This window comes from Pipra filicauda, unplaced genomic scaffold (assembly GCF_003945595.2).
Source record: "Pipra filicauda isolate LSUMZ 115617 unplaced genomic scaffold, ASM394559v2 scaffold805_size115273_pilon, whole genome shotgun sequence".
NCBI classification, from domain to species: domain Eukaryota; kingdom Metazoa; phylum Chordata; class Aves; order Passeriformes; family Pipridae; genus Pipra; species Pipra filicauda.
The window spans coordinates 47,829-115,266 of record NW_024104982.1 but is presented as its reverse complement, the minus strand read 5'-3'; the positions used below and the strand labels follow the sequence as shown (position 1 = coordinate 115,266).

The window sequence follows — 67,438 nt, the reverse complement described above, 5'->3', positions numbered from 1 at the left end:
TTTCTCCCACAAGCGACAGCAAAGCCCTCCTCCTGCCCATGTTGTTTGGGAAATGGCACAAGAACCAGGAGAATCCCAGAGAGATTCACACCTTCAGAGACACCAGTGAGTGCAGCCCCTCCTGACATCATCCGCGCAGAAGCCTCCAGCCCTTGGGATGACTTTGCCTCCTAACAGAGGTGCCAGAGCATCTGATCTGGATTTACCAGGCCTGCCTTAGTACCAGGCCACAATAATTGTCGCAGCATCCCAGCCTTTCCTTGCTCGAGCCAGTCTGTTTATAGGTTGTTTGGATCTCCACCTCCACATTGCAGGGGGCTTGAACACCACTGATCACATCCACTTCTACCTCTGACCTGAAGGGAGAGGAAGATTTCCCCGTTTGCTGTTGTGGCAAGTGGCGCCTCTCTGCAAGAGATTTCATCTCCTGCTCGGGGCCCCTCTGCACTGGCCAGGCTCACTCCATGCTGCTGGACCTCTCCCAGCCCCTCTAAGCAGGGCTCCGGTCAAGTCTTTGTAACAACTCCCCATTCCTCAAAATAGCTTGGCACTCCTGTAGCAGTTTGGGTGGGGAATGCCAAACTCACACCAACGAATGGCTCTGTCCAATCACCTGAGGAGCAGCAGGTACCACCCAGTGCGGAGGTCAGCGCTTGAATAAAGACCTCCCCAACTTTTCTGGGTGCAGCTGGGAAGGCGATTTTGTTATAAAAGTAGCGGGGCAACTGAACTGCTTAAAGGGAGGAACAAAAGGGCACAGAAAGCACTGCGCAAAATGGCTCCAGCCTTAAATAACGTGGGTAAGGAAGGCACTGGAACAGAAGATGGGGTTTAGGCGGAGCATGCAAATTACAACCAATCCTAGGAGATGGGGGCTGAACATAACCCTATACGGTACTGCGTCAAGTATCAACCAATGAAAGGACAGAACATACGCACAGTACAATACAATACAACAATTTCTATGCAAAATCTACAATTTCCTTATTAATTACACATTTTTAGACTGCCACAACCCAGCCTGCCCCATGCAGAGCCCTGGGGGTGGCTCCTGCTACACCCAATGCCAGAAGAACACCACAGGAGACCCTGGGGAGGGAAGAAGGGAAGGAAAGAAGGAAATCTCAGGGCTATGGATCTGGAGCAGCTGGGGGAACTCCAGTGCCTCCCAAGACGCCCTGTCAGACACGTGAGGAACTGCAGAGTCGAGAGCTCTCCCCACGCACCCCTACGGCCCGCTCCGAAATAAATACCGTTGACTGCCCATGGAAGGTCCCCTTCAGAGTAGCGACACCATCCCCGTAGCCCCTTGCTCTGGATTCCCCCGCCCATTCCTGGCCTCACCCCTTTGTGCCCAGAGCCCACTAGCTTTGAGCTACAGGGAGCAGAGGGGCTCTGTTGCCACCCTGTCAGGCGGCATGAGCTGTAGAACAGCTCCAGTGGCCAAGTGCAGGGCTGAGCTCTCCATGGGACTGTGTCTGGCTTCAGGCAGTTTTCTGACAGGGAATGGGACTATTCTAGCCCAAAGGGAGCAATCAGGACCCAACATCTGCTTTGTTTAAGGCTGTCAGGAGCCTTCTTGGTCGCTTATCCTTTGATTTTTGTCCAAATCTTGAAGTGGTTTTGATGAGGTACAAAAATGAGGTGCAGAAAGCATGCCTTCCTCCCCCATAGACACGGTTTCCCCTCAGATCAGGGGGATCAGACCAAACCTCTGGTGGGAGCTGTTTTATTAAGCTTGTCAGACCTTGAACATCAGGGGAGCTGTGTACAGCTCGTGGCAGCAGGTGCTGGGGCCTTGGCCAGTGTCACCTGGAAGGGGAAAGGAGGAAAGGGGACCAGCACAGATCCCTGCTGCCCTGCATATCCCCTGAGCCAAGGGACACTTATGGACAGTTGTTCTGCACCTCCCCCTGTCCCCTTTGGGTCAGGGCTATCACCTGACACTGCGGTGACAGACGGGTTCATCAGGATATCCTTGGCAGAATGATGACGGCACTGAGTCATAGTGTAGTGGTTTGGACTTTGTTTTCCCCCAGAGGCTAAAGAAAAGTGGTAGACCCCAAGGGGTGGAAACCCTTGGAAGTTTTGAAGTTCTGCCCAATGGGCGCTCCTGCAAAAATGTAAACATATCACAACCAGACTGGAAGAGATGAGTTGTAGTTTGGGTTGTTGTAGGAGAGGTGGCCATGTTGTAGAGCCACGAGGAAGGGGCTCTGAGCCCCTTGGGCCCTCTGGGGCCGCCCAGCCCTTGGCTGGGGGGCTGCAGGGACCTGGAACAGCATAAAGCTGGGCTAGGTGCCTGTAGTTATGCCGGGAGATGTTTTCTCCATGGACGCAGAGCAGCAGCCGACGCTGACCAGAGAAACGGTGGCAGAGAGCCAGAGATAAGGACCTGAACTGGAGGAGCAGCAGAAACAACATGCAGCACCGCAGAGAAGACTCCTGGAAAGGGAGGAGAAAGAGAGCCAGCAACTGAGAGACAGAGTTTGGGGTAAGACTGTACCAGATTCCCCAAAACTCCCTTGGAGACCCTCTTGGAGAAGAGGGACATAGACTCCTATTAAGGAGAAAAGTTTTAGACATGCAGCACTGGAGAGAGAGGAGCTGAGAAGCTCAAAAGAGCGTCCTGGAGCTGGACTGGGACAGCCAGATGGAATGCAGGGGGAGTTGACCTTGGCTCCCCCCTTGCACTGCTGCCACGGTGGCAGCCTGAGAGACAGGGCACAGAGGCCCTGCAAGAGATACCAGACCGTCACGAAGACCCCCCTGTGTCTCGTGATATGACCGTGGTGAAACGACCTTGTCTGGGGTTACAAAGCCCACGGAAGACCCCTTTGCCTGTGTCAAGGGGGCCGAGGGAGAGTTTGGATACCTCCCATGTGAGTGCTGGCAGAAAGCCAGCTATCAGCTGCTGCATGTGGAGAAGACAGACAGACTGCTGCCTCAGAAGATGCTGCTGCTTAAGGACTGGAAGGGATCTGTCCTTCTTTCCCTCCTGGACTTTTATTTGGAGGGGAGAAGAGATCTGGTCCATTGTAAATACTATATGTCATGGTAGAGATAGTTTGTGATCGTGTGTATAATGTGATATGGTATTTATTTGTATAGTCATTGTAATATATTCCCTTTCCCCCACTTTGACTCTGGTGTGTTTTGTCTGAAAAAACCCATCTCACATTAGGTTGAGATGTGGGAGGGGGGATGGAGCTAGGGAATTGGATTTTGGGACTATCTCAAACCATGACACCCACACAAAAGAACCAACCAGCAGATCCACATTCCAAACTGAAGACCCTCCAAAGGCTGTGGGGGGGGTGTGGGGTTTTTTTAACTCTCTCCTCAGAAAGGGGAGGCACTGCCTGGAGGATGCCACTTGTCCCTGCATGGTCCCAGTTGCTCCCAGTATGATCCCACTATGAGTCCAGTCACCTCCAATGATCCCAGTAAATTCCAGACACTTCCAGTGGATTCAATGAATCCAGTTTAATCCCAGTCATCCCCAGTATGGTTGCAGTCCCTCTCCCATACTCCCAGTATTATTGCAGTCATTCCCAGTCTGGTCCAAGTATGAACCCAGCAGGGGCCCAGCTGCTCCCACTCTGATCCCAGTTGCCCCCAGTGTGGTTGCTCCAGGATGGATCAGGAATGGGGACCCCTCTGTGCCCCCCCCTTGTGTCACCCTGTTCTGGGAGAGCTTTGGGGGGACATCTGCACCCCAACACGGCATCCAGCGCATCCCAAAGTGTGCAGGACCCCCTTAAACCACCCCACAGCCCCCAAGGAACCTCCAAACCAACTCAGAGTCCATCTGGGACTCCACCTAACCCTTTTCTGGGGGGACTTTCATGGGATCTGGTGTTACTGGGAGCCTCCCCTGGCTGCACGTGAGGAGCTCTTGGGTGAGGGGGGGTGTTGGGAAGGGGGGGGTCGGTGAGTCAGAGGGGATAAAAGGGGTGGTGGGACCCCAAGACTGAATGGGAGAGGAGTGGGACCCCCCAAAAGTGGAGAGGGAGGGAGCCTGAGAATTGGGGGCTGATGGGAAAGGGGTGGGAGAGGTCAGAAGAGGGGGAAAAAGGGGAGGGTGGGACCCCCAAACTGAGCATGAGGGAGGTGGGGATTGGGGGAATGATGTGTATGGGGTGGGAGAGGGGGAAAAAGTGGGGGTTGAGACCCCAAACTAAACATGAGGGGGCTGGGGCTTAAGGGGACCATGAAAAAGTGGGAGAACCAGGGAGAGGGGTGGAAAAGGGGGGTGGTCTGGAGGGATGGACAGTCCCATGGGGGTCTTTGGGCACTGGAGGGTTGGGAAAGGGTGGTCCCCCTGAGCTCCCAACTTCCTCTGGGGTACTGGGGGCTGCTGGATCCAATCTCAGCCTTGCATTGTGCCAACAGTTGAAAGTTAGAGCAATTCTAGAGGGGGGACTGAACCACGTTTGTCCCCCAGGCTTTAATGATGGCAAATCAGATCTATTGAAATAAAATGAATTATTTATTTTTGCAAATGATGACACAGAACAGAATTATTTAGTGAACAGTAGAAACACTAAAACTACCAGTAGTACAGGATAAGATAGGACAGGGCACTACACTAAAGCAATTGCTGAAGCAATTCTACTAAAGGTGGCAAACAAGCAAGAATTCTTAATCAGAGATGGATGGAACTCCCCCAGAGCAGCGCTGGTGGGGAGATCTCTGCTCTCAACCTCCAGCAGTGACCTTGGGGGGTCCCCAGCCAAGGCAGGAATCTCCACACACCCCCCAAGAAGGGTTCTGTTGGAAGAAGCTGCCCCTGGGAAAGGCGACTGGCCCTTTGTGGTAGAAACCCAGGGACTGACAGTCCTTGGACTCCAGGGGTTCCCTCACCATCAGCGGCTTCATTTGGGGTCAAACCAGTCCGGGGTCCAACATCTCCTGCCTTGTCCCGGCCCCCTCTCAGCTCAGCACTGACCCCTTTGCAAATGGGGCATTGTCTTGGGGCCATTGCAGGGGGGATGTCCTGCCCCAGTGTCCCAGTGTTCCTTTAATTCCCAGAGGCCCTGCAGTGTCCCAGTGGCCCCTTGATTCCATGACCTTCTGAAACACCTCAGGCTTCCTTTGGTTCCATGAGGCCCCCCTGTCACAAAGGCCCCTGGATTCCATGAATTCCGCAGTGTCACAAGGTTCCTTTTTTTCCATGGGGCCCTGCAGTGTCCCAATTGTGCCTTGATTCCAGGAGTACCCAAATTCTCCCAGGGTTCCTTTGGTTTCAGGAGGTCCCGCAGTGTCCCAGCGGCCCCTTCATTCCAGGCAGGCCCAGGGAGACGAAGGCAAAGACGGAGCCCCGACCCCCGTCAGCATCTTGGGGGGGCGGGGGGGCAGGACCCGGGAAACAGCGGCAGCTGCTGGGAAGGGACTGGGACGGACTGGGATTAACTGGGATGGACTGGGATGGACTGGGACACCGGTATACACTGGGACCAGGACTGGGACCCAGCAGGACCCCCCGGGAGCAGGATATGAGCACACTGGGACCCTCCAGGACCAGAACTGGGGCAACAGGGATCATACTGGGAGCAACTGGGACCACACTGAGGCCTACTGGGAGCAACTGGAGGCCACATAGGATATAGTGGGAGTGGTTTGGAGTCACTGGAATCATACTGGTGGAAACTGGAATGTTACTGGGGCATCTGGGAGTGACTGGGAAGGGTTATGAGCATGCTGGGGGCTCTACTGGGATATATTGGGAGTGTCTGCAACCATGGTGGGGGTGACTGGGACAGTACTGGGAATGACTGGGACTACGTGAAGGGGAATTAGGACCAGGCTGGGGGCAACTGGAAGGAACTGTGAGTGACTGGATCTACAATAGAAGCAACTGGGATTGAGTGGGACTGTCAGGAGGGAAGACCGGGATCATACTTGGAGTGACTGGATCTGTGCTAGGGGCAACTGGGAGCAACTGGGACCATACTGGGGTCAACTGGGATCATACTGGGATCACAGTGGGAGAAGCTTGGCCCATGCTGGGAGCAACTGAGACCACACTGAGGGTGACTGGGGTCATACTGGGATCATACCAGGAGTGAGTGGGATCATGCAGGAGGTGATTGGGATCATCCTGGGAGCAACTGGGAGTGCACTGGGGATGACTGGAAGTGGCTGTGAGCAACTGGGATCCTGCTGGAAGCTTCTGGGGGCAACTGGGAATGAGTGGGACCACATGGAGGAAACTGGGAGCAACTGGGAGAGAGCAGGAGTGACTGGGATCATCCTGGGACTGACTGGGCGCTGAATCCGAAAAATCGGTCCGAGAAACTGCTCAGAGACTTTTTCTCTTTAAGCAGCCAGGTATTTGTTTATTCAACGTTGGGAGCAAGCCAGCTCGCGCTGGACAAACTTGCTCCAAGGCTTCAAACAAAATCAGCATTTTTATACAATCTTCAGCTGGGATTAAATGCATATTCCAGTGATTCCAACATCTCTCTCTGCAGATTAAGAATAGGCGGAGTATAGGTGGAGCTCAGGCGGGGCTTGGGGCGGTGCTTCTCTTGGCCCTCAATCCTGAGGGGACTTCCACTCTTCCTCCATGGCTCTGGGGGCTTCAACTCATCTTCCTCAGCTTGACCTTCCTTCTCTTCCATTGTTCTTGACCCGCTCCCTGAAGCTTGGAAAAAGCCCTGGCTCCCGGCCTATTCCTCCTCTTCCAATGTCTCCCTGATCCTGCTGTCTCTCTAATTTATCCCCTCTGGGCCTAGGACATGTTCCTGTACTATTCTCTGAAGCTTTGCTCCAGTCAGTAGAACAGAACGAGCACAGATGGTCTTGGATGTTGGGAGCTTGTTAGCAGGCCCAAATTTCTTCGTGAACTCTTTTGGGCCTGGCCTCCTGTTTCACCAGGGACACAGCCCGGGCCCGGGTGTTCCCATTCCCATTCCACGGGTTTGCATTCCTGTTCCAGGTGTTCCCATCCCATTCTAGTTGTTCCCATCCCATTCCAGGTGTCCCCATTCCCATTCCAGGAGTTCCCATTCCCATTCCAGGAGTTCCCATTCCCATTCCACGTGTTCCAATTCCCTTTCCAGGTGTTCCAATTCCCTTTCCAGGTGTTCCATCCCATTTTAGGTGTCCCCATTCCCATTCCTATTTTCCCTCCTCCCATTCCTGGTGTTCCCATCCCACTTCTGTTTTCCCCATTCCCAGTTCTTGGTGTTCCCATTCCCATTCCAGGGGTCTCCATTCCCCTTCCTATTGTCCCCATTCCCATTCCAGGTGTTCCCATCCCACCTCTGTTTTCCCCATTCCTATTCCAGGTGTCTCCATTCCCATTCCAGGTGTGCCCATTCCCATTCCAGATGTCCCCAGTCTGCTCCCAATGTTCCCATTCCCATTCCTGGTGTCCCCATTCCAATCCCAGGTGTTCCCATTCCCATTCCTGGTGTCCCCAACCTGCTCCCAATGTTCCCATTCCCATTCCCAGTGTTCCCATCCCATTCCAGGTGTCTCCATTCCCATTCCTGGTGTCCCCATTCCAATTCCTGGTGTCCCCAGTCTGCTCCCAATGTTCCCATTCCCATTCCCAGTGTTCCCATTCCCATTCCAGGTGTTCCCATCCCCATTCCACGTGTCCCCATTCCCATTCCTGCTGCCCCCATTCCCATTCCTGGTGTCCCCAGTCTGCTCCCAATGTCCCCATTCCCATTCCAGGTGTTCCCATTTCCATTCCTGGTGTTCCCATCCCATTGCTATTGTCCCCATCCCATTCCAGGCATTCTCATTCCCATTCCAGGTGTTCCCATTCCCATTCCATGTGTTCCAATTCCCTTTCCAGGTGTTCCATCCTATTCTAGGTGTCCCCATTCCCATTCCTATTGTCCCTCCTCCCATTCCTGGTGTTCCCATCCCACTTCTGTTTTCCCCATTCCCAGTTCTCGGTGTTCCCATTCTCATTCCAGGTGTCTCCATTCCGACTCCTATTGTACCCATTCACATTCCAGGTGTTCCCATTCCCATTCCAGGTGTCCCCATTCCAATTCCTGATGTCCTCAATCTACTCCCAATATTCCCGTTCCCATTCCACGTGTTCCAATTGCCATTCCACGAATTCCCATTCTCATTCCAGGTGTTCCCATCCCAGTTCCTGGTGTCTCCATTCCAATTCCTGGTGTCCCCATTCCCATTCCTGGTCTCCCTAACCTGCTCCCAGTGTCTCCATCCCTCTCCCCAGTGTCCCTATTCCCAATCCAGGTGCCCCCATTCCCAGTTCCTGATGTCTCCATTCCCATTCCTGTTCTTCCCAGTCTGCTCCCAATGTTCCCATTCCCATTCCAGCTGTCCCCATTCCCATTCCCCCTGTCCCCATTCCCATTCCTGGTTCCCAGGGAGGAACTACCGGATGCCGGAGGAGGAGCCAGAATTTATTGCCCAAAGCAGGAGATTTTCACACCAAAATTAACCCCCGGTGATGTCACCACTGTCCCCGTGATGTCACTGCTCTCTCTGTGATGTCACCAATGTCCCTGTGATGTCACCAATGTCCCCGTGATGTCACCACTGTCATTTCCCCTGCTGGTTTACCATTAAACCAGCACACCAGGTCTGTGCCCAACGGGGGTCCCTGTGGATCATCCAACGTGGGTCCTCCCATGGCTGATGGAGTTGGAGCAGCGGCCGAAGCTCTTCCCGCAGTCGGGGCACTCGGGGCTTCCATTACTGGTGGGTCCGTTGGTGGGAGGTCAAGGAAGAGCTCTGCGTGAAGCTCTTCCCACACTCCCCACAGTGGAAGGGCCTCTCCCTGATGTGGAGGCGACGGTGGGTGTAGAGGGTGGAGCTGTCCCACATTCCCTACACGTGTAGGACTGTTCCCCAGTGTGGATGTGCTGGTGGCTGAGCAGCTTGGGGCTTGTGCTGAAGCTCTTCCCACATTGCAAGCACTTGTAGGGCCATTTCCTGGTGTGGATGCAACGGTGTTTGCAAAGGCTGGAGCTGTCCCTGAAGCTCTTCCCACACTCCGCACACGTGTAGGGCCTTCCCCACTGTGGATCATCTGGTGTCGGAGCAGGTGGGAGATCCGAGTGAAGCTCTTCCCACATTCCTCACACGTGTAGGGCCTTTCCCCACTGTGGATCATCTGGTGTCGGAGCAGGGTGGAGATCCGATTGAAGCTCTTCCCACATTCCTCACACATGTAGGGCCTTTCCCCACTGTGGATCATCTGGTGTCGGAGCAGGTCAGAGATCTGAGTGAAGCTCTTCCCACATTCCTCACACGTGTAGGGTCTTTCCCCTCTGTGGATCACCTGGTGTCGGAGCAGGCTGGAACTCTGATTGAAGCTCTTCCCACACTCCCCACACGTGTAGGGCCGTTCCCCAGTGTGGATGTGCTGGTGCCTCAGGAGGTCGGATCTCTTGCTGAAGCTCTTCCCACATTCCAAACACCTGAAGGGCTTTTCCCTGCTGGGAGGCTGCTCAGGGACCACCAGCTCGCAGCTCCGCCTCAAGCTCCGGCCGCCTTCCCGGCACACGCTGGCTCTTTCCTCCTCACAACCCCCTGGGCTGGCTTTGCAGCCCCTCCTGCGGGGGCATCTCCGGCCCTTTTCCTCCCCGCTGCCTTCCTGCGCCGGGGAGCCCTTCAAAACGGCCTCTCCCACCAGGCTCTGCCGCCGGGATTTGTCCTCCGCGCTCTCCGGCCTCACCTCGGGGCCTGGGGCAGGAAGCAACAAGGACACGCAGGGGATTTGCCTCCGGTCCACAGGGAAGCCCAGGGACATCCCCCCAACTCCGGCCCCAGCAGGACGGCCACAAAAGACAAAAGACCGACCCAAAGGGGCACTGACTTTCTCCTCACCTGCCTGGGGGGCCCGCGGCATCTTCCTCTTCCTCGCAGCCTCCTCCTCCATCTGACCAAGCTTTGGGAAGCAGAAATCCTGCTGGGGGGGGAAAAACAAGGGGTGAGTGCATTGCCTTGGGGGTTCCTCCTGCCCAAGTTCAGCTCTAGGACTCACTGGGCATCTTGTGTCCATAAAAACCCCAAAACAACAACATTCAACCCAAAGACCCCTCCCAGGAGTTCCCCCTCTCTACTCTCTGGGGTTAGGGGGGTCCCCCCTGTCTGGTCTGATGGCACTTCTGCCTGCATTGGGGGTCCCCCTTCTCCGGGCTGCCGGGGGTCCTGTGGCTCCGGGGGGTTCCCACTCTCTGTGGTCCCCTTTAGTGTTGCCAGGGGGGTCCCAGGGCTCACTTCTCCCCACTCTGCCTCCCGGGGCCGGCCGGCCCTCCTCTCTCGCCCCCCACCCTCGCAAACCTCTTGGCGCTCTCGGCTCCCACCCCGCCTCAAGGCCCCCCCTCCTCTCCACACTCCAAGGCCTTCCCCCTCTCCGGGACCCCCGCTTAAGGGGCCCGGCGCTCCCTCTCTGCTCCCCCCCCCTCCAGCATTCCGGGGGTCCCCCAGCTCCGGGATCGCCCCTCTCCGCTCTCCCCACTCTGCGGCTACCGGGGTTCCCCCCCGGCTCTCATGGGGGGCCCCCAAACCGCTCTCGCCCCCCCGCCATTGCCGAGCCACCGCCAGGACCTTTGGGCTGCTCTTCTTTGTGCTCCCGCTCGGCTCCTCCCTCGGCTGGGCCGCCGCTTTTGGCGGGTTTCCTCCTCCGGGATCCGCCCCCTGCAGCCCTTCCCCCCCTGGCCCAGCCCCCTTGGGCACCCCCTTGGGCCCCCTTGGGCCCCCCTTGGGCCCCCCTTGCCCAATAAGTCTGATTATACAGACAAGCAATTGGTTTTAATCCACAAAACCCAAATGTAGAACCCAGCACCCTGGGCCATGAACAAAGTGCTGTTCCTTGGACCCCCCCCGAGTCCAAAGTAAAGGGAGAGGGGAAAAAAAACCTACTGGTGAGAGAGCTGTTGCAGTCTGGTCAAAAGTGGGGATTGCAGTCCAGTTGAGGGGGGTGGTCTCAGGCTGGTTGAGAGCGGTGAGCTGCAGTCCTCCTCTGGATCCCACGAGTGGTAAAAAGGTTCCGAAACTCCAGGTTTATATATTCTCCAGTTCAGGCAGGAATGCCCAGTCCTCCCCTCACAGCGGGCAATTCCATAAAAGGATGCTTAATTTTTCTTTCAGAACGGGCAATTCCATAAAAGGCTATGAGGATGCTCAGTCCATAAAAGGCTATGAGGGTGCTCAGGACATCCCCCCCACCTCGCAGGCCTCTCCTGACAACAGTTCCTGGGAAAATGGCATGGAAGGCCAGAGAATCCACAGTTTTGGGCTACACCCATCCAGTGAGGAATCGGTCCCAGCTGTTCTAACTAGGACACTGTGTCCCTCATCGCTGCCATCATCATCATCATCGGCCTCCTGGGAGTCGGTGTCTGGAAGCTCCGATCCGGTAACTCCCGGGATGGGGGTCGGGAAGGGGCACGGATCCGCCCGGCAGCATTCCGGGGATCCTGTGCCACGGGTGCTGATCCCGCTTTCTTTCCATAGGGAAGAGGGAGGGGAATGGATACGACCCCACGCCCACCAGTGAGTCCCAGCAGCGTGTGTGGATCCAGATGCTCTGGGCAGGGATCCCAGGATGGAGGCCGGGATTCCAGAGGGGAATGGGGGCCTAATGGCTGGAGTGGGATTGGAAGGGGATTCCAGCTCAGGGCAGGATTCCAGAGTGGGATCAGGTGGAATTGTGGACTGGGATCAGGACTGGATTCTGGAGTGGGATTGGGGTGGGAAGGATGAAGTGGGATTGGGGTGGGATGGACAGAGCAGGATCAGGTGGGATTCCAGAGCAGTTCCTACTCTCCCTGGACTCCACAGCCGGCTCCATCCCCTGGGATGGGAACAGGGACATGGTGACTCCTTTCCCCACTCTCATCCCAGCAGGAATCACGGCGTGAGCGATCCCGGATCTGGATCCGCCCCTTCCCTCTCCCTGTGGAAAGGCAGGAGCTGCTGGCAGAGCTCATCCCGCTGCTCCCACCCACCCCGACCCCCCTGCGGCTCTTCCCAATGGATCAACTTCTTACTTTTTCCCGTGTGAAACCCAGGACCGCAATTATTCCGGAGGCTTTAATTTGGGTGTGAAAATCTCCTGCTTTGGGCAATAAATCCTGGCTCCCTCCTCCGGCATCCGGCAGTTCCTCTGTGGGAACCAGGAATAGGAATAGGGACAGGGGGGAATGGGATGGCGACACTGGGGACAGGGATGGGGACACTGGGAGCAGGTTGGGGACAGCAGGTATGGGAATGGGAACTCCAGGAATGGGAATGGGGGCATTGGGAGCAGGTTGGAGTCACCAGGAATGGGAATTGGGACACCGGGAATGGGAATGGGGACATGGGAGACCAGGATAGGGATAGTGGGGACAGGAACGGGGACACTGGGAGCAGGTTGGCACAGCAGGAAGTGGGAATGGGGGAGGGATGGGAACCCCAGGAATGGGAATGGGGACAGGGATGGGAACGTGTCTCTCCAGGAGTTGGTTCAATACAAAGGTCGGTCCCTGGCTCGAGGCCACGGGAAGCCCCTTCTTTGGGAATGTCTGGGAAGCAGGTGTCAGAGGTTTGAAAAGAGGTGTTGGAATTGTTTCCCAGTGTCCCCCCCATTGCCATCTGTGTCTCCCGGGATGGGGTGGGTTGGAGCGGAGCCGCAGGCGCTGGGCAGGGGCAGTGGGGGGAGGGCGGCTCTCGGGGACACCGCGGTGGCCGCGGGGAGGGCGGGGGGTCCTTTGTTCGGGGGCTTTTGGGGTTTGTCCGGGACTGGACAGAGCGGGAGCTGATTTTGGCCACCTTCTTCTCTTTTCCTGAGAGGAAGATTTTTCCCCCCCTGGACACCTCGTGGAGAACGACCGAGAGAGAGAGAGAGAGAGAGAGAGAGAGAGAGAGAGCCCGACCCATCTGGGAGCGAGGTGTTCTGCTTTGGGGACTGCCCCTGGGAAAAGGGACTCCTTCACTGCTGGCTGCGAGCACACGGGGCTGCGAGAGCTTTGAACTGCCGGGACAGTTTCTCCCCCCCACCTGGGGATTTGGGACTTTCTTTGGTTTCTTCTGAAAGTTTTTGGTTGCACCATTTGTTGTTTATTCAGATTTGGTTAATAAAAAGCTGTTTCTTTTCCTTTTCCACACTTCCACCAGAAGTCTCTTAATTTCTAAGTTGGAATCTTGTTAAACTAAGACCCAGTGCCCTCAGGGGGAGGAGGAGGAAAGGAGACCAAGAGGTACCGTGGCCACTCAAATTGCAGAGGAACAACCTGTGCCAGTAGCAGCTGCCCCTCTACAGAAGAAATCCAAGACCAAATCAGCTCAGTTAGTGAGGGATGAAGGGGAAGCAGAGCCCTCAGAACAGGAGCAAGAGGCAGGGCCAGAGATAATCACCAGATCCCCATCCCCAGATGAGCTGTGAGAGATGTGAAAAGATTTCAGCCTCCAGCTGGGAGAGCCCCTGCTGACCTGGCTGCTCCAGTGCTGGGATATCATGGTCCAGCATATGGAACTAGGTGGGAGTGCAGTCAAGCAACTGGGATCCCTGTCCTGGGATGCTGGGATTGACCAGGGGATTGGGAAGAAGACAGAGAGGGGATGAGAGCTGGGTACAGGCTTGGGAATTGCCAGGAGGGCTTTTGAAAGGAGCGCAGGGGAAAGGGATGTCTAAGAACAAGTCCCTCAGGAGAGGGAAGCAGAGAGGCTGAGTTTTGACCCCAGCACAAAGGTGTGCAGGGCAGAGCAGAGAATATGTCCACATAAGATTCTTGTGCGTCCGTCTTTGCAGTTCTGACAGGCACTTCTTGTCACAGCCTGTCCTCTCCATTCCAGAATAGGCCCTGGCAACCAAAGAACCAACACCCCACACCATAGTGCAGACCAACCCATGTGCTTTGGGCCCTTTTGTTGTCCTATCCATTCCGGCCTATCCTCTCCATTCCAGAATGGCTGCTGGAAACCAAAACACCAATGTCTCACAGCCCCTAGTGCAGCCCAACCCCTGTGCCATGGGCCCCTTTGTGATGTCACAGCCTGTCCTCTCCATTCTGGAATAGCCCCTGGCAACCAAAGAACCAACACCTCACACCCCCACAGTGCAGCCCCACCTGTCTGCCACGGGACTCTTTGGGATGTCACGGCCTTTCCCCCAAGAAAGAAAGCAAGGAACCTTTGGGTTTCAGATGCAGTTGGGGGGCCACCCTGGGCACTCCATGGGCAGCAAGAGCTTTCTGTGCTGGCCCTTTTTGTCTGGCAGGAATCTTCAGCTGTGTTCAGTTTGGGCAGTCAGACTGGCAATTTCAGCTCAGGGCTCCTGCAAGTGAACGACAGCCCTGCCCTCCAGGAAAGAAACCCCTTACCCTCGGTCTCTTCTCCTGTGCCTTAAAACACAACCTGCAGGGGAGCTTTCTGGGATCTCTTCTCTTGGGAATTGGGAAGACAGACCCACTCCCATGTTTAACACCTCAGGCAAAACCACCCTTTGAACACCTTTCCCACCCCTCCCCAACCTTTCCCAAAGCCCAGATTTTACAGGTGTCCTGTAATTCTGGCCCAATCTCACCCAAGCCCACAAACCAGGACAGAAACCTCTCAGCCTCACGCTGCGTCCTTCCCATTGCTGTGCCTTATGTGCAGGCAAAAGGCCTTAAAATCAAGGACCCAAAATTCATGGCCTGTTCTTTTTCCCAGAAAAGAAGGCGTGGTGAACTCTCCAGACCAGGGAACTGGAAGATCACCCCAAAACTCCTTTGGTACACGCTGCAGGGCCAACGATTCCTCTGCTCTGCCCTGTCGGCGCTGCTTTGTCTCATCTGGGTCCCCAGAAACTGTCAGTGAAAGCTGGGGAATAAAATCTCTGAGCAGTTGGTTGGGTTCCAGAGGTGACCCTACTTCATTCAGCGCTGAAGGGACACAGCAATTGCTCTCTAACACCTGTACATCAGTTCTCAAAACTCTTAACAATTTCTACATTTTAGCAGACAAAAGAATTCTTTTCCCTTGGTTTACCAGTTCTCTGCAGGAATTCTTCTTCTCTCTTCTATTGGCTCTTGATTTCTCACTTTGCATGATACTTAGTCCACAGTTTTTGTCCTTTTGTTGTCCTTTCCCTGGATAGGGAGAGCCTCAGTAACTGTCTGTGTTAGTTTTGTCTTTGTCTCTGGTTTCTCTAAAGATCTTTGTGGTTTAGAAATTCTGCCTTCTTGGTGTCCAGGTCTCAAAAAGAGATTTCTCTGCCAGGTCTAAGACCACTGAAATATGGCAGACCTTAAACTTTTACTTTGTTTTTCTAACAAATGGCCATGGGCCAGAACTTGTCCATCATCCATTGTCTATTGCCCCCATTCAATCTCCTGCCAGCAGTTTCTCCCCACTGCTGGGTGGGCTCCTTTGTCAAGCACTAGAACTTGTTGGGTAACAGGCCCAGTCCTGTTGCCTATTTTTCGTGGGGATGTGCAGGAGGGCATTGAGTCTTCCATGAGCAAATTGGCAGAGGACCCCAAGCTGGCTTGCAGTGTGGATGTGCTGGAGGGTAGGAAGGCTGTGCAGAGGGACCTGGACAGGCTGGACCTCTGGGCCGAGCCCGTGGGCATGAGGTTCAAGAGTGCCTTTGGTGCCTTTGGGGCCTCTGGCCACAAGAACCCCCTGCAGCTCCAGGCCGGGGGCAGAGGAGCTGCAAAGGGTCCCCGTGGGAGAGGCCCTGGGGGTGCTGGTGGACAGAGGCTGAACCTGAGCCAGCGGGTGCCCGGGTGGGCAAGAAGGCCAAGGGCAGGCTGGCCTGGATCAGAAAGAGTGTGGCAGCAGGAGCAGGGCAGTGATGCTTCTGCTGGACTGGGCACTGGTGAGGCCACCCCTGGAGTGCTGTGTCCAGCTCTGGGCCCCTCAATTCAGGGAGAACCTTGAGGGGCTGCAGTGGGTGGAGAGCGGGGCAATGGAGCTGGGCAAGGGTGTGCAGTGCATGGCCTGTGAGGAGCAGCTGAGGAAGCTGGGCTTCTCCAACCTGGAGAAGAGGAGGCTCGGGGCTGACCTTCTCCCTGTCCACAACTTCCTGACAGGAGGCTGGAGCCAGGTGGGGGTCAGCCCCTTCTCCGATGCAACAGGCGACAGGACAAGAGGACCCGAGGACCTGCCTGTCAGGGGCTGTTTGTCAGGGAGAGGAGCAGGACTTTTTGGAGAGAAACAGGGATTAGGTATTGAAATGGGCTGCCCAGGGAGGTGGTGGAGTCAGCGTCCCTGGAGGTGTTTAAGCAAAGCCTGGCCATGGCACTGAGTGCCGTGGTCTGCTTGACGTGCTGGGGATGGGGCGTAGGCTGGACCCCGGTTGATCTCACAAGTCTCTGCCAAGCTCAGGGACTCTGGGCTTCTGTGCCAGCCCAGCCTTTGGGGACAGCGTGCTGGTGGCTCCGAGGCTCCGTCCTTGCCTTGCCTTGCCCATCTCCTGGCTGCCAGGCAAGGGCCTTGTGACATCACAGCCTCTGTGGAACAGCGCGGGGGCTGAAAACTGTCAGTGCTGCGTCCCCGTGCCCAGAGCCTGGGCAGAAGTCGGCTGGCAGGGACGGGCAGAGACTGTGCAGAGGTGTCAGCTCGTCCCGCAGCAGCACGATGCCCAGCCAGGGCATCTCCTGGCTCCTCAGGCTCTCGCTGCTCCTGCTCTTGCCTGGCCCACTCGAGCCTTGCAGCCGTGCCACAGGTGCCATTGCTGAGAACCGGGCTTTTCCTTGGATGGCCCCTTGCCAGAAAAGGCAGGAGAGGCTGGAGAGAGGGGAAGGAGGGGGGTCAGGCCGCTGGGATGGTGCCGGCGGGCCGTGAGCCCGAAGCCAGCAAGGCCTTGGGCCCACACGGTGTCAGGGGAGGACTGAGAGCCCCCAGGGAGGAGGAAAGCTGGGCAGGCCCCAAGGCTGCTGGGCCTCTTCCTTGCCAGCCCTTTGGCCAAGGCCCCGAGGCAGAGGTGGGGCTCAGCCCCTGCCCAGCAATGGGGCACAGGCTGAGCCCCAGGGACACCAGAGCCAGGCGGCCTGAGCTCTTCTTCCTGCAGCGTCTGCCTGGGGCAGCCCAGCCAGGCCTGAGTCTCTGCAGGAGAGGCCAAGCCCAGCCAGAGAGGGCTCAGCCCTCTGAGGCTGCACTCCCTGCAAAGGGAACAAAACATTGGCCCAGAGGACATCCTGCCCCCAAAGGGAGAACTGGAAAGGTCAAGAATAAAAAAGTCACCCCCCTCCATTCTTCAAGAAATGTTCAGACCTCTTTCCTAAAAGCATCCAGGACTCGGGTCACCCAATTTTCTCTCTGAGAAGGGTTTTCCATGGTTCCCCTCAATTCCCAGGTTCAAGGGGGTCCCAGGACACTTTGGGATGTGTTGGATGCTGTGTTGGGGTGCAGATGTCCCCCCAGAGCTCCCCCAGAACAGGGTGACACAAGGGGGGGGCACAGAGGGGTCCCCATTCCTGATCCATCCTGGAGCAACCACACTGGGAGAAACTGGGATCAGAGTGGGAGCAGCTGGGCCCCTGCTGGGCTCATACTGGGACCATCCTGGGAGTGACTGCAATACTACTGGGAGTATGTGAGAGGCACTGCAACCATACTGGGGATGACTGGGATCAAACTGGATTTGTACTGCAAGTGTCTGCAAGTTCCTGGGTCCATACTGGGACACATACTGGACACATACTGAGATCATCCTGGGAGCAACTGGGACCATGCAGGGGCAAATGGCCTCCTCCAGGCAGTGACTGAAAGTGCCTGGGGCCATACTGGACTCAGACTGGGAGTCCCTGAGAGGGAAAGGAACCATCCTGGGGGGGGACTGGGAGCAACTGGGACCACCTTGAGGGCAACTGGGATCCTATTGGGAGTGACTGGAAGTGACTGGGCCAGCAACCGCTGCTGGCGGGGCCCGGCAGGCCTTGGCTGGGGGGAGCCGGGCGGCCTCTGCGTGTCCCGCGCTGGGGAGGGGACAGGAGAGGCAGCACAGTCAGGGCAGGGCTGCCTTCAGTCAATCCTCTGCTGCTTTACAATCTACTCCAAATTCTTTGGATTTCTTTGGGGAACTTTGTTCAACTCAGCTCTGTGCTGCTCAGTGAGAGCACTTTCCATGACCGGGCAGGAATTCTCACCCTCCCCATTGCTCTCAGCCTGAACCCTGGACAGCTCTGAGGTCCCAAAGGGCTCCCTGTGCCCCAGTGCAGACTCAGGAGAGCTGCTCTGCCCACAAGTGACCTGCTGCTCAGCACACAGGTTCCCTGTGCTATTTGCACCTCTCTCTTGGTGGATGATCCACTTCAAAGATGCCTGGAAAAAAAGTGGGTTTTTGTGAAGACTCCACTTGCAAAATCAATTCCTCCCAACTCTTCCCTCTTTCCCTGTGCAGCTGAGCAGAGGGCGATGCAGAGGAGTGCTCAGGCTCTGCTGCCTGGAGCTGTCCCTGCCAGCAGCTGCTTCCCTGTGCCCAGGGCTGGGCCCTGGCAGTGCATCCAGAGCCCATCCCAGCCCTGGGTGCTCAGCTCTGCCCTGCAGAGCCCTCCCAGCACAGGGCACTCTGGTGCCCAGGGGCACCTCTGGCTGGGCAGGCTCTGATGGCAACGTCAGAGCAACCCTGAGGAGGCTGGAAAAGCACCACTGCTGCTGCCTGTGAGGCCCAGGGGGCTGATTTCTGACACCCTCTTTTGCCATTGCCCTCGAAGAAGAAGAGCTTTGGATTTTCCATGCTTCCTCCTGAATGGAGACATGAATTGATCTTTCCCATTGCCCGTCCCTGGGAACCCGAAGCAGAACACTGGAAGTACAGGATCCTTCCCTTTCAGGATGGCCCTGCCTTGCTGCATTTCTTGAAAATTGCTCTTAGAAACCTCCAGCAGTGCCCTCAGCCCTGCTGGGCTGTGCAGAGGAGCTGCTCCTGGGCAGAGCTGTCTCTCTGCAGCGCTGCCCGCTTGCCAGGAGCTCCCTGTGTGCCAGGAGCCCGGCCCAGCTCAGCAGCACAGACACAGCCCCAGGCACTGAATGACCCTCGGGGGTTGGGGATGAGTCCCTGAACATCAGACAAAGAGCAAGTTAAAGAAACCTCTGAAGAATTCCAAGTCAGATCCAAGTCCACAGTTTCTCCTGGCGTTAATGGGTCCCACTGAGGGCCAGCACTCAGAAATTGTCCCCTGCTTCCAGTCAGAGCCGAAAACTGGAGGCAGTGATGACAGGTGGGGACAAGCAAAGTCCAGGGGTCTGTGATGCTGAATAAATCTGGATTTGTTTTGTTCTTGCAAAGGGCCAAGGCCTGACCCCCAGCCCTGGGAAGGGAGATCCTGTGCCTGCCTCATTCCTCAGGGCTCTTGCTGGGGCTCTGGGATGTGGGGATGTGCAATGGCAAGGGCAGGAGCATGGGGCAGCACCTCTGTCTCAGTTGGATGAGACTGAAGTGTTTTGCTGAGGGGGATGAGTTATGAGGAAAACCAAACTCCTCACTCTAAGCAATTTTAAATCTGAATTGAAGAGATTCCAATTGAGGAAGTATGGAAAAAGGAAAAATAACAGCTCTTTATTAAAGGATATCTGTGTATTGGCAGAACAACAAAAAGAGGAAAAAGTGGAAAAGGGGGAAAAGGAGAAAAAGGGGCCCTTCCCACGAAACTCCTGCTGTCTGTGGCTGGCTGTGGCCGGGAATTCCCCCCTTTGGCCGATGAACACACGCCACTGCCAACACGGGAGCGCAGGAGGGAAAGGGCGACCTCCTCCCCAAAAGGTTCCTCTCTAGGGGGGTCAAACCTCTCCCGTGAAGTCCGAGCAGGTCCGGGCTGGGGGCAGAACAGGGCACAGGAAACGAAGGCAAACGGGAACCAGCAAAGAGCCAAATGAGCAGGTCGGGAACAAAAGGACCTCGGAGCCTCTCCAACACACCCCTTGCCTGAGTTAAGGCCAAAGTGAAGGGCCTTGCCCTTTGCCCAGGAGAAAGCAAAAAACTCCACCCCCCCAGAGCCTTCTGAGGGCTCCCAACCTGCAATGTGGGCTGGGCCAGTTCTTTTGTGGGTGTGAGTCAGCCAAGGCAAAGCCCCCTCCCCCATTGAACATCTTTCTTTTCCAGAGGGGCAGGGGAAAGAAAAATTCCTGCTTGTTTTTTTAGAAGAAGTAAAGCTATGACAGGGATCCCCTCCCCCCTGCCCTCACTGCCCCCCAATAACAGGGACTGGGGAGAATGAAAGCAGGGCCTGGGGGGAAACACGACCCCCCAAACTCAGTGTGGGGATGGACTGGGGGGTCCCGGCTGGGCCCGAGGCCACGGGGAGGGGCTGCGGCCACCGGTGGCTCAGGAGCTCTGTGGGGAGAGAAAAGGGGATGAGAGCGGGGTGGGGGGGCAGGGGGGGCCCACAGACTGTGGGAGAGCAAAGGAAGGAACACGACCCCTATTTGGGGACCCCCCTTTACCTTCTCCCGCAGGTAGAAGCCGAGCCCCAGCACCAGGAAGACCAAGCCCAAGACGAAGCCCCCGACCCCCACCAGGATCTTGCTGTGGACGGTGTCCGGTGGCATCTCTGGGGGGAGCCGGGGGGGTCAGCACCCCCAAAACCTCCTCCCACGCACCCCCCGGCACCCCACAGAGCCCAGCCCGCTCTCCCCCAGCCCACTCGGGGGTCCCTGAAACCTTCTGCCAGTCCCTCTTCAGCCCCTGTAGGGATCCCACCAAGCCCCTCCCAGACCCTTTAGGACCCTCCCACCCCCCTCCCAGCACCCCCAGCACCCACCAAACTCCCTCCCAGTCGCCCCCAGTCGCCCCCCCGGTGCTGGGGGGGCCGGGCCGTACCCCAGTGCCGGCTGAGGGGGTGCTCCAGGCTGACGTGCTCCACCTGGCAGCTGTAGGTGACCCCACGCCGGGGGGGGATTTCCAGCAGCACCAGCACCTGGTAGCTCCAGTCCCCGGTGGGGATCACGTCGGTGGCCACCACGTGCTCCGGCAGCTCCTGCCCATCCTGGAACCACCTCACCTGCACCGGCGCAGGGTAGAAATCCATCCCGGAGCAGAGCAGGCGGCCGGGGCCGGGCTGGGAGCTCGACGGCACCAGCGAGATGGACACGCTGGGGGGCACTGGGAGGGACGGGGGAGACACTGGGCTCAGCTGGGGGGCACTGGGAGGGACTGGGATGGCAGTGGGAGGGACTGGGAATAGAGTGGGGTAGAAGGGGATGGGCTAGGGGTCACTGGGGAGAGAGTTGGGAGATGTGGGAGTGAAGTGAGAACGACTGGGAATGAACTGAGAGGGTCTGGAAGTGGAGGTAGTGGGACTGGGAATGACTGGGATTGACTGGGAATGACTGGTCTCGACTGGGAAGGAAGCGATGGGGACTGGGAGGCTGAGTGGTGGTGAGGGAACTCTTTGGTTTGGGTCTGCCTGGCAACTGGAGCGTCATCAGAGAGACGCGCTGGGATTGGTTGAGGGGCGTGAGCTCGGTGGCCCCAGCGGGGAGGAGACGCGGGGGGGCGCTGGGAGAGACTGGGATGGACTGGGATGGACTAAGAGGAACTTGGAGTGTGCAAAAGGCCACGGGAACGGGCACAGGGAGGGCTGAGAGGTCTGGGGTGGTTCCCAGGGAGGGTTTGAGGGGCTCCAGGGTCATTTCCAGAGCAGGGGCCGAGGGGACCCGCTCTGCCCCACGCTCACCTCTCCTCTCCACGCTGAACGGGGTACCAAGCTTGTAGTTGTACCGGCAGTACGTGTCCACCTGACCCCGTTTGTACTTCAGATATTCACGGTGGCTGTTGTAGTCTCTGGCCTGGATCTCCCCAAATGGGGTGTCCCCCACATAGACCCCCACATCGCTGTCAAAATGCAGGAGCTGCTCCCGGTTGTAGAAATGCCTCTCCAGGAACCTCACCTGCTCGGTGCCGTTAATGAAATGACACTCCTGCTTTCCCATCCACTGCAACACCCCTGTTTGAGCAGGACACAGGATAGGGGCTGCCCCGTCCCCCCCCATCATCCCCCAGCCACCCACAGAAAGGTGGGAGCTCAGGGGGCCACCCCAGACCCCCCTTTCCCAACCCACTCCGCCCCATGGACGCCCCATCACCAGCTCTTGAGTGAGGGGAAACCCCCCATCAGCCCCCGGGGATGGACACGGTGGTTGGGGACACCCCCCTTGCAGATCCGACCCCCCCCCCGAGCCCCAGGGAACCGCTCCAGGGCTCAAGGAAAACCCAGGGACCCCCAGGGCACCCCTCTGCCTGCTCTCCCACACCCCCTTGCCCCCCTCTCCCACCCGTTTCCTCTCACCCCCGAGACTCCCCCGTCCTCCCTTTGGGGCTCCCACCCCCCTCCCACTCACTCCGGGCCTTCCGACCCCCCTCGCACTCACTTTTGGGGCTCCCATCCCCTCTTTTCTCCCCTCTTTCCCCCCCTTCCCGCCCCCCCCCGCTCACCCGACAGCTCCTCGCCCGCAGCCGGGGGGGCTCCCAGCACCACCAGCACCGCCAGCACGGCCCCAGCTCCCCGCACACGCTCCATGCCCAGCGCCGGACAGCTGCTGACAGCTCCAAACCAGCCGGGCGGCGCCGTTTTGGGGGTTTGGGGCGCGCTGGGCTTGGCTGAGGGCGCAGTTGGGGCCCTTTTTTCGAGGCGTCTTCCCGGCGACTGATGAGTCATCAGCGCGGCGCGCTGGGATTGGGCGCGGGCGGCGTGGGCGCTTTGGGATTGGCTGAGGGCCGTTGGGGGCCCCCGCGGCAGCCCCGGGGCTGGGGGGGGTCCAAGGTGGGTTTTGGGGGGTCCCGAATTCCTGGAGATGGCATTTAAGGTGATCTGGATGCGTTGGAATCAGTTTCTGGGTGGCCGCGGGTGCCCAATAACCCCCCTCTTCCCGGGATTTTGGGAGTCTGGGAGTGCCCAAACCCCCCCTGTTCCCAGGAGTTTTTGGGTCTGGGAGTGTCCTAACCCCTCTTTTCCAATGTTTTGGGGTCTGGGAGTGCCCAAATCTCTCTGTTCCTTAAATTCTCTGGGTCTGGGGATGGCCAAACCCCCGTGTTCTCCCTATTTTTGGGGTTTGGGAGCACCTAAAGCCCATTTTTCAAGGATGTTTGGGGTCTGATAGAGCCCAAACCCCCCTGTTCATGGGGGTTTAGAAGGCTGACATTTGTCCAAACCCCCCTGTTCCCAGAAGTTTGAGGGTCTGAGAGTGCCAAAACCCCCTGTTCCCAGGACTTCTGTGCTCTGGCAGTGTCCAAGCCCATCTTTTCCAGTATTTTTTGCTCTGGGAATGATCCAACCCCCCTTTCCCTGGGATTTTAAGGGTCCAGGAGAGCCTCTAACTCTGTGTTCCCAAAATTTTTAGTGTCTGAATGCTCCCAAACCCCCTCTTCCTATGATTTTTAGGATCTGGGAGTGTCCAGACCCCTCATTCCCAGGATTTTTAGGGTCTGGATGTGCCTAAGCCACATTTCTCCAGGATTTTCTAGTTCTGAAAGTGTCCAAACCCCCCTGTTCCCAGGATTTCTGCAGTCTGGGAGTGTCCACATCCCTCTTTTGTGATATTTCGAGGTCGGGGAGTGTCCAAACCCTCCTGTTGCTAGGATTTTTGAATCCCCCCCACTTCTCCCCAGTCACCAGGAGTGCAGAGAACTGGGAAGCTTCACTGTGTGCAGGGAGCTGGGGATGGGCTGATGTCCCACATCCTCCTTTTCCCCACCTTTCTGACCTCTCCCACCCCTTTCCCAACGTTCCCCACTCCTCAGACCCGTCTCGCCCTCGAACACTTTTCGGGGATCCCACTCCCCTGCCACTGAATTTGGGATTCCCAGCACCTCTTTTACGGGGTTTATGTGGGTCCTGGCACCTCTTGGGGTGCGCTGGGTGCACGATTCATCCTGGGGCCGGTTCTGCCTCCCTCAAACTCTGCTCCCCCCGCGGTTTCCCCCCAAGTCACCCCCAGCCACTTCTCTCCAGTGAGCAGGATTGCAGAGCACTGAGAAGCTTTACGGGGAACACTGGGAACAGCTGGTTAGTGTGGGAAGAAATGCAGGGAAGGGGGGGACATGCAACCCCCCCAAATGAGCGCAGGGTTTGGGGGGTCCCGGCTGGGCCCGAGGCCATGGGGAGGGGCTGCGGCCGCCGGCGGCTCAGGAGCTCTGTGGGGAGAGAAAAGGGGGTGAGAGCGGGGTGGGGGGGCAAGGGGGGCACAGACACTCTGGGAAAGGGGGACACGACCCCCGGGGACCCCCCTTTACCTTCTCCTGCAGGTAGAAGCCGAGCCCCAGCGCCAGGAAGACCAAGCCCAAGACAAAGCCCCCGACCCCCACCAGGATCTTGCTGCGGACGGTGTCCGGTGGCATCTCTGGGGGGAGCGGGGGGGGTCAGCACCCCCAAAACCTCCTCCCACGCACCACCCGGCACCCCACAGAGCCCGGCCCGCTCTCCTCCAGCCCACCCAGCACCCCCTGAAACCTCCTGCCAGTCCCTTCCCAGCCCCTCTGCAATCTCACCAAGCCCCTCTCAGCAACTTTAGGACCCTCCAACCCCCCTCCCATCACCCACAGCACCCACCAAACTCCCTCCCAGTTACCCCCAGTTGCCCCCTTTCCCCCCCGGCCTCCTGCCAGTGTGCCCCCGGTGCTGGGTGGGCCGGGCCGTACCCCAGTGCCGGCTGAGGGGGTGCTCCAGGCTGACGTGCTCCACCTGGCAGCTGTAGGTGACCCCGCGCCAGGGGGGGATTTCCAGCAGCACCAGCACCTGGCAGCTCCAGTCCCCGCTGGGGACCACGTCGGTGGCCACCACGTGCTCCGGCAGCTCCTGCCCATCCTGGAACCACCTCACCTGCACCGGCGCAGGGTAGAAATCCATCCCGGAGCAGAGCAGGCGGCCGGGGCCGGGCTGGGAGCTCGACGGCACCAGCGAGATGGACACGCTGGGGGGCACTGGGAGGGACGGGGGAGACACTGGGCTGAGCTGGGGTGCACTGGGAGGGAGGGGAGAGGGCTTGGAGGACGTTGGGAGGGACTGGGATGGCAGTGGGAGGGACTGGGATGGCAGTGGGAGGGAGTGGGAATAGAGTGGGGGAGAAGGGGCTGGACTGAGGGGGCACTGGGGAGAGAGTTGGGAGATGTGGGAGTGAAGTGAGAACGACTGGGAATGGAGTGAGAGGGTCTGGGACTGGAGGGAGAGGGTCTGGGAGTGACTGGTGTGGACTGGGAGTGACTGGTCTGGACTGGGAAGGAAGCGCTCGGGACTGGGAGGCTGAGTCGTGGTGAGGGAACTCTTTACTTTGGGTCTGCCTGGCAACTGGAGCGTCATCAGAGAGACGCGCTGGGATTGGCTGAGGGGTGGGAGCTCGGTGGGCCCAGCGGGGTGGAGACGCGGGGGGTGGCACTGGGAGAGACTGGGATGGACTGGGATGGACTGGGAGAGATTGGGATGGACTAGGAAGAACTGGGAGGGAGCCAAAGGGCACGGGGATGGGCACGCAGAGGGCTGAGTGGTCTGGGGTGATTCCCAGGGAGGGTTTGAGGGGCTCCAGGGTCATTCCCGGGACAGGGTCCCAGGGGACCTGCTCTGCCCCACGCTCACCTCTCCTCTCCACGGGGAACGGGGTGAACACCTTGTAGTTGTGCCAGCAGACCGTGTCCACCTGAGCCCGATAGTACTCCAGCTTTGCCGGGTCGCTGTTCCAGTTCCTGGCCCAACTCTCCCCATATGGGGTGTCCCCCACATAGACCCCCACATCGTTGTCGAAGTGCACTTGCTGCTCCCGGTTGTAGATGTACCTGTGCACGAACCTCACCTGCTCGGTGCCGTTGATGAAGTGACACTCGGCCTTTACCATCTCCTGGAACACCCCTGTGTGTGCAGGACACGGGTCAGGGGGTGCCCCGTCCCCCCCATCATCCCCAGCCCCCCACAGCAGGCTGGGAGCTCAAGGGACCACCCCGGACCCCCCTTTCCCACCCCCCTCTGCCCCACGGACGCCCCAGTACCGGCTCTTGGCTGGGGGGGAACCCCCCCATCAGCCCCCCGGGGATGGACGGGGGGGTTGGGGAACCCCCAATGCCGATCCCACCCCCCCAGAGCCCCAGGGAACCGCTCCAGGGCTCAAGGGACACCGAAAGACCCCCTTGGCACCCCTCTGCCTGCTCTCCCACACCCCCTTGCCCCCCTCTCCCACCCCTTTCCTTTCACCCCCGAGACCCCCCCAACCTCACTTTGGTGCTCCCACCCCCCTCCCACTCACTCCGCCCCTTCCGACCCCCCTCGCACTCACTTTTTTGGGGCTCCCACCCCCTCTTTTCTCCCCTCTTTCCCCCCTTTCCCACCCCCCGCTCACCCGACAGCTCCTCGCCCGCAGCCGGGGGGGCTCCCAGCACCACCAGCACCGCCAGCACGGCCCCAGCTCCCCGCACACGCTCCATGCCCAGCGCCGGACAGCTGCTGACAGCCCCAAACCAGCCGGGCGGCGCCGTTTTGGGGGGTTTGGGGCGCGCTGGGCTTGGCTGAGGGCGCAGTTGGGGCCCTTTTTTCGAGGCGTCTTCCCGGCGACTGATGAGTCATCAGCGCGGCGCGCTGGGATTGGGCGCGGGCGGCGTGGGCGCTTTGGGATTGGCTGAGGGCCATTGGGGGCCCCCGCGGCAGCCCCGGGGCTAGGGGGTTCGGGGGGGTCCGTGGGCTGCGGGGGAGGGGGGAGCTCAGGGCCCACCAAAAATGCCCATTCGGGGCTCCCAAAGCTCAGGGCAACCCAAAAACGCCCAGCCAGGGCTCCCGCATCTCAGGAGAACCTCAAACAGAGGATCAAGTTGTCCCAGAGCTCAGAGCTGCCCAAAACAAGAGGGAGATGGGGGACTGAGGGTGCCCAATCCCCCTTTCCCTAGGATTTTTGGTGGTACCCAAACCCCTCTTTTCCAGGACTTTTGGGGGCCAGGACTTTTGCGGAGCTTCTCCGCATTTGGGGGCTTGGTCTGGTAGTGCCCAAATAGCCCTTTGACCAGGATTTTGGGGCTCTGGGGGTGCTCAGCACCTGCTGTTCTCAGGATTCTTGGGGTCTGGAGGTGCCCAAACCCCCCTGTTCCTCGGGTTTTTTGGAGGCTGACATTGGCCAAAGCCTCCCACCCCCCATTTCCCAGAAATTTTGGGATCTGGGTGTGCCCAAACCTCTCTTTTCCCACAATATTGGCAGTCTGTGTGTGCCACATCCCCCCTGTTCCCGGGATTTTCAGGGGCTGGCAGTGCCCAAAGCCTCTTTTTCCAGGATTTTCAAAGTCTAGGAGTGCCAAAAGCCCAGTGTTCCCGAATTTTGAGGGCCTGGACCTGCACAATGCGAGGATTTTGAGGGGCTGGGGGTGACTAAACATCCCTTTCCCAAAGATTTTGAGGCTCTGGAGGTGCTCAAACCTCTCTGTTCCTGGGATTTTGGGGGGGTTGGGAGTTCCCAAACCCCCCCCTTTTCATAGGATTTCTGTGCTCAGGGAGTGTCCAAGCCCCTCTTTTCTGATATTTTGGGGTCTGGGAGTGATCCAACACCACTATCCCTTGGATTTTTATGGTCTAGGAGAGCTCATACCCCAGTGTTCCCAAGATTTTTGGTGTCTGAATGTTCCCAATCCCCCTGTTCCTGTGTTTTTTAGATGCTGATGGTGCCCAAACCGCTCTATTTTTACATTTGACGAGCTGGGAGTGCCAAACCCTCCCTGTTCTCACAATTTTAGGTATCCTGGAGTACATAACCCTCTCTTTTCCCAGATTTTGTAGTTCTGGGACAGCCCAAACCCCCCTGTTCCTGGTTTATTGGGAGGCTGACATTGCTCAAACCCCTCTGTTCCCAGGATTTTCGGAGTCTGGGTGTGTCCAAACCACCTTTCTCCAGGATTTTGTGGGTCTGGGAGTGCCCAAAAGCACCTGTTGCCAGGATTTTTAATGTCTGGGATGACAAACCCCCCCTGTTTCCAAGAGTTTTAGGGGGCTGGGAGTGTTCAAAAACCTTTTTCAATATTTTGAAGTCTGGAAGTGTTCCAGCCCCCCAGTTCCTTGGACTTTTAGTATCTAGGAGAACCCATAGCCCCGTGTTCTCAAGATTTTCATAGACTAAATGTTCCCAACTCCCTTATTCCCAGCTTTTCAGAGGGTTGACATTGCCCAAACTCTCCCGTTCCCAAGATTTTGGGGCTCTGGATGTGTCCAACCACCTTTCTCCATCATTTTTTGGGCCTGGGATTGCCCAAACCCCCCTGTTCCCAGGATTTTTAATGTCTGGGAGTGCCCAAACCCCCCTGTTCCTGGGATTTTCGGAGCCCCCCAGTTGTCTCCCAATAACCAGGACTGCAGAGAACTGGGAAGCTTTACTAGGAACACTGGGAGCAGCCAGCTGGGGTTTGAATACAAAGAAAAGCAGGGCCGGGGGGACACACGAACACCCACAAAGTGTGGGTGGGGCTGGACTGGGGGGTCCCGGCTGGGCCCGAGGCCACGGGGAGGGGCTGCGGCTGCCGGCGGCTCAGGAGCTCTGTGGGGAGAGAAAAGGGGGTGAGAGTGGGGTGGGGGGAAGGGGGGGCACAGACGCTCTGGGAGAGCAAGGGGGGGTACATGACTCCTGGGGACCCCCCTTTACCTTCTCCCACAGGTAGAAGCCGAGCCCCAGCGCCAGGAAGACCAAGCCCAAGACGAAGCCCCCGACCCCCACCAGGATCTTGCTGCGGACGGTGTCCGGTGGCATCTCTGGGGATAGCCGGGGGGGTCAGCACCCCCAAAACCTCCTCCCACGCACCCCCCGGCACCCCACAGAGCCCGGCCCGCTCTCCCCCAGCCCACCCGGGGGTCCCTCAAACCTTCTGCCAGTCCCTTCCCAGCCCCTGTTGGGATCCCACAAAGCCCATCCCAGACCCTTTAGGACCCTCCAACCCCCCTCCCATCACCCCCAGCACCCACCAAACTCCCTCCCAGTCTCCCCCAGTTGCCCCCTTTCCCCCCCGGCCCCCCTGCCAGTGTGCCCCCGGTGCTGGGGGGGCCGGGCCGTACCCCAGTGCCGGCTGAGGGGGTGCTCCAGGCTGACGTGCTCCACCTGGCAGCTGTAGGTGACCCCGCGCCGGGGGGGCATTTCCAGCATCACCAGCACCTGGCAGCTCCAGTCCCCGCTGGGGACCACGTCGGTGGCCACCACGTGCTCCGGCAGCTCCTGCCCATCCTGGAACCACCTCACCTGCACCGGCGCAGGGTAGAAATCCATCCCGGAGCAGAGCAGGCGGCCGGGGCCGGGCTGGGAGCTCGACGGTACCAGCGAGATGGACACGCTGGGGGGCACTGGGAGGGACGGGGGAGACACTGGGCTCAGCTGGGGGGCACTGGGAGGGAGGGCAGAGGGCTTGGAGGGCGTTGGGAGGGACTGGGATGGCATTGGGAGGGACTGGGAATAGAGTGGGGGAGAAGGGGCTGGGCTGTGGGGGCAGTGGGGAGAGAGTTGGGAGATGTGGGAGTGAAGTGAGAACGACTGGGAGTGGAGTGAGAGGGTCTGGGAGTGGAATGAGAGGGACTGGGAGTGACTGGTGTGGACTGGGAGTGACTGGTGTGAACTGGGAAGGAAGCGCTCGGGCCTGGGAGGCTGAGTGGCGGGAGCTCGGTGGCCCCAGCGGGGTGGAGACGCGGGGGGGGCACTGGGAGAGACTGGGATGGACTGGGGTGGACTGGGATGGACTGGGAGTGGCAACAGGGCACGAGGATGGGTACAAGGAGGGCTGAGGGGTCTGGGGTGATTCCCAGGGAGGGTTTGAGGGGCTCCAGGGTCATTCCTGGGGCAGGGCCCGAGGGGACCCGCTCTGCCCCACGCTCACCTCTGCGGTTCACTGTGAACGGGGTGATGATCTCGTAGTTGTGCCGGCAGAACGTGTCCATTGCTGCCCGATAGTCCTCCAGTATTTCCTGTTGGCTGTTCCAGTTCCTGGCCACCTTCTCCCCATACGGGGTGTCCCCCACAAAGACCCCCACATCGCTGTCGAAGTGCATGTACTGCTCTCGGTTGTAGATTTTCCTCACCACGAGCCTCACCTGCTCGGTGCCGTTGATGAAGTGACACTCGCCCTTTAACATCTCCTGGAACACCCCTGTGTGTGCAGGACACGGGTCAGGGAGTGCCCCGTCCCCCCCATCATCCCCCAGCCCCCCACAGCAGGCTGGCAGCTCAGGGGGCCACCCCGGAACCCCCTTTCCCACCCCCCTCTGCCCCACGGACGCCCCAACACCGGCTCTGGGTTGGGGGGGAACCCCCCCATCAGCCCCCCGGGCATGGACAGGGGGTTGGGGACCCCCCCACTGCCGATCCCATCCCCCCAGAGCCCCAGGAAACCGCTCCAGGGCTCAAGGGACACCCAGGAACCGCCAGGGCACCCCTCTGCCTGCTCTCCCACACCCCCTTGCCCCCCTCCCCCACCCCTTTCCCACCGGACCCACAATCCCCACACCCCCCCAACCTCACTTTGGGGATCCCACCTCCCTCCCGCTCACTCCGGGCCTTCCAACCCCCCTCCCACTCACTTTTGGGGCTCCCAACCCCTCTTTTCTCCCCTCTTTCCCCCCCTTTCCCACCCCCCCGCTCACCCGACAGCTCCTCGCCCGCAGCCGGGGGGGCTCCCAGCACCACCAGCACCGCCAGCACGGCCCCAGCTCCCCGCACACGCTCCATGCCCAGCGCCGGACAGCTGCTGACAGCCCCCAACCAGCCGGGCGGCGCCGTTTTGGGGGGTTTGGGGCGCGCTGGGCTTGGCTGAGGGCGCAGTTGGGGCCCTTTTTGCGAGGCGTCTTCCCGGCGACTGATGAGTCATCAGCGCGGCGCGCTGGGATTGGGCGCGGGCGGCGTGGGCGCTTTGGGATTGGCTGAGGGCCGTTGGGGGCCCCCGCGGCAGCCCCGGGGCTGGGAGGTTCTGGGGAGGCCACGGAATTTGAGGGTCTGAGATGACTCATACCCTCCCATTCCCAAAGTTTTAATGTCTGGGAGTGCCCAAACCCCCTCTTCCCAGCAGTTTTAGGGTCTGGGAGTGACTAAGCCCTTTCTTTTCCAATACTTTGGGGTCTTAGAGTGCTCCAACCCCCCCAGTTCCTGGGACTTTTAGGGTCTAGGAGAGCACAAACCCCCCTGTTCCCTAAAATTTTTGATGTTTGAATGTTCAAAACTACCCTATTCGTGGGGTTTTCAGACACTGATGGTGCCAAAACCCCACTTTTCCCAGGATTTCAAAACCTGGGAGTGCCTGAACTCCCCCCATTCCTGGTGACTCCAACCTGCTCCCAATGTCCCCATTCCCATTCCCGGAGTTCCCATTCCCATTCCTGCTGTCCCCAACCTGCTCCCAGTGTCCCCATCCCTGTCCCCAATGTCCCCATCCCAGTCCCCCCTGTCCCCATTCCTATTCCTGGTTCCCACAGAGGAACTGCCGGATGCCGGAGGAGGGAGCCAGGATTTATTGCCCAAAGCAGGAGATTTTCACACCCAAATTAAAGCCTCAGGAATAATTGTGGTCCTGGGTTTCACACAGGAAAAGCAGGAAGTTGATCCATCGGGAAGAGCCGCAGGGGGGCCGGGGTGGGTGGGAGCAGCGGGATGAGCTCTGCCAGCAGCTCCTGCCTTTCCGCAGGGAGAGGGAAGGGGTGGATCCAGCTCCAGGATCGCTCAGACTGTGATTCCTGCTGGGATGAGAGTGGGGAAAGGAGTCACCATGTCCCTGTTCCCATCCCAGGGGATGGATCTGGCTGTGGAGCCCAGGGAGAGTAGGAACTGCTCCGGATTCCCACCTGATCCTGCTCTGTCCATCCCACCCCAATCCCACTCCACAATCCAGCCCTGATCCCAGTCCCCAATTCCACCTGAGCCCACTCTGGAATCCTGCCCTGAGCTGGAATCCCCTTCCAATCCCGCTCCAGCCATTAGGCCCCCATTCCCCTCTGGAATCCCGGCATCCATCCTGGGATCCCTGCCCAGAGGATCTGGATCCACACACGCTGCTGGGACTCACTGGTGGGCGCGGGGTTGTATCCATTCCCCTCCCTCTTCCCTATGGAAAGAAAGTGGGATCAGCACCCGTGGCACAGGATCCCCGGAATGCTGCCGGGCGGATCCGTGCCCCTTCCCGACCCCCATCCCGGGAGTTACCAGATCGGAGCTTCCAGACACCGACTCCCACGAGGCCGATGATGATGATGATGGCAGCGATGAGGGACACAGTGTCCTAGTTAGAACAGCTGGGACCGATTCCTCACTGGATGGGTGTAGCCCAAAACTGTGGATTCTCTGGCCTTCCATGCCATTTTCCCAGGAACTGTTGTCAGGAGAGGCCTGCGAGGTGGGGGGGATGTCCTGAGCACCCTCCTACCCTTTTATGGACCGAGCATCTTCATAGCCTTTTATGGAATTCCCCGCTCTGAGGGAAGAACTAAGTATCCTTTTATGGAATTGCCCGCTGTGAGGGGAGGACTGGGCATTCCTGCCTGAACTGGAGAATATATAAACCTGGAGTTTCAGAACCTTTTTACCACTCGAGGGATCCAGAGGAGGACTGCAGCTCACCGCTCTCAACCAGCCTGAGACCACCCCCCTCAACTGGACTGCAACCACCACTTTTGACCAGACTGCAACAGCTCTCCCACCAGCAGGTTTTTCCCTCTCTCTTTAACTTTGGACTCGGGGGGGGCCCAAGGAACAGCACTTTGTTCATGGCCCAGGGTGCTGGGTTCTACATTTGGGTTTTGTGGATTAAAACCAATTACTTGTCTGTATAATCAGACTTATTGGGCAAGGGGGGCCCAAGGGGGGCCCAAGGGGGGCCCAATGGGGGCTGGGCCAGGGGGGGAAGGGCTGCAGGGGGCGGATCCCGGAGGAGGAAACCCGCCAAAAGCGGCGGCCCAGCCGAGGGAGGAGCCGAGCAGGAGCACAAAGAAGAGCAGCCCAAAGGTCCCGGAGAGGGGGAAGGCCTTGGAGTGTGGAGAGGAGGGGGGGCCTTGAGGCGGGGTGGGAGCCGAGAGCGCCAAGAGGTTTGCGAGGGTGGGAGGCGAGAGAGGAGGGCCGGCCGGCCCCGGGAGGCAGAGTGGGGAGAAGTGAGCCCTGGGACCCCCCTGGCAACACTCAAGGGGACCCCGGAGAGTGGGAACCCCCCAGAGCCGCGGGACCCCCGGAAGCCTGGAGAAGGGGGACCCCCAATGCAGGCAGAAGTGTCATCAGGCCAGACAGGGGGGACCCCCCTAACCCCAGAGAGCAGAGAGGGGGAACTCCTGGGAGGGGTTTTTGGGGGGTTTTTATGGGCATAAGTTGCCCGGTGAGTCCTAGAGCTGGACTTGGGCAGGAGGAACCCCAAAGGCAACGCGCTCACCCCTTGTTTTCCCCCCCAGCAGGATTTCTGCTTCCCAAAGCTTGGGCGGATGGAGGAGGAGGCTGCGAGGAAGAGGAAGATGCCGCGGGCCCCCCAGGCAGGTGAGGAGGAAGTCAGTGCCCCTCTGGGTCGGTCTTTTGTCTTTTGTGGCCGTCCTGCCGGGGCCGGAGTTGGGGGGATGTCCTTGGGCTTCCCTGTGGGCCGGAGGCAAATCCCCTGCGTGTCCTTGTTGCTTCCTGCCCCAGGCCCCGAGGTGAGGCCGGAGAGCGCGGAGGACAAATCCCGGCGGCAGAGCCTGGTGGGAGAGGCCGTTTTGAAGGGCTCCCCGGCGCAGGAAGGCAGCGGGGAGGAAAAGGGCCGGAGATGCCCCCGCAGGAGAGGCTCCAAAGCCAGCCCAGGGGGCTGTGAGGAGGAAAGAGCCAGCGTGTGCCGGGAAGGCGGCCGGAGCTTGAGGCGGAGCTGCGAGCTGGTGGTCCCTGAGCAGCCTCCCAGCAGGGAGAAGCCCTTCAGGTGTTTGGAATGTGGGAAGAGCTTCAGCAGGAGCACCAACCTCCTGAGGCACCAGCTCATCCACACTGGGGAACGGCCCTACACGTGTGGGGAGTGTGGGAAGAGCTTCAATCAGAGCTCCATCCTCCACAGACACCGTCGCATCCACAGTGGGGAACGGCCCTACACATGTGGGGAGTGTGGGAAGAGCTTCAGTCAGAGCTCCCACCTGCTCCAACACCAGATGATCCACAGTGGGGAAGGCCCTACACGTGTGCGGAGTGTGGGAAGAGCTTCAGGGACAGCTCCAGCCTTTGCAAACACCGTTGCATCCACACCAGGGAATGACCCTACAAGTGCTTGGAATATGGGAAGAGCTTCAGCACAAGCCCCAAGCTGCTCAACCACCAGCACATCCACACTGGGGAACAGCCCTACACGTGTAGGGAATGTGGGACAGCTCCACCCTCTACACCCACCGTCACCTCCACATCAGGGAGAGGCCCTTCCACTGTGGGGAGTGTGGGAAGAGCTTCAGGCAGAGCTCTTCCTTGACCTCCCACCCACGGACCCACCAGTAATGGAAGCCCCGAGTGCCCCGACTGCGGGAAGAGCTTCGGCCGCTGCTCCAACTCCATCAGCCATGGGAGGACCCGCGTTGGATGATCCACAGGGACCCCCGTTGGGCACAGACCTGGTGTGCTGGTTTTAAGGTAAACCAGCAGGGGAAATGACAGTGGTGACATCACGGGGACATCAATGACATCACAGGGACAGCGGTGACATCACAGGGACATTGGTGACATCACAGGGACAGTGGTGACATCACGGGGACATCAATGACATCACAGGGACATCGGTGACATCACGGGGACAGCGGTGACATCACAGGGAAATTGGTGACATCATGGGGACATCGGTGACATCACAGGGGCAGTGATGACATCACAGGGACATCGATGACATCACAGGGACATCGATGACATCACAGGGACAGCGGTGACATCACAGGGACAGTGGTGACATCACCGAGGGTTAATTTTATTGTGAAAATCTCCTGTTTTGGGCAATAAATTCTGACTATTCCTTCGGCATCTGGCAGTTCCTCCCTGGGAACCAGGAATGGGAATGGGGACAGGGGGAATGGGAATGGGGACACCTGGAATGGGAATGGGAACACATGGAATGGGAATGGGAACATTGGGAGCAGACTGGGAACAACAGGAATGAGAATGGAGACATCAGGAACTGGGAATGGGGGCACCTGGATTGGGAATGGGGACACCAGGGAGAAGGATGGAGACACTGGGAGCAGGTTAGGGACACCAGGAATGAGAATAGGGGCACCAGGAATTGGAATGGAGACACCAGGAACTGGGATGGGAACACCTGGAATGGGATGGGAACAACTAGAATGGGATGGGAACACCTGGAACAGGAATGCAAACCCGTGGAATGGGAATGGGAACACCCGGGCCCGGGCTGTGTCCCTGGTGAAACAGGAGGCCAGGCCCAAAAGAGTTCACGAAGAAATTTGGGCCTGCTAACAAGCTCCCAACAGCCAAGACCATCTGTGCTCGTTCTGTTCTACTGACTGGAGCAAAGCTTCAGAGAATAGTACAGGAACATGTCCTAGGCCTAGAGGGGATAAATTAGAGAGACAGCAGGATCAGGGAGACATTGGAAGAGGAGGAATAGGCCGGGAGCCAGGGCTTTTTCCAAGCTTCAGGGAGCGGGTCAAGAACAATGGAAGAGAAGGAAGGTCAAGCTGAGGAAGAGGAGTTGAAGCCCCCAGAGCCATGGAGGAAGAGTGCAAGTCCCCTCAGGATTGAGGGCCCAGAGAAGCACCACCCCAAGCCCCGCCTGAGCTCCACCTATACTCCGCCTGTTCTTAATATGCAGAGAGAGATGTTGGAATCACTTGAATATGCATTTAATCCCAGCTGAAGATTGTATAAAAATGCTGATTTTGTGTGAAGCCTTGGAGCAAGTTTGTCCAGCGCGAGCTGGCTTGCTCCCAACGTTGAAGAAACAAATACCTGGCTGCTTAAAGAGAAAAAAGTCTCTGAGCAGTTTCTCGGACCGATTTTTGGGATTCAGCGCCCAGTCAGTGCCAGGATGATCCCAGTCACTCCTGGTCTCTCCCAGTTGCTCCCAGTTTCCTCCATGTGATCCCACTCATTCCCAGTTGCCCCCAGAAGCTTCCAGCATGATCCCAGTTGCTCACAGCCACTTCCAGTCATCCCCAGTGCACTCCCAGTTGCTCCCAGGATGATCCCAATCCCCTCCTGCATGATCCCACTCACTCCTGGTATGATCCCAGTATGACCCCAGTCACCCTCAGTGTGGTCTCAGTTGCTCCCAGCATGGGCCAAACTTCTCCCACTGTGATCCCAGTATGATCCCTGTTGTCCCCATCATGGTCCCAGTTGCTCCCAGTTGCCCTTAGCACAGATCCAGTCACTCCAAGTATGATCCCAGTCTTCCTTCCTGACAGTTCCAGTCAATCCCAGTTGCTTCTATTGTAGATCCAGTCACTCACAGTTCCTTCCAGTTGCCCCCAGCCTGGTCCTAATTCCCCTTCACGTAGTCCCAGTCACTCCCAGTATGGTCCCAGTCACCCTCACCATGGTTGCAGACACTCCCAGTATATCCTAGTAGAGCCCTCAGCATGCTCGTAGTCCTTCCCAGTCACTCCCAGATGCCCCAGTAACATTCCTGTTTCCACCAGTATGATCCCAGTGACTCCAAGGCCCTCCCACTATATCCTGTGTGGCCTCCAGTTGCTCCCAGTAGCCCTCAGTGTGGTCCCAGTTGCTCCCAGTATGATCCCTGTTGCCCCATTTCTGGTCCTGGAGGGTCCCAGTGTGCTCAGATCCTGCTCCCGGGGGGTCCTGCTGGGTCCCAGTCCTGGTCCCGGTGTATCCAGGTGTCCTGATCCATTCCAGTCTGTCCCAGCCCATCTCAGTCCATTCCAGTCCATCCCAGACAGTCCCATTCATCCCAGTCCATCCCAGTCCATCCCAGTCCATCCCAGTCCGTCCCAGTCCATCCCAGTCCGTCCCAGTCTGTCCCAGTCCATCCCAGTCCATCCCAGTCCCTTCCCAGCAGCCGCCACCGTTTCCCGGGTCCTGCCCCCCCGCCCCCCCAAGATGCTGACGGGGGTCGGGGCTCCGTCTTTGCCTTCGTCTCCCTGGGCCTGCCTGGAATGAAGGGGCCGCTGGGACACTGCGGGACCTCCTGAAATCAAAGGAACCCTGGGAGAATTTGGGTACTCCTGGAATCAAGGCACAATTGGGACACTGCAGGGCCCCATGGAAAAAAAGGAACCTTGTGACACTGCGGAATTCATGAAATCCAGGGGCCTTTGTGACAGGGGGGCCTCATGGAACCAAAGGAAGCCTGAGGTGTTTCAGAAGGTCATGGAATCAAGGGGCCACTGGGACACTGCAGGGCCTCTGGCAATTAAAGGAACACTGGGACACTGGGGCAGGACATCCCCCCTGCAATGGCCCCAAGACAATGCCCCATTTGCAAAGGGGTCAGTGCTGAGCTGAGAGGGGGCCGGGACAAGGCAGGAGATGTTGGACCCCAGACTGGTTTCACCCCAAATGAAGCCCCTGATGGTGAGGGAAGCCCTGGAGTCCAAGGACTGTCAGTCCATGGGTTTCTACCAGAAAGGGCCAGTCCCCTTTGCCAGGGGCAGGTTCTTCCAACAGAACCCTTCTTGGGGGGTGTGGAGATTCCTGCCTTGGCTGGGGACCCCCCAAGGTCACTGCTGGAGGTTGAGAGCAGAGATCTCCCCACGAGCTCTGCCCACAACCCACCCCGACACCGCCCCAAAACACCCACCGGGGACCCCCAACAGCCCCCCGGCACACAGCCCCGCACAAGGGCCGCCTGTGCCCGAGCCAACAAAACGCCCCCACAGCCGGGGGGACACCAGAGGCTGCCCCGGGGCAACGAGAGCAGGGAGCGGATCGGGCCCCGCACACGTGGCCGGGCTCTTGGGTCAGCCGGCCGGGATCGGCAACCAACAGCACGGCCCCGACCGCCGGGGAGGGGAGAAAAACAAGGGGTGAGCGCGTTGCCTTGGGAGTTTCTCCTGCCCAAGTCCATCCCTAGAACGCACAGGGCATCTTGTGCTCACAAAAACTCCCGGAACACAAAGATTCAGCCCAAAACCCCCTCCTAGAATTCACCAGCTCTCCTCTCTGGGGTTAGGGGGGGTCCCCCCTGTCTGGTCTGACGGCACTTCTGCCTGCATTGGGGGTCTCCTCTCTCCGGGCTGCCGGGGGTCCCGCGGCTCCAGGGGGTTCCCACTCTCCGGGGTCCCCTTGAGTGTTGCCAGGGGGGTCCCAGGGCTCACTTCTCCCCACTCTGCCTCCCGGGGCCGGCCGGCCCTCCTCTCTCGCCTCGCAAACCTCTTGGCGCTCTCGGCTCCCACCCCGCCTCAAGGCCCCCCCTCCTCTCCACACTCCAAGGCCTTCCCCCTCTCCGGGACCCCCGCTTAAGGGGCCCGGCGCTCCCTCTCTGCTCCCCCCCCTCCAGCATTCCGGGGGTCCCCCAGCTCCGGGATCGTCCCTCTCTGCTCTCCCCACTCCGCGGCTACCGGGGTTCCCCCCCGGCTCTCACGGGGGCCCCCAAACCGCTCTCGCCCCCCCCGCCATTGCCGAGCCACCGCCAGGACCTTTGGGCTGCTCTTCTTTGTGCTCCCGCTCAGCTCCTCCCTCGGCTGGGCCGCCGCTTTTGGCGGGTTTCCTCCTCCGGGATCCACCCCCTGCAGCCCTTCCCCCCCTGGCCCAGCCCCCTTGCGCCCCCCATGGACCCCCCTTTCCCAAAAAGTCTGATTTTACAGACAAGCAATTGGTTTTAATCCACAAAACCCAAATGTAGAACCCAGCACCCTGGGCCATGAACAAAGTCCTGTTCCTTGCCCCCCCCCCGAGTCCAAAGTAAAGGGAGAGGAGAAAAAAACCTGCTGGTGGGAGAGCTGTTGCAGTCGGTCCAAAGTGGTGGTTGCAGTCCAGTTGAGGGGGGTGGTCTCAGGTTGGTTGAGAGCGGTGAGCTGCAGTCCTCCTCTGGATCCCACGAGTGGGAAAAAAGTTCTGAAACTCCAGGTTTATATATTCTCCAGTTCAGGCAGGAATGCCCAGTCCTCCCCTCAGAGCAGGGAATTCCATAAAAGGATGCTTAGTTCTTCCCTCAGAACGGGCAATTCCATAAAAGGTTATGAGGATGCTCAGTCCATAAAAGGCTATGAGGGTGCTCAGGACATCCCCCCCACCTCGCAGGCCTCTCCTGACAACAGTTCCTGGGAAAATGGCATGGAAGGCCAGAGAATCCACAGTTTTGGGTACACCCATCCAGTGAGGAATCGGTCCCAGTTGTTCTAACTAGGACACTGTGTCCGTCATCGCTGCCATCATCATCATCATCGGCCTCCTGGGAGTCGGTGTCTGGAAGCTCCGATCCGGTAACTCCCGGGATGGGGGTCGGGAAGGGGCACAGATCCGCCCGGCAGCATTCCGGGGATCCTGTGCCACGGGTGCTGATCCCACTTTCTTTCCATAGGGAAGAGGGAGGGGAATGGATACGACCCCGCGCCCACCAGTGAGTCCCAGCAGCGTGTGTGGATCCAGATCCTCTGGGCAGGGATCCCAGGATGGATGCCGGGATTCCAGAGGGGAATGGGGGCCTAATGGCTGGAGTGGGATTGGAAGGGGATTCCAGCTCAGGGCAGGATTCCAGAGTGGGATCAGGTGGAATTGTGGACTGGGATCAGGGCTGGATTCTGGAGTGGGATTGGGGTGGGATGGATGGAGTGGGATTGGGGTGGGATGGACAGAGCAGGATCAGGAGGGATTCCGGAGCAGTTCCTACTCTCCCTGGGCTCCACAGCCAGATCCATCCCCTGGGATGGGAACAGGGACATGGTGACTCCTTTCCCCTCTCTCATCCCAGCAGGAATCACGGCCTGAGTGATCCCGGAGCTGGATCCACCCCTTCCCTCTCCCTGCGGAAAGGCAGGAGCTGCTGGCAGAGCTCATCCCGCTGCTCCCACCCAGCCCGGCCCCCCTGCGGCTCTTCCCGATGGATCAACTTCCTGCTTTTTCCCGTGTGAAACCCAGGACCACAATTATTCCTGAGGCTTTAATTTGGGTGTGAAAATCTCCTGCTTTGGGCAATAAATCCTGGCTCCCTCCTCCGGCATCCGGCAGTTCCTCTGTGGGAACCAGGAATAGGAATGGGGACAGGGGGGACTGGGATGGGGACATTGGGGACAGGGATGGGGACACTGGGAGCAGGTTGGGGACAGCAGGAATGGGCATGGGAACTCCAGGAATGGGAATGGGGACATTGGGAGCAGGTTGGAGTCACCAGGAATGGGAATTGGGACACCGGGAATGGGAATGGGGACATGGGAGACCAGGATAGGGATAGTGGGGACAGGAACGGGGACACTGGGAGCAGGTTGGCACAGCAGGAAGCGGGAATGGGGAGAGGGATGGGAACCCCAGGAATGGGAATGGGGAGAGGGAGGGGAACCCCAGGAATGGGAATGGGGACAGGGATGGGAACCCCAGGAATGGGAATGGGGACAGGGATGGGAATGGGGAGAGGGATGGGAACCCCAGGAATGGGAATGGGGACAGGGATGGGAACGTGTCTCTCCAGGAGTTGGTTCAATACAAAGGTCGGTCCCTGGCTCGAGGCCACGGGAAGCCCCTTCTTTGGGAATGTCTGGGAAGCAGGTGTCAGAGGTTTGAAAAGAGGTGTTGGAATTGTTTCCCAGTGTCCCCCCATTGCCATCTGTGTCTCCCGGGATGGGGTGGGTTGGAGCGGAGCCGCAGGCGCTGGGCAGGGGCAGTGGGGGGAGGGCGGCTCTCGGGGACACCGCGGTGGCCGCGGGGAGGGCGGGGGGTCCTTTGTTCGGGGGCTTTTGGGGTTTGTCCGGGACCGGACAGAGCGGGAGCTGGTTTTGGCCACCTTGTTCTCTTTTCCTGAGAGGAAGTTTTTTCCCCCAGGACACCTCGTGGAGAGCGACCGAGAGAGAGAGAGAGAGAGAGAGAGAGAGAGAGAGAGAGAGAGAGAGAGAGAGAGAGAGAGAGAGAGAGAGAGCCCGACCCATCTGGGAGCGAGGTGTTCTGCTTTGGGGACTGCCCCTGGGAAAAGGGACTCCTTCACTGCTGGCTGCGAGCACACGGGGCTGCGAGAGCTTTGAACTGCCGGGACAGTTTCTCCCCCCCACCTGGGGATTTGGGACTTTGTTTGGTTTCTTCTGAAAGGTTTTGGTTGCACCATTTGTTGTTTATTCAGATTTTGGTAATAAAAAGCTGTTTCTTTTCCTTTTCCACACTTCCACCTAAAGTCTCTTAATTTCTAAGTTGGAATCTTGTTAAACTAAGACCCAGTGCCCTCAGGGGGAGGAGGAGGAAAGGAGACCAAGAGGTGCTGTGGCCACTCAAAGTGCAGAGGAACAACCTGTGCCAGTAGCAGTTGCCCCTCTACAGAAGAAATCCAAGACCAAATCAGCTCAGTTAGTGAGGGATGAAGGGGAAGCAGAGCCCTCAGAACAGGAGCAAGAGGCAGGGCCAGAGATAATCACCAGATCCCCATCCCCAGATGAGCTGTGAGACATGTGAAAAGATTTCAGGCTCCAGCTGGGAGAGCCCCTGCTGACCTGGCTGCTCCAATGCTGGGATATCATGGCCCAGCATATGGAACTAGGTGGGAGTGCAGCCAAGCAACTGGGATCCCTGTCCTGGGATGTTGGGATTGACCAGGGGACTGAGAAGAGGACAGAGAGGGGATGAGAGCCGGGTACAGGCTTGAGAATTGCCAGGAGGGCTTTTGAAAGGAGCGTAGGGGAAAGGGATGTCTAAGAACAAGTCCCTCAGGAGAGGGAAGCAGAGAGGCTGAGTTTTGACCCCAGCACAAAGGTGTGCAGGGCAGAGAAGAGAATATGCCCACATAAGATTCTTGTGCGCCCGTCTTTGCAGTTCTGACAGGCACTTCTTGTCACAGCCTGTCCTCTCCATTCCAGAATAGGCCCTAGTAAACAAAGAACCAACACCCCACACCACAGTGCAGACCAACCCATGTGCTTTGGGCCCTTTTGTTGTCCTATCCATTCTGGCCTATCCTCTCCATTCCCCAATGGTCTCTGGAAACCAAAGAACCAAGCCCCCACCATGTGACAGTTCAACCCCATCCGTGTGCCAAGGGCTCCTTTGTGGTGTCACAGCCTGTCCTCTCCATTCCGGAATGGGCCCTGGCATCCAAAGAACCAACGCCCTACAACCCCAGAGGGAAGCCCCACCTTTGTGCCATGGGCCCTCTTGTGATGTCACAGCCTATCCCCTCCATTCCAGAATGGCTGCTGGAAACCAAAAAACCAGTGTCTCACAGCCCCCAGTGCAGCCCAACCCCTGTGCCATGGGCCCCTTTGGGATGTCACAGCCTGTCCTCTCCATTCTGGAACAGCCCCTGGAAACCAAAGAACCAACACCTCACACCCCCACAGTGCAGCCCCACCTGTCTGCCACGGGACTCTTTGGGATGTCACGGCCTTTCCCCCAGGAAAGAAAGCCTGGAACCTTCAGGTTTCAGATGCAGTTGGGGGGCCACCCTGGGAACTCCATGGGCAGCAAGAGCTTTCTGTGCTGGCCCTTTTTGTCTGGCAGGAATCTTCAGCTGTGTTCAGTTTGGGCAGTCAGACTGGCAATTTCAGCTCAGGGCTCCTGCAAGTGAACGACAGCCCTTCCCTCCAGGAAAGAAACCCCTTACCCTCGGTCTCTTCTCCTGTGCCTTAAAACACAACCTGCAGGGGAGCTTTCTGGGATCTCTTCTCTTGGGAATTGGGAAGACAGACCCGCTCCCATGTTTAACACCTCAGGCAAAACCACCCTTTGAACACCTTTCCCAACCCTCCCCAACCTTTCCCAAAGCCCAGATTTTACAGGTGTCCTGTAATTATGGCCCAATCTCACCCAAGCCCACAAACCAGGACAGAAACCTCTCAGCCTCACGCTGCGTCCTTCCCAGTGCTGTGCCTTATGTGCAGGCAAAAGGCCTTAAAATCAAGGACCCAAAATTCATGGCCTGTTCTTTTTCCCAGAAAAGAAGGCGTGGTGAACTCTCCAGACCAGGGAATTGGAAGATCTCCCCAAAACTCCTTTGGTACACGCTGCAGGGCCAACGATTCCTCTGCTCTGCCCTGTCGGCGCTGCTTTGTCTCATCTGGGTCCCCAGAAACTGTCAGTGAAAGCCGGGGAATAAAATCTCTGAGCAGTTGGTTGGGTTCCAGAGGTGACCCTACTTCATTCAGCGCTGAAGGGACACAGCAATTGCTCTCTAACACCTGTACAGCAGTTCTCAAAACTTTTAACTATTTCGGCATTTTAGCAGACAAAAGAATTCCTGTCCCTTGGCTTACCAGTTCTCTGCAGGAATTCTAATTCTCTCTTCTATTGGCTCTTGATTTCTCACTTTGCATGATACTTAGTCCACAATTTTTTGTCCTTTTCTTGTCTTTTCCCTAGATAGGGAGAGCCTCAGTAACTGTCTGTGTTAGTTTTGTCTTTGTCTCTGGTTTCTCTAAGGGTCTTTGTGGTTTAGAAATTCTGCCTTCTTGGTGTCCAGGTCTCAAAAAGAGATTTCTCTGCCAGGTCTCTGACCACTGAAAGATGGCAGGCCTTAAACTTTTACTTTGTTTTTCTAACAAAAGGCCATGGCCCAGAACTTGTCCATCATCCATTGTCTATTGCCCCCATTCAATCTCCTGCCAGCAGTTTCTCCCCACTGCTGGGTGGGCTCCTTTGTCAAGCACTAGAACTTGTTGGGTAACAGGCCCAGTCCTGTTGCCTATTTTTCGTGGGGATGTGCAGGAGGGCATTGAGTCTTCCAGGAGCAAATTGGCAGAGGCCCCCAAGCTGGCTTGCAGTGTGGATGTGCTGGAGGGCAGGAAGGCTGTGCAGAGGGACCTGGACAGGCTGGACCTCTGGGCCGAGCCCGTGGGCATGAGGTTCAAGAGTGCCTTTGGGGCCTTTGGGGCCTCTGGCCACAAGAACCCCCTGCAGCTCCAGGCTGGGGGCAGAGGAGCTGCAAAGGGTCCCCGTGGGAGAGGCCCTGGGGGTGCTGGTGGACAGAGGCTGAACCTGAGCCAGCGGGTGCCCGGGTGGGCAAGAAGGCCAAGGGCAGGCTGGCCTGGATCAGAAAGAGGGTGGCAGCAGGAGCAGGGCAGTGATGCTTCTGCTGGACTGGGCACTGGTGAGGCCACCCCTGGAGTGCTGTGTCCAACTCTGGGCCCCTCAATTCAGGGAGAACCTTGAGGGGCTGGAGTGGGTGGAGAGCAGGGCAATGGAGCTGGGCAAGGGTCTGCAGTGCATGGCCTGTGAGGAGCAGCTGAGGGAGCTGGGCTTCTCCAACCTGGAGAAGAGGAGGCTCGGGGCTGACCTTCTCCCTGTCCACAACTTCCTGACAGGAGGCTGGAGCCAGGTGGGGGTCAGCCCCTTCTCCGAGGCAACAGGCGATAGGACAAGAGGACCCGAGGACCTGCCTGTCAGGGGCTGTTTGTCAGGGACAGGAGCAGGACTTTTTGGAGAGAAACAGGGATTAGGTATTGAAATGGGCTGCCCAGGGAGGTGGTGGAGTTACCGTCCCTGGAGGTGTTTAAGCAAAGCCTGGCCATGGCACTGAGTGCCGTGCTCTGCTTGACGTGCTGGGGATGGGGCATAGGCTGGACCCCGGCTGATCTCACAAGTCTCTGCCAAGCTCAGGGACTCTGGGCTTCTGTGCCAGCCCAGCCTTTGGGGACAGCGTGCTGGTGGCTCCGAGGCTCCGCCCTTGCCTTGCCTTGCCCATCTCCTGGCTGCCAGGCAAGGGCCTTGTGACATCACAGCCTCTGTGGAACAGCGCGGGGGCTGAAAACTGTCAGTGCTGCGTCCCCGTGCCCAGAGCCTGGGCAGAAGTTGGCTGGCAGGGACGGGCAGAGACTGTGCAGAGGTGTCAGCTCGTCCCGCAGCAGCACGATGCCCAGCCAGGGCATCTCCTGGCTCCTCAGGCTCTCGCTGCTCCTGCTCTTGCCTGGCCCACTCGAGCCTTGCAGCCTTGCCACAGGTGCCATTGCTGAGAACCGGGCTTTTCCTTGGATGGCCCCTTGCCAGCAAAGGCAGGAGAGGCTGGAGAGAGGGGAAGGAGGGGGGTCAGGCCGCTGGGATGGGGCCGGCGGGCCGTGAGCCCGAAGCCAGCAAGGCCTTGGGCCCACACGGGGTCAGGGGAGGACTGAGAGCCCCCAGGGAGGAGGAAAGCTGGGCAGGCCCCAAGGCTGCTGGGCCTCTTCCTTGCCAGCCCTTTGGCCAAGGCCCCGAGGCAGAGGTGGGGCTCAGCCCCTGCCCAGCAATGGGGCACAGGCTGAGCCCCAGGGACACCAGAGCCAGGCGGCCTGAGCTCTTCTTCCTGCAGCGTCTGCCTGGGGCAGCCCAGCCAGGCCTGAGTCTCTGCAGGAGAGGCCAAGCCCAGCCAGAGAGGGCTCAGCCCTCTGAGGCTGCACTCACTGCAAAGGGAACAAAACATTGGCCCACAGGACATCCTGCCCCCAAAGGGAGAACTGGAAAGGTCAAGAATAAAAAAGTCACCCCCCTCCATTCTTCAAGAAATGTTCAGACCTCTTTCCTAAAAGCATCCAGGACTCGGGTCACCCAATTTTCTCTCTGAGAAGGGTTTTCCATGGTTCCCCTCAATTCCCAGGTTCAGGGGATCCCAGTACACTTTGGGATGCGTTGGATGCCGTGTTGGGGTGCAGATGTCCCCCCAGATCTCTCCCAGAACAGGGTGACACAAGGGGGGGGCACAGAGGGGTCCCCATTCCTGATCCATCCTGGAGCAACCACACTGGGGGCAACTGGGATCAGAGTGGGAGCAGCTGGGCCCCTGCTGGGCTCATACTGGGACTATACTGGGACTGACCGTAGTAATACTGGGAGCATGTGAGAGGCACTGCAACCATACGGGGGATGACTGGGAACAAACTGGATTCATACTGGAAGTGTTTGCAAGCTACTGGGATCATACTGGGAGTGACTGGACACAGAGTGGGATTATCCTGGGAGACTCTGGGACCATGCAGGGGCAAATGGCATCGTCCAGGCAGTGACTGAAAGTGCCTGGGGCCAGACTGGACTCAGACTGGGAGTCCCTGAGAGGGAAAGGAACCATCCTGGGGGGGGACTGGGAGCAACTGGGACAACCTAGGGGGCAACTGGGATCCAATTGGGAGTGACTGGGAGTGATTGGGATGATAGTGGGAGTGACCAGGACCATACATTAACCATCCTGGGAGTGACTGTAAGGGACTGGGATCATACTGGGAGCAACTGGGATCATGCTGGCGGCACAAAGAACAGAGGGAGAGGAGGGGAACAGAGAGGGGAGGGAAAGAGAGAGGAGGGGGAATTTTAGAAAGGATAAAGAGGAAAGAAAGACAAAAAAAAAGAAAAATAAGAGAAAAAGGCAAGTTTAAACATTCAGTAATTGTGTGAGTCACTGAGAGCTCAAAGGCAGGTGAAGTGTTTGCAGGGGACAGGAGCCTGTTCAGGGCTCAGGAGCTGCTGCTGCCCAAAGGGAGGAAACGGCCCGAGGGCTCGGAGCAGAGTTTGTGCTTTGGGGCCTTTGCCAAGAACCCGCAGGAGGGAAAGCAGTTCCAGCCAGGGGGGCCCAGGGGCTCCCAGCACGGGCCCAGGGGCTCCCAGTCACCCCCAGGATGGGCCCAGTCACCCCCAGGATGGGCCCAGTCACCCCCAGGATGATCTCACTCACTTTTAGGCATGCCCAGTCTGATCCCAGCATGATCCCAGTCACTCCCAGTCTGATTCCAGTCTCTCCTAGTAGGATCCAAGTTACCCCCTGCGAGGTCCCAGTTGCTCCCAGTCAGTCCCAGTATAATCCCAGTCAATTCTGGTGTCTCCCACTATATCCCAGTTGCCCCCAGTGTGGTCCCACTCACTCCCAGTTGTTCCCGGTACCTTCCAGCATGATCCCTGTTGCTCACAGCCACTCTCAGTCACTCCCAATGTGCTCCCAGTCACTCCCACTATGATCCCAGTTACCTCTAGCATACTTCCAGTATATCCCAGTTGCACCAGCATGGTCCCAACTGCTCTCAGAATGTTCCCAGTCACTCCCAGTATGAACCCAGTCACCCTCACTGTGGGCCCACTTGCCCACGCATGGGCCAAGCTGCTCCCACTGGGATCCCAGTGTGATCCCACTTGTCCCCAGCATGGTCCCACTTGCTCCCAGTTCCTCCAAGTGTGATCCCAGCTGCTCCCAGTTGACCCTAGGATTGACCCAGTCACTCCTCATATGATCCCTGTATGATCCCGGTATGATCCCAGTACAATCACAGTTACCCCAGCATGGGCCAAGTTGCTCCCAGTTGCCTCCAGCACAGATCCACTCAATCCAAGTATGGTCCCAGTCTTCCCCCAGCATGGTCCCAGTCAATCCCAGTTGCCCCTTTGTACATCCAGTCACTCCCAGGTGCTCCCAGTCCAAGTCACTCCCAGTGTGGTCCCAGTCACCCCCAGGATGGTTGCAGACTCTCCCAGTAGATCCCAGTTGCCCTCAGCATGCTCACAGTCATACCCAGTTACTTCCACTTGCCCCAGGATGCTTCCAGTTCCCATCAGTAAAATCCCAGTCACTCCCAGTCTATGCCAGTTGCCTCTAGCATGCACCCTGTCACTCCCCGTTACTCCCAGTTCCACCATACTTCCAGCATGGCCCCACTGGCTCCAAGTTCCCCTCTATGTAGTTCCAGTCACTGCCAGTATGATCCCAGTCACTCCCAGTCACTCCCAATTGGATCCCAATTGCCCTCAAAGGTGGTCCCAGTTGCTCCCAGTTTCCCCCAGGATGGTTCCTTTCCGTCTCAGGGACTCCCAGTCTGAGTCCAGTCTGGCCCCAGGCACTTTCAGTCACTGCCTGGACGATGTCATTTGCCCCCTGCATGGTCCCAGTTGCTCCCAGGATGATCCCACTCTGAGTCCAGTCACCCCCAGTATGATCCCAGGAACTTCCAGACACTTGCAGTACGAATCCAGTTTGTTCCCAGTCACCCCCAGTATGGTTGCAGTGCCTCTCACATACTCCCAGTATTATTGCAGTCACTCCCAGGATGAGCCCAGTATGAGCCCATTATGAGCCCAGTATGAGCCCAGTATGAGCCCAGTTGCCCTCAGCGTGGTTCCAGTTGCTCCCATTCACCCAGTGACTGTGTTTCAGTCACTCCCAGTATCATCCCTGTCACTCCCAGTCACCCCACTAGAGTTCCACTCCCTCCCAGTCCCTCCCAGGACCATCCCAGTAGGATCCCAGTGACACCCCAGATGGTGGCACTCACACCCAGGATGAACCCAGACATGCCCTGGCACTCCCAGGATAAAGCCATTTGCCCCCAGCAGGCTCCCAGTTCCTCCCAGTCACTGACTATGGTTCCAGTTGCTCCCAGGATGATCCCTGGCACTCCCAGTCACTCCCACTATGATCCCAGTCAGTCTCAGAATGATCCCAGTCACTCCTGGTCTCTCTCAGTATATCCCAGTTGAAGTCAATGTGGTCCCACTCACTCCCAGTTGCTCCCAGTAGCTGCCAGCATAATCCCAGTTGCTCACAGCCACTCCCAGTCACTCTCAATGTGGTCCTAGTTGCTCCCAGTATGATCCCAGTCACTCCCAGTATGACCCAACTTGCTCTCAGTATATTCCAGTTCCACCAGCATGGTCCCACCTGCCCTCAGAATGCTCCCAGTCACTCCCAGTATGACCCCAGTCACCCTCACTGTGGGTCCAATGGCTCCCAAGATGATCCCATTGCCCCCAGCATGGACCAAGCTGTTCCCACTGGGATCCCAGTATGACCCCAGTTACCCCCAGTGTGGTCGCAGTTGCTCCCAGTTCCTCCCAGTGTGATCCCAGTTGCTCCCAGTTGCTCAGGGCAGAGACCCAGTTGCTCCCATTATGATCCCTGTATGATCCCTGTATGATCTCAGTACAATCACAGTTACCCCAGCATGGTCCCAGTTGCTCCAAGTTGCCCCATGATGCCAATTTTGCCCCCAAGAAGGCGCAGAGAACTGCTCAGAGACAAGAGTTAGTCTTTAAGCAGCGAGGTTTGTTTATTAGGCAACGCTGGAGAGCAGCCAGCTCGTGCTGGACAAACTGCTCTGTCTCTCCAGTGAAATTACAGCATTTTATACAATTTCTACGAGTGATTGCAACATGTTACATACATATTCATATGATTGCAACGTCTAATTATAATATTTATAATAGACCGAGTTTAGGCCCTTTTATTAAATTCCCCGCTCTGAGTATCCTCATAGCCTTTTATGGAATTGCCCGCTCTGAGGGAACGAACTGAGCATCCTTTTATGGAATTGCCCGCTGTGAGGGGAGGACTGGGCATTCCTGCCTGAACTGGAGAATATATAAACCTGGAGTTTCAGAACCTTTTTAGCACTCGTGGGATCCAGAGGAGGACTGCAGCTCACCGCTCTCAACCAGCCTGAGACCACCCCCCTCAACTGGACTGCAATCCACCACTTTTGACCAGACTGCAACAGCTCTCCCACCAGTAGGTTTTTTATCCCCTCTCCCTTTACTTTGGACTTAGGGGGGGGCCCAAGGAACAGCACTTTGTTCATGGCCCAGGGTGCTGGGTTCTACATTTGGGTTTTGTGGATTAAAACCAATTGCTTGTCTGTATAATCAGACTTATTGGGCAAGGGGGGCCCAAGGGGGGCCCAAGGGGGGCCCAAGGGGGGCCCAAGGGGGGCCCAAGGGGGCTGGGCCAGGGGGGGAAGGGCTGCAGGGGGCGGATCCCAGAGGAGGAAACCCGCCAAAAGCGGCGGCCCAGCCGAGGGAGGAGCCGAGCGGGAGCACAAAGAAGAGCAGCCCAAAGGTCCTGGCGGTGGCTCGGCAATGGCGGGGGGGGCGAGAGCGGTTTGGGGGCCCCCCGTGAGAGCCGGGGGGGAACCCCGGTAGCCGCGGAGTGGGGAGAGCGGAGAGGGGCGATCCCGGAGCTGGGGGACCCCCGGAATGCTGGAGGGGGGGGAGCAGAGAGGGAGCAACGGGCCCCTTAAGCGGGGGTCCCGGAGAGGGGGAAGGCCTTGGAGTGTGGAGAGGAGGGGGGGCCTTGAGGCGGGGTGGGAGCCGAGAGCGCCAAGAGGTTTGCGAGGCGAGAGAGGAGGGCCGGCCGGCCCCGGGAGGCAGAGTGGGGAGAAGTGAGCCCTGGGACCCCCCTGGCAACACTAAAGGGGACCCCGGAGAGTGGGAATCCCCCGGAGCCGCGGGACCCCCGGCAACCTGGAGAAGGGGGACCCCCAATGCAGGCAGAAGTGCCATCAGGCCAGACAGGGGGGACCCCCCCAACGCCAGAGAGCAGAGAGGGGGAACTCTTGAGAGGGGTTTTTGGGCTGAATGTTGGTGTTTTGGAGGTTTTTATGGACACAAGATGCCCAGTGAGTCCTAGAGCTGGACTTGGGCAGGAGGAACCCCCAAGGCAACGCGCTCACCCCTTGTTTTCCCCCCCCCATCAGGATTTCTGCTTCCCAAAGCTTGGACGGATGGAGGAGGAGGCTGCGAGGAAGAGGAAGATGCCGCGGGCCCCCCAGGCAGGTGAGGAGGAAGTCAGTGCCCCTTTGGGTCGGTCTTTTGTGGCCGTCCTGCCGGGGTCGGAGTTGGGGGGATGTCCTTGGGTTCCCTGTGGGCCGAAGGTAAATCCCCTGCGTGTCCTTGTTGCTTCCTGCCCCAGGCCCCGAGGTGAGGCCGGAGAGCGCGGAGGACAAATCCCGGCGGCAGAGCCTGGTGGGAGAGGCCGTTTTGAAGGGCTCCCCGGCGCAGGAAGGCAGCGGGGAGGAAAAGGGCCGGAGATGCCCCCGCAGGAGGGGCTCCAAAGCCAGCCCAGGGGGGTGTGAGGAGGAAAGAGCCAGCGTGTGCCGGGAAGGCGGCCGGAGCTTGAGGCGGAGCTGCGAGCTGGTGGTCCCTGAGCAGCCTCCCAGCAGGGAAAAGCCCTTCAGGTGTTTGGAATGTGGGAAGAGCTTCAGCAAGAGAACCAACCTCCAGAGGCACCAGCACATCCACAGTGGGGAACGGCCCTACACGTGTGGGGAGTGTGGGATGAGCTTCAGGCACAGCTCCGCCCTCCACAGGCACCGTCTCATCCACAGTGGGGAACGGCCCTACACGTGTGGGGAGTGTGGGAAGAACTTCAATCAGAGCTCCCACCTGCTCCAACACCAGATGATCCACAGTGGGGAAAGGCCCTACATGTGTGAGGAATGTGGGAAGAGCTTCACTCAGATCTCCAACCTGCTCCGACACCAGATGATCCACAGTGGGGAAAGGCCCTACATGTGTGAGGAATGTGGGAAGAGCTTCAATCAGATCTCCGACCTGCTCCGACACCAGATGATCCACAGTGGGGAAGGCCCTACACGTGTGGGGAGTGTGGGAAGAGCTTCAGTGACCGCTCCAACCTCCGCAACCACCGTCGCATCCACAGTGGGGAACAGCCCTACACGTGTGGGGAGTGTGGGAAGAACTTCAATCAGAGCTCCCACCTGCTCCAACACCAGATGATCCACAGTGGGGAAAGGCCCTACATGTGTGAGGAATGTGGGAAGAGCTTCACTCAGATCTCCAACCTGCTCCGACATCAGATGATCCACAGTGGGGAAGGCCCTACACGTGTGCGGAGTGTGGGAAGAGCTTCAGGGACAGCTCCAGCCTTTGCAAACACCGTTGCATCCACACCAGGGAATGGCCCTACAAGTGCTTGGAATGTGGGAAGAGCTTCAGCACAAGCCCCAAGCTGCTCAGCCACCAGCACATCCACACTGGGGAACAGCCCTACACGTGTAGGGAATGTGGGACAGCTCCACCCTCTACACCCACCGTCGCCTCCACATCAGGGAGAGGCCCTTCCACTGTGGGGAGTGTGGGAAGAGCTTCAGGCAGAGCTCTTCCTTGACCTCCCACCAACGGACCCACCAGTAATGGAAGCCCCGAGTGCCCCGACTGCGGGAAGAGCTTCGGCCGCTGCTCCAACTCCATCAGCCATGGGAGGACCCGCGTTGGATGATCCACAGGGACCCCCGTTGGGCACAGACCTGGTGTGCTGGTTTAATGGTAAACCAGCAGGGGAAATGTCAGCGGTGACACCTGGAATGGGATGGAACACCTGGAAAGGGAATGAGAATGCCTGGAATGGGAATGGGGACATAAAGAATGGGATTGGGACAATAGCAATGGGATGGGAACACCAGGAATGGAAATGGGAAGACCTGGAATGGGAATGGGGACATTGGGAGCAGACTGGGGACACTAGGAATGGGAATGGGGGCAGAAGGAATGGGAATGGGGACACGTGGAATGGGGAGGGAACACCTGGAATGGGAATGGAGACACCTGGAATGGGAACACCTGGAATGGGAATGGGGACACCAGGAATGGAAATGGGGACACCAAATGAAATGGGAACACCTGGAATTGGAATGGAGACAACTGGAATGGGAACACCTGGAATGGGAATGGAGACACCTGGAATGGGAATGGGGACACCAGGAATGGAAATGGGAACACCTGGAATTGAAATGGAGACACCTGGAATGGGAACACCTGGAATGGGAATGGGGACACCAGGAATGGAAATGGGAACACCTGGAATTGAATGGAAATGGGAACACCTGGAATTGGAATGGAGACACCTGGAATGGGAACACCTGGAATGGGAATGGGGACACCTGGAATGGGAACACCTGGAATGGGAATGGAGACACCTGGAATGGGAATGGGGATACCAGGAATGGAAATGGGAACACCTGGAATTGAAATGGAGACAACTGGAATGGGAACACCTGGAATTGGAATGGGGACACCAGGAATGGAAATGGGAACACCTGGAATTGGAATGGAAACACCTGGAATGGGAACACCTGGAATGGGAATGGGGACACCTGGAATGGGAATGGGGACATCAGGAATGGGAATGGGGTCACCTGGGCTGGGAATGGGAACATTGGGAATGGGAACATTGGGAGCAGGTTGGGGACACCAGGAATGGGAATGGGAACATCTGGGATTTCAATGGGGACACCTGGAATGGGAATAGGGAAAACAGAGGTGGGATGGGAATACCTGGAATGGGAATGGGGACAATAGGAATGGGAATGGAGACAATAGGAATGGGAATGGAGACACCAAGAACTGGGAATGGGGAAAACAGAAGTGGGATGGGAACACCAGGAATGGGAGGAGGGACAATAGGAATGGGAATGGGGACACCTGGAATGGGATGGAACACCTGGAAAGGAAATTGGAACACCTGGAAAGGAAATTGGAACACGTGGAACAGGAATGCAAACCCGTGGAATGGGAATGGGAATTCCTGGAATGGGAATGGGAACTCCTGGAATGGGAATGGGGACACCTGGAATGGGATGGGAACAACTAGAATGGGATGGGAACACCTGGAACAGGAATGCAAACCCGTGGAATGGGAATGGGAACCCCCGGGCCCGGGCTGTGTCCCTGGTGAAACAGGAGGCCAGGCCCAAAAGAGTTCACGAAGAAATTTGGGCCTGCTAACAAGCTCCCAACAGCCAAGACCATCTGTGCTCGTTCTGTTCTACTGACTGGAGCAAAGCTTCAGAGAATAGTACAGGAACATGTCCTAGGCCTAGAGGGGATAAATTAGAGAGACAGCAGGATCAGGGAGACATTGGAAGAGGAGGAATAGGCCGGGAGCCAGGGCTTTTTCCAAGCTTCAGGGAGCGGGTCAAGAACAATGGAAGAGAAGGAAGGTCAAGCTGAGGAAGATGAGTTGAAGCCCCCAGAGCCATGGAGGAAGAGTGGAAGTCCCCTCAGGATTGAGGGCCAAGAGAAGCACCGCCCCAAGCCCCGCCTGAGCTCCACCTATACTCCGCCTGTTCTTAATCTGCAGAGAGAGATGTTGGAATCACTTGAATATGCATTTAATCCCAGCTGAAGATTGTACAAAAATGCTGATTTTGTGTGAAGCCTTGGAGCAAGTTTGTCCAGCGCGAGCTGGCTTGCTCCCAACGTTGAATAAACAAATACCTGGCTGCTTAAAGAGAAAAAAGTCTCTGAGCAGTTTCTCGGACCGATTTTTCGGATTCAGCGCCCAGTCAGTCCCAGGATGATCCCAGTCACTCCTGCTCTCTCCCAGTTGCTCCCAGTTTCCTCCATGTGGTCCCACTCATTCCCAGTTGCCCCCAGAAGCTTCCAGCATGATCCCAGTTGCTCACAGCCACTTCCCGTCACCCCCAGTGCACTCCCAGTTGCTCCCAGGATTATCCCAATCACCTCCAGCATGATCCCACTCACTCCTGGTATGATCCCAGTATGACCCCAGTCACCCTCAGTGTGGTCTCAGTTGCTCCCAGCATGGGCCAAGCTTCTCCCACCGTGATCCCAGTATGATCCCAGTTGTCCCCAGCATGGTCCCAGTTGCTCCCAGTTGTCCCTAGCACAGATCCAGTCACTCCAAGTATGATCCCGGTCTTCCCTCCTGACAGTCCCAGTCATTCCCAGTTGCTTCTATTGTAAATCCAGTCACTCACAGTTCCTTCCAGTTGCCCCCAGCCTGGTCCTAATTCCCCTTCATGTAGTCCCAGTCACTCCCAGTACAGTCCCAGTTACCCCCACCATGGTTGCAGACACTCCCAGTATATCCCAGTAGAGCCCTCAGCATGCTCATAGTCCTTCCCAGTCACTCCCAGATGCCCCAGTAATATTCCAGCTTCCCCCAGTATGATCCCAGTGACTCCAAGGCACTCCCACTATATCCTATGTGGCCTCCAGTTGCTCCCAGTAGCCCTCAGTGTGGTCCCAGTTGCTCCCAGTATGATCCCTGTTGCCCCAGTTCTGGTCCTGGAGGGTCCCAGTGTGCTCAGATCCTGCTCCCGGGGGGTCCTACTGGGTCCCAGTCCTTGTCCCAGTGTATCCCGGTGTCCTGGTCCATCCCAGTCCATCCCAGTCCATTCCAGTCCATTCCAGTCTATCCCAGTCTGTCCCAGCCCATCCCAGTCCATCCCAGTCCATTCCAGTCTATCCCAGTCTGTCCCAGCCCATCCCAGTCCATCCCAGTCCATCCCAGTCCATCCTAGTCTATCCCAGTGCATCCCAGTCCATCCCAGTGCATCCCAGTCCATCCCAGTCCGTCCCAGTCCATCCCAGTCCATCCCAGTCCGTCCCGGTCCATCCCAGTCCATCACACTACGTCCCAGTCCACCCCAGTCCATCCCAGTCCATCCCAGTCCATCCCAGTCCATCCCAGTCCCTTCCCAGCAGCCGCCGCCGTTTCCCGGGTCCTGCCCCCCCGCCCCCCCAAGAGGCTGACGGGGGTCGGGGCTCCGTCTTTGCCTTCGTCTCCCTGGGCCTGCCTGGAATGAAGGGGCCGCTGGGACACTGCGGGACCTCCTGAAACCAAAGGAACCCGGGGAGAATTTGGATACTCCTGGAATCAAGGCACAATTGGGACACTGCAGGGCCCTATGGAAAAAAAGGAACCTTGTGACACTGCGGAATTCATGGAATCCAGGGGCCTTTGTGACAGGGGGGCCTCATGGAACCAAAGGAAGCCTGAGGGGTTTCAGAAGGTCATGGAATCAAGGGGCCACTGGGACACTGCAGGGCCTCTGGCAATTAAAGGAACACTGGGACACTGGGGCAGGACATCCCCCCTGCAATGGCACCAAGACAATGCCCCATTTGCAAAGGGGTCAGTGCTGAGCTGAGAGGGGGCCGGGACAAGGCAGGAGATGTTGGACCCCAGACTGGTTTGACCCCAAATGAAGCCCCTGATGGTGAGGGAAGCCCTGGAGTCCAAGGACTGTCAGTCCATGGGTTTCTACCAGAAAGGGCCAGTCCCCTTTCCCAGGGGCAGATTCTTCCAACAGAACCCTTCTTGGGGGGTGTGTGGAGATTCCTGCCTTGGCTGGGGACCCCCCAAGGTCACTGCTGGAGGTTGAGAGCAGAGATCTCCCCACGAGCGCTGCTCTGGGGGAGTTCCATCCATCTCTAATTAAGAATTATTGCTTGTTTGCCAGTTTTAGTAGAATTGCTTCAACAATTGCTTTAGTGTAGTGCCCTGTCCTATCTTATCCTGTACTACTGGTAGTTTTAGTGTTTCTACTGTTCACTAAATAATTCTGCTGAAAACCTTTTGTGTCATCATTTGCAAAAATAAATAATTCATTTTCTATCAATAGATCTGATTTGCCATCTCTTAATTTCTAAGTTGTAATCTTGTTTAGCTAAGACCCAGTGCCCTCAGGGGGATGCTTGGGTTGACCAGTGGAGTGGGAAGAGGACAGAGAGGGGATGAGAGCCAGGTACAGGCTTGGGAATTGCCAGGAGGGCTTTTGAAAGGAGCGCAGGGGAAAGGGATGTCTAACAAGGCCCTTAGGAGTGGGAAGCAGAGAGGCTGAGTTTTGACCCCAGCACAAAGATGTGCAGGGCAGAGCAGAGAATATGCCCACATAAGATTCTTGTGCGTCCGTCTTTGCAGTTCTGACAGGCACTTCTTGTCACAGCCTGTCCTCTCCATTCCAGAATAGGCCCTGGCAACCAAAGAACCAACACCCCACACCATAGTGCAGACCAACCCATGTGCTTTGGGCCCATTTGTTGTCCTATCCATTCTGGTCTATCCTCTCCATTCTGGAATGGCCTCTGGAAACCAAAGAACCAAGCCCCCCCCATGTGACAGTTCAACCCCATCCGTGTGCCAAGGGCTCCTTTGTGGTGTCACAACCTGTCCTCTCCATTCCAGAATGGGCCCTGGCAACCAAAGAACCAACGCCCTACAACCCCAAAGTGAAGCCCCACCTTTGTGCCATGGGCCCTCTTGTGATGTCACAGCCTATCCCCTCCATTCCAGAATGGCTGCTGGAAACCAAAACACCAATGTCTCACAGCCCCTAGTGCAGCCCAACCCCTGTGCCATGGGCCCCTTTGTGATGTCACAGCCTGTCCTCTCCATTCTGGAATAGCCCCTGGAAACCAAAGAACCAACACCTCACACCCCCACAGTGCAGCCCCACCTGTCTGCCACGGGACTCTTTGGGATGTCACGGCCTTTCCCCCAGGAAAGAAAGCCTGGAACCTTCAGGTTTCAGATGCAGTTGGGGGGCCACCCTGGGCACTCCATGGGCAGCAAGAGCTTTCTGTCCTGGCCCTTTTTGTCTGGCAGGAATCTTCAACTGTGTTCAGTTTGGGCAGTCAAACTGGCAATTTCAGCACAGGGCTCCTGCAAGTGAACGACAGCCCTTCCCTCCAGGAAAGAAACCCCTTACCCTCGGTCTCTTCTCCTGTTCCTTAAAACACAACCTGCAGGGGAGCTTTCTGGGATCTCTTCTCTTGGGAATTGGGAAGACAGACCCACTCCCATGTTTAACACCTCAGGCAAAACCACTTTTTTAACACCTTTCCCAACCCTCCCCAACCTTTCCCAAAGCCCAGATTTTACAGGTGTCCTGTAATTCTGGCCCAATCTCACCCAAGCCCACAAACCAGGACAGAAACCTCTCAGCCTCACGCTGCGTCCTTCCCATTGCTGTGCCTTATGTGCAGGCAAAAGGCCTTAAAATCAAGGACCCAAAATTCATGGCCTGTTCTTTTTCCCAGAAAAGAAGGTGTGGTGAACTCTCCAGACCAGGGAACTGGAAGATCTCCCCAAAACTCCTTTGGTACACGCTGCAGGGCCAACGATTCCTCTGCTCTGCCCTGTTGACGCTGCTTTGTCTCATCTGGGTCCCCAGAAACTGTCAGTGAAAGCCGGGGAATAAAATCTCTGAGCAGTTGGTTGGGTTCCAGAGGTGACCCTACTTCATTCAGCACTGAAGGGACACAGCAATTGCTCTCTAACACCTGTACATCAGTTCTCAAAACTTTTAACTCTTTTTACATTTTAGCAGACAAAAGAATTCCTGTCCATTGGCTTACCAGTTCTCTGCAGGAATTCTTCTTCTCTCTTCTATTGGCTCTTGATTTCTCACTTTGCATGATACTTAGTCCACAATTTTTGTCCTTTTCTTGTCTTTTCCCTGGATAGAGAGAGCCTCAGTAACTGTGTTAGTTTTGTCTTCATCTCTGGTTTCTCTAAGGGTCTTTGTGGTTTAGAAATTCTGCCTTCTTGGTGTCCAGGTCTCAAAAAGAGATTTCTCTGCCGGTTCTCTGAAATATGGCAGGCCCTAAACTTTTACTTTGTTTTTCTAACAAATGGTCATGGCCCAGAACTTGTCCATCGTCCATTGTCTATTGCCCCCATTCAATCTCCTGCCAGCACTTTCTCCCCACTGCTGGGTGGGCTCCTTTGTCAAGCACTAGAACTTGTTGGGTAACAGGCCCAGTCCTGTTGCCTATTTTTCGTGGGGATGTGCAGGAGGGCATTGAGTCTTCCAGGAGCAAATTGGCAGAGGACCCCAAGCTGGCTTGCAGTGTGGATGTGCTGGAGGGCAGGAAGGCTGTGCAGAGGGGCCTGGACAGGCTGGACCTCTGGGCCGAGCCCGTGGGCATGAGGTTCAAGAGTGCCTTTGGGGCCTTTGGGGCCTCTGGCCACAAGAACCCCCTGCAGCTCCAGGCCGGGGGCAGAGGAGCTGCAAAGGGTCCCCGTGGGAGAGGCCCTGGGGGTGCTGGTGGACAGAGGCTGAACCTGAGCCAGCGGGTGCCCGGGTGGGCAAGAAGGCCAAGGGCAGGCTGGCCTGGATCAGAAAGAGTGTGGCAGCAGGAGCAGGGCAGTGATGCTTCTGCTGGACTGGGCACTGCTGAGGCCACCCTTGGAGTGCTGTGTCCAGCTCTGGGCCCCTCAATTCAGGGAGAACCTTGAGGGGCTGGAGCTGGGCAAGGGTCTGCAGTGCATGGCCTGTGAGGAGCAGCTGAGGGAGCTGGGTTTCTCCAACCTGGAGAAGAGGAGGCTCCGGGCTGACCTTCTCCCTGTCCACAACTTCCTGACAGGAGGCTGGAGCCAGGTGGGGGTCAGCCCCTTCTCCCAGACAACAGGCGACAGGACAAGAGGACACGAGGACCTGCCTGTCAGGGGCTGTTTGTCAGGGACAGGAGCAGGACTTTTTGGAGAGAAACAGGGATTAGGTATTGAAATGGGCTGCCCAGGGAGGTGGTGGAGTCAGCGTCCCTGGAGGTGTTTAAGCAAAGACTGACCATGGCACTGAGTGCCGTGGTCTGCTTGACGTGCTGGGGATGGGGCGTAGGCTGGACCCCGGCTGATCTCACAAGTCTCTGCCAAGCTCAGGGACTCTGGGCTTCTGTGCCAGCCCAGCCTTTGGGGACAGCGTGCTGGTGGCTCCGAGGCTCCGTCCTTGCCTTGCCTTGCCCATCTCCTGGCTGCCAGGCAAGGGCCTTGTGACATCAGAGCCTCTGTGGAACAGCGCGGGGGCTGAAAACTGTCAGTGCTGCGTCCCCGTGCCCAGAGCCTGGGCAGAAGTCGGCTGGCAGGGACGGGCAGAGACTGTGCAGAGGTGTCAGCTCGTCCCGCAGCAGCACGATGCCCAGCCAGGGCATCTCCTGGCTCCTCAGGCTCTCGCTGCTCCTGCTCTTGCCTGGCCCACTCGAGCCTTGCAGCCTTGCCACAGGTGCCATTGCTGAGAACCGGGCTTTTCCTTGGATGGCCCCTTGCCAGCAAAGGCAGGAGAGGCTGGAGAGAGGGGAAGGAGGGGGGTCAGGCCGCTGGGATGGGGCCGGCGGGCCGTGAGCCCGAAGCCAGCAAGGCCTTGGGCCCACACGGTGTCAGGGGAGGACTGAGAGCCCCCAGGGAGGAGGAAAGCTGGGCAGGCCCCAAGGCTGCTGGGCCTCTTCCTTGCCAGCCCTTTGGCCAAGGCCCCGAGGCAGAGGTGGGGCTCAGCCCCTGCCCAGCAATGGGGCACAGGCTGAGCCCCAGGGACACCAGAGCCAGGCGGCCTGAGCTCTTCTTCCTGCAGCGTCTGCCTGGGGCAGCCCAGCCAGGCCTGAGTCTCTGCAGGAGAGGCCAAGCCCAGCCAGAGAGGGCTCAGCCCTCTGAGGCTGCACTCACTGCAAAGGGAACAAAACATTGGCCCAGAGGACATCCTGCCCCCAAATGGAGAACTGGAAAGGTCAAGAATAAAAACGTCACCCCCCTCCATTAGTCAAGAAATGTTCAGACCTCTTTCCTAAAAGCATCCAGGACTCAGGTCACCCAATTTTCTCTCTGAGAAGGGTTTTCCATGGTTCCCCTCAATTCCCAGGTTCAAAGGGGTCCCAGCACACTTTGGGATGTGTTGGATGCCGTGTTGGGGTGCAGATGTCCCCCCAAAGCTCTCCCAGAACAGGGTGACACAAGGGGGCGGCACAGAGGGGTCCCCATTCCTGATCCATCCTGGAGCAACCACACTGGGGGCAACTGGGATCAGAGTGGGAGCAGGTGGGCCCCTGCTGGGCTCATACTGGGACCATACTGGGAGTGACTGCAATAATACTGGGAGTATGAGAAAGGGACTGAAACCATACTGGGGATGACTGGGATCAAACTGGATTTGTACTGCAAGTGTCTGCAAGTTCCTGGGAGCATACTGGGACACATACTGGACACATAGTGGGATCATCCTGGGAGCAACTGGGACCATGCAGGGGCAAATGGCCTCCTCCAGGCAGTGACTGAAAGTGCCTGGGGCCATACTGGACTCAGACTGGGAGTCCCTGAGAGGGAAAGGAACCATCGTGCGGGGGACTGGGAGCAACTGGGACCACCTTGGGGGCAACTGGGATCCTATTGGGAGTGACTGAAAGTGACTGGGATGATAGTGGGAGTGGCAAGGGCAGTGCAGGAGGAGGGGCAGGAGGTGCTCCAGGCAGGGTCTGTGATTTTCTCTGAAAGTTGGAGAACAAAAACAGGATTCCACTTGGGTTGTTCTTCAAGCTGTTCATTAAAAAAGCAGGAGCTCGTTGTCTCAAGGACTTGCACAGCTCCGAGGGGTTTTCAGTCCCAGCCCCCCAGGTCACCCCCCAAGGTGCTGTACGGCCCCTCAGACCCACCTGAGCCCACCCCCCGTGTGCCCACCCTGTGCAGGGCAGCTCGGGGAGCCCCTGGGACAGGGGATGGTGCCTCTGGACCTGCCTCCCGAGGGGCTTCTGCCACCCCTGGGGGGCACAGAGGGGACAGGGGCACCCTCAGCTCCTCCTGCCACGAGCTGAGCTGGGACAACAGCCTGAGCTCCCGGGGCCTGGGCAGGTCCTGCTCCATCCTGGGGCTTTGCCTGGATGCTCCTGTGCTCCTCAAATAAAAACACAAAAAGCTCATAATCCCCCAAGGGCCCAGCAGTCACAGCTCTCCTCAGCAAAGCAAAACTGGTTCCATAGGAGTGATTTGTGGAATATTTATAAGGAACAAAAGTCAAAAAAATAGACCAAGGATCAACTGACAGAGACGAAAATACCTGTGGAAGCTGCTGTTGAGTCACTGGCAACTGCCAAGTGTTTCTATACTTACTAAAACTATATAACCCCCCCCATCAATGCCCAGCAGAAATTGTTGGCATCACTAGTGTAAATAAAATTATTACCAGGCTGGTACTTCCCCAGGTGAGAACCCTCTGTCTGTGTTTGCAAAGGGAAGACTCCAAAGGATGATTTTTTTCCTGTCCCAATGCTTGAATTTTTATAAGGTTTAATTGATGCCGTGTTTTGTTCCTGTCCCCAAGCCCCAAATTCCTCCTGGTGGGGCAGCCCTACCAGGCTTTGCAGCCGGGAAACCCGACCTGGGGGTTTGCTCCCTGTTCCTCAGGTGCTTGAACACAGCAGAGGGGCAGCGGGACCCCTCCAGCCCCGCCCCAAGAGCCCGTGGGGGCAACTCCCCGGGCAGCCCGAGGGACAGCGCCAGGGCGGCCGTCAGGGCCCCGAGGGGACAGCGGGGACAGCGGGGGGGCTGCGGCGAGGCCCCCCCACGGCTCTGGAATGGCAGATCCAGAATGGGGGTGGGGAAGGGGTGCGGAAAAAAGGGGGGGCTCGAGAGCAGCCGTCACCCCCCACCCCCAGAGCCCGAGGCAGGGTGTCCTGGGGCAAAGCCCTGGTGAGACCCCCCAAACCCCTGCAGCCCCCCCTGCACAGGGGGATGCAGGGACTGAGAAAGGGATTGCAGGGGTTGTGGAGCTGGATACGGGGGTGCAGGGGGGGTCACAGAGCTGGGGAAGGAGATGCAGGGGGGTCTCAGTGCCCAGGAAAGGGGGATTCAAGGGGAGCCCGGGGTCAGGGGAAAGGGGGGCTCCCCCCGGGATGGGGGTCCCGGGGGGGCACACACGCTCTGGGGGGGACACACGGCCCCCGGGGACCCCCCTCAGCTCCTCCCGCGGGCGGAGGCCGAGCTCCAGCCCAGGGAGACGAAGCCTAAGACCGAGCCCCGACCCCCGTCAGCATCTTGGGGGGGCGGGGGGGCAGGACCCGGGAAACGGCGGCGGCTGCTGGGAAGGGACCGGGATGGACTGGGACACTGGGATACACCGGGACCAGGACTGGGACCCCTCGGGACCAGGACTGGGACCCCTCGGGACCAGAACTGGGGCAACGGGGATCATACTGGGAGCAACTGGAACTGTCACCGAACTGGAATAAAACTCTGTCACTGGAATGTCAGGATTAGAAAGTGGGTTTATTTTTTTCAGCACTGGGTGCGTGGGTGGGGGGGGGTTCTCCTCCCATCACACCCACACTGGGCTGTCTCACAGCCTGGTTTCTGTGGATGTAACTAATACATGTGCATTACACTTCCCCAAACTCATGCATATGTACTAAACACTCCCACAGATTCTCTGACACATTTGAATCAGTTTTCAGAACTCATTTACATCAGAGTAGGGGTCTCTTGAGGGTCTCTGGTGACTGTTTGGGGAACATCCCTTCTCCAAATTATCCTTCTTTGGTCACAGGCCTGAAAATCCAGTTTCTTCTTCTGGAATGCTTCCCAGCTCTGGGGGCTGGCCAAGATACTCCTCCTTATCAGTGGTGCTTTTCCCGGCATCAGACCTGGCCCCGGGGGGATCGGGGGTCGTTCCCAAGCGGCTCCGCTCCGCCCTCGGGCCCCGCTGGGGCCGCCCCGCAGTTCCCAACCGGCTCCGCCGCACGGCCCGGGCCCCGCGTGTCCCGCTGCCGCCTGCCCGGCCCCGCCGAGCCCAGAAACGCCGCCAAATCGCTCAGAGGGACCAAAAACCCTTCCCGTGGGCAGCCAGGGGCGCGGGGGGTCCCTGTGAAGGCCCTTCCCCTCAGTCACTGCTGGGCACCCGCCGCCCCCGCCCCGAGCCGGGGCCCTTCCCAGCGCTCCCAGTGTGCCCAGCCAGCCCCGAGCGCCCCAGGGAGGGCTTCAGCTGGGCACGGCACACAGGGGCTGCTGGGGGGTCCCACCTCACTGCGGGGCCCTTGGTTCTTCCCGGGCTGGGCAAACCCGGCGGCTGCAGTTTTGTGCCACAACTCTGTCCCCTCCTGCGCTCGGCCCACGGGATTCGGGGCCGTTTTCCCTTTTGGGGGCAAATAAATCCCAGGTGTTGAGCACTGACAGGACGCAGCAGCCCTGCAGCCTGCGGAGCCCGGGCTGGCCTGTGCCTGGCAGAGGGACAAAGCAGCTCAGGGACAAATGACTCCGTGGTTAATTGGCCTAATAAATTGTTCCTAATTAGGGGGCAGAGAAGTGAGGCCCCGGGGCTTCCCACCCCCACAGGGCTGGGAAAGCAGGGCCAGGAGCTCCACAACATTGTATTTGTGTCTATTTTCAGATAGATCTGGCATTTCATTGATTGATCCACAACATTTTATGCCTGTTTAATGATATTTTATTGATTCTCTTCGAGATCAGGATCAACATCTGGATCCTTACGGACATGGTGCTTTCCAAGGAGAGCAGGACACAGGCAGAGCCAGGAGAACCAGCCTGCAATCACACAGTGCCACCGGGGAGAGATGTTGTAGAGCAAAGACTCCCTTCATGTTGGAAGGAAACTCTGCATTCAGTGAGCTGCCTGGAGAATGTGTGCCCACAGCTCTGTGGGAAGCTGCCAGCAGGGAATAACATTCCCAAGCAGCTGCAGCTATGCCTGGAAGGAAGGACTGTCTGCAGGTTCAGACACTTCTGAGTTTGACCCTTCAGATCATAGTGACCCTTTCAGAGAAAACGCTGAGGACAAGTGTATTTGAAGAGCTCAAGCTGACTGAGAAGGGCTGCAAAGCATCCTGGAGAGCTGATTTCCAAGATCTCTGTGGGCATTTGGCACCTTGATAAACTTCTCTTCTTCCCTCAGTGCCCAGGGAACACCAGACAAGGTCACCCAAGGGTTTCCTTTGGAGTGCCCTGGGCTTGGCTGGTGGAATCTTCTTGGGGAAGGGCAGGGATGAGATGAAGGCAGTTGGGTGAGACTTTGGAGTGGAAGATTGTGCCTGTTTGGGGTTTTCTGTCTTGAAAGCAACTTGACCATGAGCTGTAGAAGGCCCTGTGCTGGGTAGATTCAGCTACTTGAATAAAGCTTTCAGTTTAAGATACTTGGTTTTTAGGAGCTCCTGATACCTCCAAAAGCCAGGTCAGGATCACCAACAATTCACTTTCCTATGTGGATATAATTACTTGGCAGGATTCTGTTGTGGAGTCTAATGCTCTGTACTAAGACATTTCTGGAATAGTATTCCAAGGAGCATCCCAAGTCCTGTATCCTGCTCCCTTCTCTAATGTATCCATTTATAAAAGTCAGTAACTTCCTTTTTACAGCCTATTTATTTACCTAAATGAGTTAATTTGACTTACATATATTAAGGGATGGCTTTATTTCCTGGTCTATTTTTCCTGATGAAATAAATAATCCAACAGTTCTGCTGGAGTCCAAGTTCTTAAATCACTGGAGTTTTCATTGCATGTATTGTGTAACAGGTTGAAAACTTCCTTAGCTGGCAGCTGGAACAAAACTCCATCCAGCTCCCAGGGCTTGCAAACCTCCTTCTTAAACAGCAGGAAGAGCCACAGTAGATGCCCAAGTGCTGCAGAATGGCAGGAAATGCAGGCAGTGCAGTGGTTGCAGTGTGTGAATCTCTGCAGTTCAGCAGAGGCTCCTCATCCCTCTGGAGCAGGGAGGTCACTGCTGGGAAGTTGTGCTGTGCAGAAGCCTTGAGCTCCTGTGGCAGGACGAGCACAGGGCAGTGCCACGGCCTTTGTGGGGAAGATCCTGCCGGGCCTGCCAAGTGCTGCTGCTCTTTGTAAAGCGGGAGAGTTGTGGGTCCTTGCGAGGAGGAGAATGAAGATGTTCAGCAGCAGAAAGCAGAGCAGAGCAGTGCCCTCCTTTTGTCCGGGGCTGCCGAGGGGGCACTGAACCTGGCGAGCCCTGAGCCAGGAGCAGCAGGAGGGCAGTGTAAACCCGACAGTCCTGGAACAGCAGGAGAGGCTGCAGAGCTGGAGAAGGAATTCTGCGGGAATACTCAAGTCCGGAATGCTGCTGGAAGCGTCCCTTTGGCCCCTAGAATTGCCCTGGGAGTTTGCTGCCAGGCTTTGCTGCTCTCCTGCTGCAGTGAGTCAATGGGAGCTGCCGGGTGCTGTGGGCTGGCGATGCCGTGGGGAGCAGCTGCCCGGCCGTGGTGCCCCTTGCCGTGGGTGCCGTGCGGGCTGACGGTGCCGGCGGGTTCCGTGGCAGCGCCGGAGCCCGGCGGGATCCGCAGCGCGTCCCGCCCGGCGCTGCAGGACCGGCAACGGCAGCGAGGGCTGCCAGGCCTTGGGAAAGCTGCGACCTGCAGGAGCTGTCAGGGCTCCAAGGCACAGCCCGGGGGGCCAGCAGAGACACAGAGTTCCTGCTGTGCCCATTCCCATTCCTGCCGTGCCCATTCCCATTGCTGGTAATGCCCAGCCTGCTCCCAGGGTCCCTGTTCCTGTCCCCAGTGTCCCCATCCTGGTCCCCCACATTCCCATTCCCACTCCTGGTGTTCCCATTACCAGTTGCTGGTAATGTCCAGCCTGTTTGCCGTGACCCCATCCTGGTCCCCCATGTCCCCATTCCCATTCCTGGTGTTGCCATTCCCAACTCCTGATGTCCCCATTCCCAGTTCCTGTTGTCCGCAACCTTCAGTTGGTCTTCCCATCCTGTTCCTGGTGTCCCCATCCCTTTCCCCATTGTCTCCTGGTGTTCCCATTCCCTGTTCCTGGTGTCCACAACCTGCTCTTGGTATCCCCATTCCCAACTTCTGGTGACTCCAACTTGTTCCCAGTGTCCCCATCCTGGTCCCCCAAGTCCCCATTCCCATTCCTGCTGGTAATGCCCAGCCTGCTCCCAGTGTCCCTGTTCCTGTCCCCCTTGTTCCCATCCTGGTCTTCCACATCCCCATTCCCAGTGTTCCCATCCCAGTCCTGACATCCCCATTCCCATTCCTACTGTCCCCAGCCTGTTCCCAATGTCCCCATCCAAGCCCCCCGTCCCCATTCCCATTCCTGGTTCCCACAGAGGAACTGCCGGATGCCGGAGGAGGGAGCCAGGATTTATTGCCCAAAGCAGGAGATTTTCACACCCAAATTAAAGCCTCCGGAATAATTGTGGTCCTGGGTTTCACACGGGAAAAAGCAGGAAGTTGATCCATCGGGAAGAGCCGCAGGGGGGCCGGGGTGGGTGGGAGCAGCGGGATGAGCTCTGCCAGCAGCTCCTGCCTTTCCACAGGGAGAGGGAAGGGACGGATCCAGCTCCAGGATCGCTCAGGCTGTGATTCCTGCTGGGATGAGAGCGGGGAAAGGAGTCACCATGTCCCTGTTCCCATCCCAGGAGATGGAGCTGGCTGTGGAGCCCAGGGAGAGTAGGAACTGCTCCGGATTCCCTCCTGATCCTGCTCTGTCCATCCCACCCCAATCCCATCCCAATCCCACTCCTGAATCCAGCCCTTATCCCAGTCCACAATTCCACCTGATCCCACTCTGGAATTCTGTCCTAGTTAGAACAGCTGGGACCGATTCCTCACTGGATGGGTGTAGCCCAAAACTGTGGATTCTCCGGCCTTCCATGCCATTTTCCCAGGAACTGTTGTCAGGGGGGGTGGGGGAGGGGGGGGGCCTGCGAGGTGGGGGGGTGTTCCTGTCCTCATACCCTTTTATGGAATTCACTGCTCTGAGTATCCTCATACCCTTTTATGGAATTCCCCGCTCTTAGGGAAGGACTAAGCATCCTTTTATGGAATTCCCCACTGTGAGGGGAGGACTGGGCATTCCTGCCTGAACTGGAGAATATATAAACCTGGAGTTTCGGAACCTTTTTACCACTCGTGGGATCCAGAGGAGGACTGCAGCTCACCGCTCTCAACCAGCCTGAGACCACCCCCCTCAACTGGACTGCAATCCCCACTTTTGACCAGACTGCAACAGCTCTCCCACCAACAGGTTTTTCCCTCTCCCTTTACTTTGATCTTGGGGGGGCCCAAGGAACACCACTTTGTTCATGGCCCAGGGTGCTGGGTTCTACATTTGGGTTCTGTGGGTTAAAACCAAATTGCTTGTCTGTATAATCAGACTTATTGGGCAAGGGGGCCCAAGGGGGGCCCAAGGGGGGCCCAAGGGGGCTGGGCCAGGGGGGGAAGGGCTGCAGGGGGCGGATCCCGGAGGAGGAAACCCGCCAAAAGCGGCGGCCCAGCCGAGGGAGGAGCC

The 67,438-nt window shown here is 57.9% G+C and overlaps 2 protein-coding genes and 1 long non-coding RNA gene across 4 annotated transcripts; 1 reads left to right on the top strand and 2 right to left on the bottom strand.

The window, feature by feature from the left end:
- Positions 1 to 16,725: 16,725 nt before the first annotated feature.
- On the bottom strand, positions 16,726 to 22,433 carry LOC113999053 (class II histocompatibility antigen, B-L beta chain-like; the record flags this gene model as incomplete). The annotated part of the gene is made up of 5 exons (XM_039390145.1): positions 16,726 to 16,776; positions 20,359 to 20,465; positions 20,735 to 21,016; positions 21,591 to 21,860; positions 22,349 to 22,433. Coding segments are annotated over 5 exons (795 nt in total), but the record flags the coding sequence as incomplete, so codon positions are not given.
- A 1,583-nt stretch (positions 22,434 to 24,016) lies between these two features.
- Positions 24,017 to 30,582, bottom strand: LOC113998704 (class II histocompatibility antigen, B-L beta chain-like). The gene is made up of 5 exons (XM_039390146.1): positions 30,489 to 30,582; positions 29,726 to 29,995; positions 28,917 to 29,198; positions 28,510 to 28,616; positions 24,017 to 24,046 (listed from the first exon to the last, which is right to left on the bottom strand). Exons 1-5 carry the CDS (start codon positions 30,571 to 30,573, stop codon positions 24,038 to 24,040), a joined length of 753 nt encoding a protein of 250 aa, XP_039246080.1. The 5' UTR covers positions 30,574 to 30,582; the 3' UTR covers positions 24,017 to 24,037.
- Positions 30,583 to 39,128: 8,546 nt separating this feature from the next.
- Positions 39,129 to 39,949, top strand: LOC113989211. Of its 2 annotated transcripts, none has more exons than XR_005566798.1 (3): positions 39,129 to 39,215; positions 39,314 to 39,352; positions 39,704 to 39,949. It is a non-coding gene; the product is annotated as an uncharacterized LOC113989211 (long non-coding RNA). The 2 variants fall into 2 exon arrangements; XR_003541172.2 differs by having other exon boundaries at positions 39,707 to 39,743.
- Positions 39,950 to 67,438: the final 27,489 nt, after the last annotated feature.

Excerpts from the sequence above, each read along its gene's own strand:
- LOC113998704 (XM_039390146.1), bottom strand. The coding sequence starts at position 30,573 with ATGGAGCGTGTGCGGGGAGCTGGGGCCGTGCTGGCGGTGCTGGTGGTG. Across the intron at positions 29,996-30,488 it reads TGCGGGCGAGGAGCTGTCGG|GGGTGTTCCAGGAGATGTTA; the intron begins GTGAGCGGGGGG and ends CTGCACACACAG. Across the intron at positions 28,617-28,916 it reads CCCCCTCAGCCGGCACTGGG|AGATGCCACCGGACACCGTC; the intron begins GTACGGCCCGGC and ends GGCTATCCCCAG.